Consider the following 72,089-nt stretch of genomic DNA (forward strand, 5'->3'; position numbering starts at 1 on the left):
GCTGTCAGGGAACAGATCCAGCCCTCTAAGTACCATAAACCCATTACCTGCATTAGTCAGTAATTGGAATACATTTATTCATACTTTCAAAGTTCTTATGGTCCTGATGCTGGCTAACTACACGGCATTAATTTCTAAAATGTTTTTTGTTTCTAGCCTTGTGATAGAGCAGGGACAGTCTTCTGGGGCAATTAATACTCAAAAAGGCATGAAAGACTTATATACCATGTTACATTTATACATATGTCTATATAACACCATACAGCTTAATCTGGTTTCCTTGGTGTCAATTCCCTATGCTGGCATTTCCAGTAAATAAAAAGCTACAGAAATTTGCACTGTTGGAAGTGAGGCAATCATATGAGAGGACTCCACCAAGAAGGAAATAATCCATACCAAGTTTAACAAGATTGCTTTTGTCTTTAGTAACATGCTAGTCAAGAAAGGCTGTGAAAATCATACAGTACATTTCTGCTCTGCACGAGCATGGAAAGATTTTTCTTCTTCTTACGCAAGACAAAAATCTTCCTTGAGCCACTCATTATGGAAATAGACAGAGTCTGGAAGTAGATGATGTCTACTCAGTCCAAACCTCTTGCATATATAAAACTCACAAAGAGATGGGACACCAATGAAGTCTAGTATAAGAATCTTGGATGGACATGTATATATATAGCGACCCACAAGTCTAGATAAAGGACATGTACGGTGGGTTCACACCTGATGTTTTGCATGTTTAAAATATCCTTCTATTCTTAAGGCTGCCTTTCTCATAAAAGAATTGTTAACCATTACCTCAAAGCAGAACATATAACTGTGCATTGAGACCTAAGACCATCTAGTTGCAGCATTATTATATAAAACAAGCACTAGAAAAGCATCCTCTGGGGAAGGTCTCCAAAATTTTTATTCTGACTATTAGAAGTAGACAGAATTACAAAATCAATATGCAATTTTAACAAATATTTCAAAATGTAATATGGTTTTCCAAGAATTCTTACTTTGTGAGGAAATTTTAATTATCATCCATTCCTGCATACTGCAGCTCATCTAGCAATCAAAATCAGAATTTGCAAGAATGCAAATTCTCCTTGTTGCTGCCAACAGAATTTGCCAAAAAGAGTATGTTTCCTAGTCAGCCACCGCCTTGAGAGGAAAGGCACAGGACTTGTGGGGTAAGCCATGTCCCTGAATAGCTCATGTTCAGTCACCATCCTGAGATGGTACTGCTGGTGGTTGTTCTCCACCGGCAAATCCCCCCAGTCCAGCCCCTAGCACTTCTGACTCTCAGCATGTGAACACAGTTTTAGTTTAACAAAGGTCGTTTATTAAGAATTACTGTTGTATTTCAATTTCAGAGAGCCTCGAGTAAAGACTAGTGCAGACTATCCTTTCCTTTATCAAACTGACATGAAGAAAACAAAGATTACAACTGATATTTCTGCAAATACCATTTCTTAGACAAGCTTTTGTGAAACAGTGCTTGTATTTTTGCAGAGGATTTACTAACATAAGAAAGGGATAAAAAATAAAAATAATAATAAACAAAAAAGTATTTTCCACTCATTGTGAATGCATTATCTTCCTCAAATTCTATTCAGTGGTCAACAATAATAGAATTTGAATGAGTTTGGAAAGCTTTGGACATGCTTATGTAACAAATTACATTAGGAATATAACCATTGAGTTACCCTTCTCTGCTCCATCAAGATTGTCCAGACTCTTTTATGTTCATGACAAACATACAGCAAAATACCTTGCTGTTTGTCAGCATTATATTCACTTATCACCAGAAACTATGCAAAAGCTGCCTCTAGGCACATCTCTCCAGGGCATGGAAAAGTGCATCCCTAATCTCCCTTTCCCTTCTGTTCAAGCAGCCAAATATCCAAAGCAACTAAGTGAGCAAAAAATACTGGAGAATACATTCATAGCTGAAATTAGGTTAGTCACTTTCAACTCTGAAGAACAACAAGTTATGTACCCAAATCCATTACCCAGGACAATACGGAATCAAGATGTGCCTTGCTGAGCAGATTAAAACGCACTTTCACTTAAAAAAAACCAAAACCAATCATTTTTGCCACAAAACAGATGAATGAAAAAGTCTTTTTCTAGGTCTGCAGAGCAGCAGGAAGCACCAAACAAGGCTCAAGCACAGCAAAATTAGATCTAGCAGAAGTCCAGGTACAGACTGCCAAGTATTGTGTGCAGCAGGGAAAACTATGCATCCTCCTACCAGACTTTCAGTTCAGTAGTAGGTGAAAACACCTCATCATTTTTAGTAACTTCACACTGATAATCCAATTGCTTGAAATGAAAAATATTTTTGCCAAAGAATATTAAATTCAAGCAACATTTGCTGAGCCTAATAGTGTTCAAGCACATGGCCACAAATGTAGATCAATGTTTCAGACTCTTCCAGATTGATGGGAAACAGACACTTCACCCCTCAACAAACATTACAGAAATTGATATCTCCATGAATAGCTTGTTTAGTTGTTTGGTTGCATTTTAATTCCTTAAAATTCATTACTTAATCCACAGGCTTAGTGTTCTGGTAATGAAATGGGCAGAAACAATTAGGAGAAAAATTTACTTATGCAATAGTACTATTCACATTCACAATCAGAGAAGCCTTACTGATCCTGATTAAATCTTGAATGTCATCCAACTAAAGTCAGGTTGAATTAAACTTTTCCCATGACTATGCTACATGCACAAATATTTCTAAAATAAAATAAATCACAGAACAGAAACATACTTATATGAGTAAATTAAAAATAAAAGGTGATAAATGCATCGAGCTAGCAAAATTTTGAGAATAAAGACAAATATGCCTGTCTTTGGCAACAAATTAAAAAAATAATATGATAAGAATCAGCCTACATTTTAAATGCAAAGTAAAGTCAAACCGTCCTTAAAGCTGGAGCATTCTGGGACAATGATCACTGGGCTGTGAAAGGAATTAATGAGCTCTAACAGTACAAGTACTACTGCCCACTGTGTTATAAATGCTTCACTCACTTCTTCAGTTTTCTCACCTATAAACAGGAGCTGGAATAAAAACAGCATGGTTTTGAAAGACTAATTGTGATACCTTACATCAGCTTCAGAAATTATCAGACACTGTACTAGATTAAAGTATTACACATAAATGGTTAGACTAAAAGGCCACATTTCTATGCAGATGACTTTTCACTTCAGGAAATGAGTAAACAATATGGTTTCCATTCTTTCATAATAGAAAATGTTAAAAATGGATGGCATGAGTCATGAAACATCAGTGTTCACCCCTTAAGGTCATGCCTACCACTACACTCCCTTTGAACTGAGCTGAGTTCAGTTTTGCAGTTGAGCAACTTAAAGACCCAGGTGGACACTCCAGCATGGAAAACACTGAACATTAAGAGACTAAAGAATCCCATGGAAAATTACGCAAAGGAACTTCGCTTTAGTACAAAAAAATACACATTTTTGTTTTGGAAGAGTCGCTGAAAGATGTCCAGACATCTCAGCCAAGAGCAATGATCCTGGTTAGGGAAAATTGTTCTGGTGAGTGAACTATCAAAGAGATACTAATAAGGAGCAAACTAGCACAGTTCTAGATACTTCTCATAAGAAATTGCCTTTAAGATAGCTGAAGTGTAATATCTTACAAGCAAAGGACCATGAAATTATTTTCTATACAACCAGGTTCTCTTCTAATACAACTGTAGTATAAGATGTTTTCAGAATGGCCAATTGAGATTATTGCTCATACAAACAGAATACTTCTAACCAATTTTTACCAGTCAAAGTATTTGCCACAGCCATTACCATTAAAAGAACACTGCTTTATGTTAATGAACCTACAAAATTTATTTTTCTGTTTCTTTAAAAGAATTGATTAATCTTCAAATTAAATGCAGTGGGTACATAGGAACTAAAGGCCACTAGTTTCTACCTAAAAAAATTGTCTTTACTCCTTTACAATGAACTCTGCTGATTCTTGCTTGTAGTAGGAATTTCTGCCACTAGTTTTTGTGCCTCAAGTAATTTTCATCTTTCTCACACACCATTAATAATGCTACTGCTCCAGGTATCACTAAACAATATAATTAATGGAGCCCAAGAACACTGCAACCTAGCCATGTTGCAATGTGATTTGGATCTATAAAGAACATGCTGAAGGCTTTGGATGAATTGGCCAGATTACCCCAAATAATAATGCTGTGTAGGTTTCAGGAAAAAAAAAAAAAAAAAAAAACAGAAATACACTACCTTCAACATATGCAAGCAATCAGAATATAACTGTATTAAACTGAGAATAATATGCATGTTATAATGCTGTTTCTCTTATTTGTAAATATCAGTTTAAACTGCTTAGCAAAGGAAAAAAGCTTGTAAGGTGTACCATAGGGAAAAAAAAAAGACTTTAGATTATTGGCCTAAGTTCAGCAGCAGAGTTGGCAATTTATGGACTTGATTATACCTTCAAAATGAACAATAACCCAGTAACTACTGCAGTAGAAAGGTACTAAATTTTTATGATATGGGATAATCAGGTTGGCTACCAAAGACATAGTAGACATGCTGCAAAGAAGAAACAATTCACATTAAAATAGTCAAGTAACAAATTCCCTTCTTGAAAAGGGTATTTTTCTTTATATGATGTCTTTAGCAGACTGTAGGCTGTTTCTTTAAATGAATGCTTATGACACACTTAATTTTCAGGCACACTTCGTTACAGAAACAGGCACCACAGTGTACATCATGTTTAGAAATAAATAGAGCTGTCATACTTGGATTCATATTGACATTTACATCAGACTCTTAATCTGTGTAGATTTGACAGATGGGAAAAAGTCAGCCACCCCACATATAAATGACATATTCATAATCAACATATTTTTGGTTGTTTACTCAGTAAAGCAAAACTAGTTTATTTTTACATCTCTACTATGGCAGTAAATAGTCTGACATTTCAGCATATTTGGAGATGGTATGCCATTTTATTGCAATTACTATTTCTAGGAAATAAAAAGAGGCAAAAAAATAGTGGTGCTTTTCCCAAAAAAATATAATGTATTCTTTTGTGTAGAAGATTAAAAAATATATATATTCTTTGCTTCATGGTGTAATGGGTACTCACAGACTGTGGAATTAGCAATTTCATGCAAAATCAGTAAACTTTTCCCTTCCATTTAGTGCATGAATTGTTAACAAAAATGAAATAAAAATGAAGTACCCACGGTAACTCAATAAATAGCCAAAGAAATATAGTGCTTTATAATTACCTAATGCCTACAGGAGTAATTCAGTGGCTATAAAAATATGCAAATAAAATTATAAAACAGAACTCAAAATTCAATAAAATTCAAAATTTAATAAAAAATTACATCCAAAATATTTTGTACTCTACTAATTTTTTTTCAATTTCTTGCTATTATCTAGAATTTAAACACTTTTTACACTGTCCTCTCATGACTGTTTGTGTAATGAGCTGAGAACAGATTTGGGCATGAGCCCTGTGTAGTTAGATGCTGGATGCATCCATGAGGATTTTTTAAGAAGGCCATGAAGTCACATAAGACACAGGACAAGTCTTAAAGTATTGTACACAACTTTCCAGATATCAATTTATCTTTGTCAGTTGCATTTATTATGCCACAAAATATTATTCCATTCAAACATTTTAGATAGACTGGATACATCATAACTTACCCTATTTTGAAAAGCCAATGCTTTAGAAAGCAAAAAGAAAATTTACCAATATACTCAATCCTAATAAAAAGAAGCCAACAAAACACCAACAATGCAGGAAAACCTCAAGCTTTGAGAAGACAAAGGAGTTACAGCTATCCTTGCATTCTCTTCACGCACAGCAGGAGACACACAAAAAACTGTGACCGTGCAAAGGGTGCACTACACCAAAGGGAATGTGCATCATATGAATTAGTATATATTTCTACTTTTTTCCTAAGTTATTCCACATTATAATCTCCCCTGTTTAGAGAGGCTTATTTGCTGTAAATTTATGCAAACTTGGCTACAATTCCAGCTCTGTCTGCTGAAAGAATCTAGATGTTATCATACAATAAAAACAATTCGAGAATGGACAAACAAGATACTTATTATGTAACATTTTTTTAAAGCATTGTTCTAAAATAAAATATGGTGTAAATAAAATATTTAGAGGCCTTCCTGGACATCTGTAACAGAAAACATTCCTGGTGACACTAAATTATACAAACCAACCCAACATGGAACCTTTTAGCAAAGAATAAGCCAAAGGGTGAAGTTGGCACTTACAGAAATGTCTGACTTTGATCACTTGAATTTTGCAGAAATTTAATGGCATTTCTCACCAAAAGGACCAGAGGAAGCTGTACCTGGCACATGTCAGTTCAAAAGAGAATATATCCAATGACAAGAAGACAACATCTTTGTCATCAGCTCTGTGACTCCTCTAGAAATCTCTAGTGATTTCAAACATGGAAGACATAATTTTATGTTGATTTGGGGCAAGGAGAAATAGGCTCAATTGCACACAGTTTCACTGGTCATTCTTCACTACAGTGTGTTTTATGGATCCATTCTCAGGTAACTGCAGAGTAGAGATAAGGATATCTTAACAGATTTTATCACTAAAATGGTTCAGTACATAGAGGACAAATTCCCAACCTTTGTAAAACACCAGGAAGAGTTAACACAAGAGGGAGATCTGCATTCCCTTTTTACCTTAGACACTGGAGTCCATTTAAAAGTGAGCATAACATCATATCTTGTAGCATATCAGTTCTGATGCCAATAAAGCACTGACAAAATTACTTCAGAGGAATGCTGCTTCAGTTTAGAAAGGTACTACTAAGACACTACAAAATATCACTAAAACACCCATGAGTACAAAATGAGTGATGTGAAAATTCATTTCAATACCTTCCCATGCATAACACTTTAGTTACTTCAGATTACACTATGCTACAGAGGTTTTTCACAATCTTGCCTTCAGAAAATTTAAGAATATGTATAAAATCCATTATTTATTACACCACATCTTTAGTAATAAATAGAGTATATTGCTTTTAACTTCAATTGTGACTAATTCCCAGCTGATTTTATTTTTTATCACATCAGCAAATACACAGACTTCTTTGACATCAATTATTAACTTATAAACTAATTCAGAAGAAGAAACCAATGTAGTATAAAAATTACTGCAATCCTCTTTTAACAGCAATTAAGATGTAATGAAGAATGAGCTTCAGAAATTCAAGAGTTTTGTTTCAAATTAATATCTATTCAATATAAAATATGTTTATGCTTATCTAAAAGTGTCATTCTCCAGCCAAGCCTGTCCAAACTTACTCTCTCCCTAAAGTGACCAATCAGAAGTATAAAACATACTCCCATATTGTTCTTTTCTTCTTCTGAGAAATATCAATCTTTCCTTTCCAGTATCCACTTGAAACCAAAAAACCTGTTGGCTTTGTTTTCCAGGAACATAGCCTGCTTGCCAAACACCAACTTCCAAGTTAATGTACCCGGAAATATATTATATGGTAATATAATGCATGAGTATAATGACAGAGAAAGAGAAACAGAGAAAAAAACAGAGAAAAAAAAAAAAAAGAGAGAGAGAGAAAAAAAAAGGAGGAAAAAAGGAAAACCTGGGGATGTGCAGGCCTGTCAGTCTCACCTCTGTGCTCAGCAAGATCATGGAGTAGATCCTCCTGGAAACTATGCTGAGCCATGTGGAAAATAAGGAGGTGATTTGTGACATACAATATGGCTTCAAAAAAGGCAAATTATGCCTTCCAAATCTGGTGGGCTTCTATAATGGAATTACAGTGGTGATGAATGAGGGAAAAGCAATTGAAGCCATTGCCTGGGTTTGTGCAAAGCATTTGATGTTGTGCCACACTATGCCATTGTCTCTAAAATGGAGAGAAACTGATTTGATGGATAAAGAATGATTACACTCAAACAACTGCAATCAATGGCTCAATGTCCAAGTGGAGACCAGTGACAAGGGGCTCTCCTCAAGGGTCAATGTTGAGACTGTCCCTATTTAATATTTTCATCCGTGACATGGACAGTGGGAATTGAGCACACCCTCAGCAAGTTGGCCAGAAAGTCAATCATAACCTGGGCTACACCAAAAGACGTGTGACCAGCAGGTCAAGGGAGGTGATTCCGCACCTCTACTCCAGTATTGTATAACCCCACCTGGAGTTCTGTGTCCAGGCTCTGGAGTCCACAACATAAGCAGGACATGGATGTGTGGGAGCAAGTCCAAAGAATATCATGAGCATCTCTCCTATGAAGACAGGCTGACAGAGTTGGGGTTGTCCAGCCTGGAGAAGAGAAGAACTCAGGAGAGGCCTTAGAGCAGCCTTCCAGTACCTAAAGGAGGCCTTGCAGGAGAGCTGAAGAGGGAGTTTTTACAAGGCTTGTAGTGACAGGACAAAGGGGAATGGCTCTAAACTGAAGGAGGGTAGGTTTACATCAGATTTATGGCAGAAATTTTTCCGTGTGATTATGATGAGGTAGTGGATCACATTGCCCAGAGAAGTTATGGATACCCATCCCTGGAAGCATTCAAGGCCAAACTGGATGGGCCTTTCACCAACCCGGTGAATGGAAGGGTGTCACTGACACGACAGAGTGATTGGAACTAGGTTATCTTTAAAGTCTCTTCCAACCCAAACCGTTCTGTGGTAACTTCACTTATCAATTCCATTACCTCCACTGTACTGTTCAGTCCTGGATTGATCCAGACTGATAATCCATTACAGCTGCCTAAATGAACATTACAGAGGCCAAAAACTTGAATGACTTCAAAGCAATAGACCAAGTGTAGGAGGAAATGTCTACTAGAGGCCGTTAAACAATCTACACACAGCCTCCACAAAAGTTACTAGCCCAAGTTGGGCCTGTGCTAAGAGAGGGATTACTTGACCTATCCTCAGCTCCCTAGACTCCATCACAGAGAATGACTAAACAAACCTTTGATCTGACCTAATACTTGTTCTTAGGTCACTACTCACACCCAGATACCCCTCAACCTTTATCAAAACACACATCGCATATTCCCAGGACATATAAACAGCTTCATCCTTACTCAGCAAACCTTCCACATAAGAAAAAACACCCATCACACCTTTCCTTCTCAGAAGCAGGGCTTGAATTCAAGCCTTGCACAGCCACAACATACTCTATTATTATAGAATAGTCTTGAAGGCCCAAAATTATTTCAAAAACAATGCAATAGGACAGTGAGAATTTTTTTTTACAGCAAACCTTCTGTCAATTGACCTGCCTCACTATCACATACTCTGCCAGCGTAACACAAGACCTGCAGGCACAAGTGAGACCACTTTTACTCCCATGATCTGGAGTGTCATCAGTGTAATGCTGTCAATACCAAGTCACAAGCCTATTCACAACTGTGTATGAATAAAAAGAAGTTATTTCAAAGAAGGCTGCTTGTGACCTCCACAGAGCAGTTCAAGTTGCTTCAATCACCTCCAATCAAAATGTACAAAACTATTTAAGCACGATTTTTCTGATATCAACCAGTTATGACTGCAAAATTTCCTATTGCAAATAAGTTGTAGAATATACATCTGGACACCCACTCTCTCTGAGCAAATTAGTTAATGTATGCATTTCTAAGTACTAGCATTTATATGCACCAGTGATGAGACAGAAATAATGAAGTTGTATCTAGACTGTTATCAACACTTGATAGATTATCTGTCTGGCCCTAAGTTCCATGTTTTAAGTGCAATTTAAAAATTTAAAAATCAGTATTACAGTACTTTGTAATGTCACAAGGCAGAACTTTAATTTAACCTTATAATTCTAGATACAATAGCTTTCCCTTGAATATGAAGTGATGTATCACACATTCCAAGCTCTGTATTCTATAATCATAGAGCTTTTTGTTACTGTTAAAGCCACAATTTAGGTTCTGAGGCAGTAAAATGCAGTAGTACAAGGAATACATTAGAAACGGTTTTTAAAATTAGGCTAAGAAAAATCATTGCAGCTGGAATTTAAGTAGAGAAAATTATAGGAAAGTATTCAGAAAACATTTATTACAGAAGCCTAAACAACATACACATTTTGATAACATATATATTAAAACATATGGATTTTTAATTGCATTGCTATTGTGATACTTAGCTAGCCATCCTCAGTTTTGATGGGCACTTATTTCTAGTTTTAAAAATATTCCAAGCAAAAAGCCCATCAAGTCTTTCTTGTGAGTGTTTGTCTTATTTGTTTTGATCATATTCTACTGCATCTCAGAGTAACAGAGATCAAAACCTGTACAAGGCTGGCAGAAAAATTAAAATATTTTGTATTAAATTACCAGAAATATCATTATGTCTGTCAACAGGAGAGGAAAATTACTGTTTTCCCCCTTTTCCCCATGCTGCAGAGATAAACAGCTGCTCTTTTTTCTGCCAGTCAAGCCTCTAGGTTTACCTAACTCCCACTAAGTCAGCAGAGGACCAGTTATGACAGCCAAACACATTTCCATCTAACCAAAATACTTACTTTTGTGTAATACTCATCTCAAGTATAAACCCTAAAACAAAATTCACAGAAAAATTGGTCACTTTGCATGTAATTACCCACCACTTTTGACAAGGATGAGAAAGCAATAAATGGTATCAGCCTTAGCTGTATCAAGACTCACAACTGCATTCTCATTGACTTATGCTCTGATTTAGTCAACATAGAAGATTCTAAAAATATTTACCCAAATAACACACATCTCTGAGAGGTGGGTTCAAGCATTTGAAAGTGGTGTTAATTTGCCTTTCATGCTGAAATATAGGAAATGCCCCTCATTGTTCTACTTCATTAGCTTCATTTGATTTATAACCCTAGTGAAAATGTTCATGGATATTTGTGTCACTCATGATATACCTGCACATGTTTCATGGGGAGGCATACTCGTATTTGGTAATTTTGCCACACATAGGAAGTATTTTTTAGTCCTTTAAATTCTTAATAGCAACACACATTATGCCACAAAGATATTATTGTCCAAAGCCCATTGACAAAATGCAAGATGTGTACCTATTATAAATATTTCATATTTGTGTTCTCTTCACAAATAAGAAGTGCCAAACACCTTTGTTCTGATTAATTCCCAATCTGGTTTATGGGAAGTGGGTACAGGGGGTACCATTTCACTGCAGAAAAATTAGAATTGCTCATATTAAATGGGGATGAAAACAATCTAGACTAGACAACAAAGGTAACAAAGCCTATTATGGAGCTAACATTTCTAAATTAGACTGTAGTGAACAAAAGCTTTTGTTAATAAAGCTGTAGCCAACAGTATTGTGTAACTTCCAGGAGAAAAAAATTAGGAGTAAGTTTGTGCACAGACTATACTTGCCTATCGGTACCTTGAGTAGGTCAAGACGGAGAAGTACAGACAGGGTGTGTGAGAACTTTGAGATCTTTAATACTTCCACTGCCTCTGCTTGTGATGTACAACATCTATTTCCTGGATAAACAGAGAAGTTAGGTCCCCAGAGCCTGAATCCAGTGCCTTTCATAAGCCCTAACTTCATTTTTACAAACGATAAAAGAAAATGTAATTTGCTTTCCAGCTTTACCAGTAATCCATACGTGTTCATATTGCAGGCTGCAAAAGCATCTGTGAGATCAATAATAAACATCCCACTCATCGTTTACTCTTCTGCTTTACTTAAAGAGAGCATTCTCCAGCATACCTGCCACTTTCCAGTTGGAACGATGGAATCCAGATACAGAAATAGAAAAATACATTGCGAACAGCAAAATATATGCTCTTTAGCAATCAAGCAGCCAAATTTCTACATTTCTGAATTAAAAACCAAAGAATACAATTGGGTATCAACAAGTCTCAGATATGAGGGAATATCAGATCACATCTGCCAGTGTGTTTCTCCTCAATACTCTTCCTAATCAAGAAGCCTCACATACTCAGGTTCCTTCCACCCAGCTACAGGTTATTTAGTCAATCCAACTCAGAGGTGCAGTTTGATTTTTTCTGCTATCTGCCTGCCTCCACTGAGTCAGTAAGGCCCACTCAGAGAAACACAGAACAGGGAAGGTTAGAAAGGACCACTGGAGGTTATCCAGTCCAACCACTCTGTTCAAGCAGGGTGCCCTTGAGCACACTACTCAGGATTGTGTCCAAATGAATTTTGAATATCTCCAGTGAAGGAGAACCCTGAATATCTCCAGTGAAGGAGAACCCTGAATATCTCCAGTGAAGAAGAATCCACAGCCTCTCTGGGCCATCTGTTCCAGTGCTCAGCCACGCACACAGAAAATAACTTCTTCCTCGTGTTCAGGTGGAACTTCCTGTGTAACCACTCCGCTTACATCTGTAACAGTAAAGTTTATTACAGCTGCCATATCTAGAGAATTTATTGACACGAACTAGAAAATCCCTGCTGATCACATGCAAGCTTGAATATATTTACTTCAGTTATTGGGGAAGTTACTTCTGTCATGGAGATGGTGAAAAGCACCATCCATATTGTTGCAAAAAAGCACAATTGTTTGCTAAATGTGAAATCCCTCAATCAGGTAGAGGAAACTTGAACCAAGAAGCCCTGGAACTTCACAGGGTGTCTGCAAGTATTTTTCTCAATAACTACTAATCTCGTTTTTCAGAAATAGCTAGTTGTTAAAAGGTTTTAGGGGGTTCAAATTTTTGTTTGTTTATTTGTTTTTAAGTGACCATTGCACATTTTCTTTTTGCTGTTTGTCCCTTAAAAAATACGTTGTTAAATGTTGGAGCACTGTTATTACTATCTATAGATAGCAATAGATGCTATTACTATCTATAATACACACTGATTTCCTACTGTAACATTGGAAAAGGTAAAAAAAACTTTTAAAACACATTTGAATTTCCTAAATATATCTCTCTTTTCCTGCAGTGATTATGTACAATCTTAAATACCTCTGCACATAATTACAGAAAACACAGCACTTCCATTTCATAGACTGATATGAATAATAACTGGATTTTATGTATTTTCAAGCTACACCAAATTTGCACATTTTGCCCAAAATGCCTTTAGCTACCTTTCTCCTAAGTTCTTTACCTGATTCCTTTGGCCATTAGGCTCTATGCATTCTGCTGTTATTGCTCTAATTTACCTTTCCACTTGTCATTATTAAATACTTTTATTATTTCCTTCGTGCAGCCTCATGTGGAATGATCACAAGAATACCTCTCTCTAAACGCTTTTTATTCTTTTTTTTCTTCTTTTTTTTTTCATGAAAGCAGCAGCTTTGCGTGGGTGATTCATTGCCCACATCAGAACAGCAGAGCATCAACCAAACTTCGGAAAAAAAAAAAAAAAAAAAACTTTTTCATGACTCCAAACAATCTTGATGTCGCCGTGACGTGAAATACAATCTCCTGCTCCGGGAGGCTTTTCCAGAGTTCTGAGGCAGCCCCCGTCGCTGCGGACCCACAGCAATGCCTGACCGCAGCGCACCTGGGAGGCGAGGGGACACCCCCACCCACACGTGTCCGTGTCCCTCCTGCTGGCAGCTGCAGGGCGCCCGGGCAGGAGCTCCTCAGCCCCTCCCGGTGCTGCTGCCACCCCGGGCTCCTTCCCCACGTCCCGGCTGCTCTCTGGCGGGGCAGGGCAGGGCAGGGCACAGCGGGGTTATTGCCCGGCCAGCAGCACCAGCGGTACCCTGGGGGGCACCGCTGTGTGAGCGTGTGCAGCAGCGGGAAGGAGGCGATTCCCCCTCTCTGCTCGGCCCTGGTGAGGCCTCATCTGGAGCGCTGTGCCCAGTTCTGGGCTACTCAGTACAGGAGCGATCAGCAGCTCCTGGAGAGGAATCAGTGGAAGGACACAATGATTTGGGGTCTGGAGCATCTCTTATGAGGAGAGACTGAGGGAGCTGGGCTTGTTTAGTCTGGAGAAAAGAAAACTGAGAGGGGATCTCATCAATGCACACAAATATCTCAGAGGCAGGTGCCAAGAGGGTGGTGCCAGACTCTTTTCAGTGGCGCCCGGAGAGAGGACGAGGAGCAGTGGCCATAAACTGAAACAGAAGTTCCACCTCAACACGAGGAAGAACGTCTCTGCATTGAGGGTGGCAGAGCACTGGAACAGGCTGCCCAGGGAGGTTGAGGAGTCTCCCTCTCTGGAGACATTCCAAACCTTCCTGGATTTGTTCCCGTGTCACCTGCTCTAGGTCACCCTGCCTTGGCAAGGGGGTTGGACTGGATCGCAAGAGGTCCCTTCCAACCCTGACAATTCTGTGATCTCCCCCAGAGACACGTAGGGAAGCCCTCTCTGGCAGCCAGGAACACGGGAACCGAGACCCGGGAACCAGTTTTGGTTTTTTTTGTATAAAAGCCGGGAACGCACAGCGGAGCCCCAGCCCGGCCCCACCCTTCAGGCGCGGTGGGCGGTCCCTAACGCGGGCGGGCTCGAGGGCGCCGTCCCCGCCCGCCCCAGGCCAGGTAGCGGAGCGCCGAGCGGGCGGCGCTGTGTCGATGCGCTCGCTGCTCGCGCCGACCCCTGGCGCCGGGCGGCCGCCACTTCCGGCGGCGCGGGCCCGCGGCGGCGGCGATCCCGGCGGGCGGGCGGGACGCGCTGGCGGGGGCGGCCGGCCGGAGCCGCCGTGCTCCTCCTCGCCCGCCGCACAGGTACGGGGCGGGGCCGCTCCCTGCTCCTTCCCTCCCTCCCTCCCTCCTCCCTCAGGCACGGGGGGCGAGCGGGAAGGAGGCGGGGTCGCTTCCTGCGAAGCGTCGCCCGGCATCGGGAGGCCATGGGCCCGATGGTGAGGGGCGCCGGGGACGGGATGTGGAGCGGGGGGAGCTGGCACTGAGCGCCGGGAGGGTTCGGGTTCCCTTTCCCGGGGCAAGGGCGGGGAATGGCGGCCCGTGGCGGCTGGAGAGGCTGTGCCAGCCCCGCCGGGACAGCTGCCAGGCGCTCGGGAAGGGCACACCTGCGCAGGAGGGAGGGAAGGCTCAGGGCTCTTGCTGGACCCTGTTCCCTTCCCTGTTTGCCTCCGGAGCAGGACGCGGTAGCGCCAAGCGAAGCGTCTGCTCAGGTTTCCCGCAGATGGAATTTGGTTTTTCTGTCACCTGGGGCATCCCTGCTGCGGTGCCAGCTGCGGTGCTGCCATCAGGCATTCCTGGCACGGTCTCCGGAGGGTCATGGCCAAAGCCAACGTGGAGCTCGCCTTGTGCGTCTCAGGCGAGCAGTTCTTCTGAGCGGACTAAGACGCTGGTTTCTGCCAAGATGATGGGTTTACCAGATGTTCTTCAGTGTTAAAAAACCTCGGCCAACCAAGGCTCGAGCTCCTTCATGATGTTTTTTTCCATGCTTAGTACAAGTTGTTAACTTTCTGGAAGTTTTGCTTTTCTGCTCACTTGTTCATTTGTTTCTCCTTCGTGTAATAATCACTATTTTCTGTGCTAGGTTAAATTACTGATCTGCAAGGGACTTTTTTTTTGAAGGGGAAGAAGCAGGAAGTCTTTGATCTAAAGAATCTGTTGTTTACACTTTTACACAAGGAAGGAGAAAGAAGAGAGGGAAATTGGTATTTTACACAAATCAGGACAGCTCTTAACTCTTCATAAAACAGATTTTTGCTGTATGTTCAAGATATTAATTAAGTGATTGAGGAATTTTGATTAGAGGAGTAGGAATAACAGTTTTCATGCTTAGAAAAATAGCAGTTTGAGAAGTCAGTGTGAATTTCAGAAGAATTCTGTTGCTGTTACTAATGAAATTACTTGGTGGAGACTTTCAAATGCATACACACATTTACAGTTTCTTCAGCTGTTAAATAATTTTCTTTGAAGGATGTAGAGAAAAACAATTACCACGTATCGTAGTTTTATGGATGGTTGTGGGTGTGTCTGGAGTGATCAGTTTCCACTTTCCACAGTTTACTGCTTTCATGTCAGACTCAGTAATCTGCAAAAAATTAAGTGGAGAGACTGTAAAATCTGCTGGTGTTCCTGAGGAAATATTTTTAATAGAAATAGTTGAAAATCAAAGTTTATGTTAATTGTGTGGTTTAATGCTGGGAGGCAGCTCAGCATTACACAGCCACTTGCTGACTTTCCTCACTACCCCCAGAGGGATGGGGTGAGAGCAAAGGAAGAGTAGAAAAAAATTATGGATTGCAATAAATATGTTTTTAAGAAGTGGGGAAAAATATGGGAAAAGAGAAGCAAACCAAAGCTGGTGATGTAAAGATGATCACTCCCCCCACAGGTAGATCAATGTCCAGCCAGTTCCTGAGCAAAAGCTGGCTAACCCCAGATTTTGGATAGTCTGGAAAGTGTAAATTTGTTCATGATCACGTCATACCCACTTGTTCTCATTCTTCTGTCCTTAAAACTGTTTTTTCTCCTTAGTGATACTCCATACTTGTATGGAAAGCAGGTCTATTTCATTTTCATTGGGGTTTTGTTAGGCTAGACCAGTTATGCTTTCATCTTTTTTCAGTTCCTAAGATGCTCCTCCATCCTTGTTTGCCATTGTTCTTTCAATCTTTCTCTGAGGGTGATCAGAACTCTGTTATATTGTATGTGAAGGCTCACTCATGCCTCATTATCTGACATTAGTTCTTTTCTGGTTTTACTAAAATTAGTCTAAAACTTTTTATCTTTTGTTTTATGGTCACTTCATGTTGGAATTAGTTAAAAATCCGCAGGCGTAAACTTTCTACCTCTCACTTCTGATCTTGAAGTGAAGAGCTATGAATTTAGGCACAAATAATTATTGTGGTCCCTGAACACCTGTTATACTCCCCAAGATGTTCTTTCAGAACTCTAGGAGGAGTTTTGTTCCAACCTGATAGTAGCTCATATGAAAAAGAAAACATAAGCACCTTGCACGCTTCATACTAATATTTAATTTCTCAGCCAACCTTAAAATTTCTAGTATTGTATCATATATTCTGTTTACCAGTGTTTTTGCAGACTACTGTGTTTGCATGATCTAGTGTTAATGTACTGGGACATTTTAAATTTGAAAACAAGGGGGAAAGCATTTTTTTATGTATGTGTGATGAGGAGAATTATTCTTCAGCTGGGAAAAACAAATTACTAAACAGTTGGGACAAGCACAGTGTAATTACTGACTGCTCACGGAACTTGATGCTGTCCTGCACTTAAAAATCTTGGGACAATTGGCTGACCAGTGTGTTTCATCTTTAAAAAACCCATCAAATATTTACTGTCTGCTGAGCTGGAAAACAGAATTATTTGCATCTCAGTCTACTAAGCTGCTGCATTCCTTTTGTAGGCTTCAATCATCTGGTTTTGTTTTCTATTACATGTGTAAATATTAAAGAGATTGCCATATCATAGACCACATCAGATAAACAATCTGATTTTTGAGACTGGCATCTCAATCTGCTTGTTTCAATCTCCATGTACTTTTCTGAAAAACTGTGCAAGAAATAGTGAATAAATGTGAGGATGAGGCGGTAACTTCTTTGGTTTCCATGCTTGTAGCTGGTCCTAGGCTCAAATCTGTAGTTTTTAGCAAAGCTTCCCATGTTGTGAGCTAGTCTGGTGTGTTTTGCTGAGGAGATGAAGGAAGGTAGGCAGAACCACAGTGCTTCAATTCCAGTTCTTTCACTGCTGGTCATGGAGATCACTTCTGTCCCAAGCAGTCACTCCTGTTAGTACATGAGAGGACCACTTAGAGATGTTGGGAAACTCAAGCTGGTTTTCTGTTGCTGGTGTTTTGGGGTTGATTGGTTGGTTTGTTTGCTATGTCGAGTGTAGGAATGAAGCAAAACTGCTTTCATAAAGTGTTGTTTGCCTCTGGTGTTAACAAAGTTAACCGATGTTAACTTTGGACATCAGAAAAGATAAATAAAATTTGTGAGTAAAAACAATTCAACAAAACTCTGAAACCTTTATATTTTCCCTATAAATGTCCCATTCATTTACTGTTGTTGTTGAAGGCTGTATGTTGTGTCCCATCTGACTTTAGCATTTCTTTCAGGTTTCAGACAGAAAACAGACAGAAGGAGAAAAGCAGGCAGAAGACAACAATAGCCCCGAATGCAGCGAGCCAGGAACCATGGATCTGAAATTCACTTCATCAAGAAAATACATTTCCATCAGTGTACCCTCCAAATCTCAAGCTATGTCTCCACATATCAAATCAGTAGATGATGTTGTAGTTCTTGGCATGAATCTCAGCAAATTTAGCAAACCTACTCAATTTTTTATCTGTGTTTCTGGAGTTTTTATGTTTTATCTAATCTATGGATATTTACAGGTAAATATTATGAACTTGTGTCTTAGGCCAATTCCTCCTACCCCTTGTCTTTTTCAATAGCATAATAATATAGTGTGTATTTTAATATGCATAGATGTTTTAAATTGGATATTTATTACAAAATCAGCCTTTCAGTGTTCAAGAGCAGAAAGTAATATATAATCTAAGTTGCCATTATGGCAACTTAGTTTAGATCACTTGGACTTTCATAACTCGATCTTTTACTTCTGTGTGCAAGATACATCAAAGTCTTCGTTGATGCTGAAACCTTTAGATCTCCCTAAGTTCCATGAGTACTGTACAGTTACAGTCATTTTTCTCTCTGCTGTCAGGACAGAGCTGAAACATGTACTGTAGTAATTTTTTAAGCAGAAGGATAATGTTTATGCCATTTTAGTTAAACATTCACCATTCTGCTAATCTTTTCTCTCTTATCTTGAGCAACTACATTTCTGTTCCCTTTTTAAAATTATTTTTAAATTCATGGAGTATTCTGAATAAAGGAGTGATTAAAAAACTTGATCATTAAAAATCATGTTTCTAATGCAGTTTTCAAAAGCAGCTGAGGAGTTTGTGAGCATAAAGTTACTTCAAAAGATTTAGGAGAACATGATCAGTAATTAAAAGCAGAATCCCCAAAAGGCAGATATTAGGTAGCCTTTTGTTTCTATAACTGACTCACCTACATAAGTCTTTATGATGTGTATGTATTTTTCCAGAACAAATTGCTCTTGTTTGAAATATTCCTACAGCCTATAGATTTTTATGAACTCACATGTGCTGTTTAATGTTGACACTCACAGTATTGGGTGTGCATTTCTAAGAGCTGAAAATTATCAGTAAGCATGTTTGTTAGAGAAAATTTGTATTAAATTTATCTAGAGATATTTATAAAATCTGAATAAAAATGGTCTGCTGAAGTAAATGAACGGAAGAGCAGCAAAAAAGGCAGGCAGGAAGCCGTCTGTAATATGAGATAATTAGTAATGCATCAAATGTATTCCCCTAATGAATTGATCCATTAATTTTATTGTATTTACAACAACAGTAAATTTTCTCCTTTCATTTTGGAGAACCAAAATGGTCTTTTTCAATATTTTCACAAGTTACATATGGCAGATAAATCTAGTTAATAACCAGCAACTGCAAAGGCTAGATTTGCATGCACATCAAGGGAAAAGGTCTTTTAACTCTTCTTTGTCCATTTAATATTTTGGTGTATGTACATGACTGTGGTGGGTTTTTGTTTTTATAGGAATTGATATTTTCAGTGGAAGGTTTTAAACCTTTTGGTTGGTACCTCACTTTAGTGCAATTTGGATTTTATTCCATTTTTGGACTAATAGAATTGCAGTTGATTCAGGACAAAAGAAGAAGGTATGTGTTTTTCCAAGCATTTTACACTGTCCGTGAAATTAGAAGTATTTGATACTTAGCATAAATTTAACTTCTGTTTTTTGAATGTGAGTACTGTGAGGCATTGCTAGCAGTTCTGTAGATAAAAGGAAGTGAATTTGCTGGATGATGTTAGAGAATATTTTAGAAGCACCCACTTGGATTTTGGGCCTGTAAGTAGTTCTGTTGATTCTGCTGTCACTGTCCCACTTGCAGAACATATTGTGTCCTTAATGTGGCTGATAGAGACTGAGTCACATATGTGTTGCTTGGGATTATCACATCTAGAATAGAGCCAATGCACTTCACAGCACTTGAAGCCATCTGTCAGTGAATATGTTTTCCTCAAATATTGGCACCTCCTCACCAAGAGATCCCTCTTACGTGCTGTGCATCTTGGAGAATGTCAGAGGTCAGCTCTCTGCTTACTGTATGGCTGAGTGGGTTTGCTTCAAAGGATCTGCTGAAGTGTTGTGTTTTTCATTTAAGACAGCACTCATACCACTCTGCCTCAAAACTCTTCTGTGTTTTCACTGCAGTGGACCAAGGAAATTTTTGATTTCTGAATCCCACTGGAAATGGGATCTTTTCTGACTCAGTGTAGCCATTCTGCAGCCCCCTACCCAGCTATAGTCTCTGCAAAGTGTTTATTGAGGCACTCTGGAAACTTGAATACAGGCTGTCATGGTGTACATGAATTTTAAAGGTGCCTCATATTGTAGTTGAGCACAACTAGTTTTCCTTACCTGCATTCAGCCTTGGATGATTTTGCATATACTAGTTTTAGATTATAAAATTCTTTTTTAGCGAAACAACATAACTTTGATAAATTATTCCTTTTACTTCAAACACTGACAGCTTGTATTTCAAGTTACCTGACTTCTTGAGATGCATCAGATAATATTGCACAGTTACCTTTTGGATTACTTGTATTTATGGGGTTTTATTACCAGTTGGAAATGCTTACAGAGCATTTCCCTTCAAGTAAGTCATGTTGGAAATGTAGATCTGAAATAGATTTTACATTTTATTTTCTATAACCCAGGCATCTTCTTGTAGACATGCAGAAATCTATATTTTTAATTTTTCTTGTATGCCTTAGAGTATATGTACATCACATAATGAGTTACAGAGAAGACAGGATTGCAGCATGACGGCTCCTTATGTTCTTAGCGTGGTTCTGAGTGTGCATGAAAAATAGCTGAACATATGCACAGCAGTAACTGTAAAAAAATCACAAAGTGAGCACAAAAGTAACTGTTGGATCATCTGTTGTCAGGTGGTAATTTCATCAGATTGTGAACAAAATATTGAAAATGTTCAACAAGCCCCTCTGCTCATGGTGTCTGAATCACTGCTTTCTTAGTTTCATTGAGTTTCATTAAAAAATAGTACTTTTTTCAACTTTCTTCATTTTAAAATTGTCCCGGTTCACATGAAAACTTCACCAAAGTTGTCACAGTGACCTGTGAGAGAACAAAGATCCAGGTTATTTCAGTATACCAATTTTCCACATTTCCTTTGAAACCTTTGTCTTGATTCTAGTGTAAATAACATACCTTCTCAGAAGCAGGTTAAAGAATTACTTCTTGAATACTTCATGAGCCATGAAGTTTTTATTGTCTTGTATTCGCTTTTTATTTGCAGTAATTGAAAGAAATTAAATATGAAATCAGAGATTTTTGTGCATTTTTAAATTTCTATTAAATGAAATTCAGTGAGGAAGATGTTGAGGTTGTATTGCAAAAGTATTTCTTTAACTGAAATTTTCAAGCTAAATCTCCTCTAGATGAGTCTGTAATGCCAAGATCTGTATGTTTATGTTTTGTAGAATTCCTGGCAAAACCTACATGATAATAGCATTTTTGACAGTGGGAACTATGGGTTTGTCAAATACCTCTTTAGGATATCTGAATTACCCTACTCAAGTCATCTTCAAGTGCTGTAAACTGATTCCAGTTATGATAGGTGGGGTTTTTATACAAGGTAAGTGTTATCTTGGTATTAGATGATTTTTCAAAAAAATTCTTTCTTTGGGATTCAGTCATAGGTGGAATCCTAAACTTTTTAAATTCTGCTGGTAGCATTTTTCTTATAGGAGGAAAAATGAGAATTTCTGAAGCATCTTCTGGGAAAATGTACAAACGTATTTAGATCAACAGAAAATATGGGGAAAAACATTCTACTGGTCACTTGCAAAACTTGATTTTTACACAAGCTTTCTTAATTTTTAAGAAGTGTAAGTTTGTTTTCTAAACTAAATCACTTCATAAATGAAACAATTTCAATATTGAAATGAAAAACTTGAAATGGAAAAAAGAATCCAACCATGAGTTGTGAAGAAACTTTCTACTCTTGTTTGAAAAGATTAATTCCTAAATTTTGATTAAATGTTTAATGAGAAATTCACCTGATTTTGCATGTCCTTGGCTAGTTCTAAAGTCATAGTGCATATTCCGATAAGAGAAAATGGAATATGGAGAAAAACAGAAAACGTTTGTAGTTATGTGAATAAATATACTTCAGTGTTTCTGGATTAGAAGGGTTAAGCATATTATAATAATAAAGTTTGTGTTCAATACACAAAAGTTTAGTCAGTAACACTCCACATGGACAAGTATAATGGAACAAAATCTAGAATGCTGTGTTTCTGTAGACAATTCTGGTCTTCTGGTTGAAAAACAACTGAATTTTCAGAACAATTTTCAACTTTACATATGTACATGCCTACACAGTATTTACCTTTTATTAGGAGTAATTTTATCATTTTAATGCAAAGTGACTGGTATTTCCCTAAAGCTTTATGAGACTTTTTATTGTGTTGTAGTCTCAGAAGCTTTTTCTTTTTAATATTGTTTCAGAAATTCAGTTCAACAAACTTCCCTTGGAAGCTTATGTTCAAAGTTCAGCTTCTGAGCAAAGAATACATTATTTTAAACAAGATATACTAACTCCTGCTTTTTCATGCCCTTACTTTCTTTTTCCATTCCCCTCCACAACCTGTTTCTCCCAAACTATAAGACAATGCAGAGTTCTCAGAGTACCAAAGTTGTCTGTCAGTGTTTGGAATTGACTTCTTTCTGATCAGTAAAGGCAGCTGAAATGTTTTGTGTGAGGGAAAAGTATTAAGAAACATCTAAGCTGTCCTGAAGTTGCTAGGGGAATGCTTTGTCAGGAAGGATGTGCTTTGTGTCAGTGCTGTAACTCAAACCAAAGCTGATCACAAGAATCAGTCCCCTGTGGTAGGAATTTCTGTTGTAGAAGAAACTAAGTCTGGTTGTTAAAGACCAGAGCATTGAGTCTTCTGTTTAAATAGAAGAATGACATTGGAACAATGTTTCCTTAGTCTTCTAGTCTGTTAAGCAGGATAAACATGAAATTCTGAGTGCTAACAGTGCATTCTTGCTATTTGTATTTTGTAGGAAAACGTTACAATATTGTAGATGTGTCTGCTGCCTTGTGTATGAGCCTTGGATTAATATGGTTTACTTTAGCTGACAGCACAGTTGCACCAAACTTCAACTTGACAGGTAAAAACACAATTTAGAGTTTAAAAAAATGCTTGGTTTTTCCTACAGTAAGCATTCCATTGAGGTTCTGAGTTCTTGCTGGAGTGCCTTCAGGTATCCTACTGAAAATGCAGCTTCATTATAGCTTTGCTCTAGCAGAACTCTGTGGCAGAAAAAATTTAAATTCCTATGTTCCTAAAATTTCCAGGAACTACACCCTCTTGGTTGAAATGTCTCATATATTCTTAAGAAAGACTTACCCCAGTACATATATATTAAAATGAATATGATAAATTTGGTTGGAACATTTTAAAACTTAAAAAGATAAGTTGTCTTTTCTAGTTAAATTTTTAAGTATTTTTCCATTTCAGAACCATTTACTTTATATTAACAGATGATCACAGTCAGATTTGCTGTAGTTTTTAGGTGGAGTTCTCACATTTTAACCTTTTAATACTATCTAAGTCAGAAGCAAAGCAAGGATTTTAAACTGCTTGGAATGAAAAACTTAATTGAATTTCTTGTCAAATGACAAAGGGTAACTGAATTCCTGAGTTCATTCCAGTGATTTGTATGGAACTGTTTCTATGCAGATTTCTTTCAGAACTAATTTGGGTCCAGTTTTTCCAATTGTTTTTACTCATGCTTCACATCCAATAAAACATGGTTGGTCTTCTCCATGACTTTGCTGCTGCTGCTTCTGCTCAGCACTGCCACAATGACTGGAACAATTCTCCTCACACTCCAAAATGTGTAATGGGCGTAAGATTAACATTTTTCTTGTTCCCCACATTTCTCCTCTCCATGTGCACTGGTGCTTCAGGTTCCAGGTAACCTTTTAATCTCAGTCCAGTGCTAATCCATGCATTTGTCCAGTGGTGTGCCTGGGCTATTAAGCACAGCCAGAACATGAATCATGATGGAGAATGCCCATGGAGGGACATTCATCCCTCACTTTACAGAGTGGAGCCATTATTATATCTTTGGACCAGAGCTGAATCCATGCAGATGAGATACCTGTATTTTTAGCATTACCAGTATTATTCATGTTATCATGTGTTTTCCATTGAGTTATACCTTGTCCAGTGCCCGATAATCTTGAATGAAGAGACTTGGAAAGTCTGGCCTTGGAAAGGAAATGGTTCCCGAACTAAAAACATTGGTTTAAATTCTTTCCAAGAAAATACCACCTTAAACTTCATGGGCCTTAAAAATGTGAAAATCTTCCTCCTCTGACTGTAAGAACATAGGATTAAGAAAATAAAACACTGCTTGTTTCTAGTCTTCTAGTTTCTTCCTTGACATGATCTTTTAAGGAACCAAGACTAGAGCGAGTTTTGATTTGCATTTTGATGATTAGTATCTTCTGTAATGTTGTATACTTAGGAAAAGTGATATTTCAACCTGTGTTCATCATTAAATACAACAGTCATGAAAGTTTGTAGGTTGGGAAATGGCTAGAGTTATCAGGTTTTTTGTTATTGGAAAGCTCATTACAGTAGTGACTATATAGTGACTTCCTTGTCAGCATAAATGGTAACCTAAAACCATGGAGTTTGTACCTGAACAGTAGTTTTTCTTTTAAATTAGTGTTTCAGTAATTAAAGATCTCTACTTTCCAATCCTCTTGCATTTTTTTTACCATCACATCTAACATTTCTATTTGCCTTTGTCAGGGAAAATAAAAAAGTGGGATTAACTACTGGAAAAGAGTATTTTCATTTTCTCTGGTTATATATCTTCATTAACTAACTGCAGATGATACTGTGTCACTCTTGTTACTACAAAAGCTACAGCTGGCTTCTTTATAGCAATGTCCAGATGTTCCCATCAAGCTTAGAGACACACAGTGCTCAGGGGTTAATTGGTGGAGGGAGAGTGGAGGTGGGAACTTCCTTGTGCTGGTGTCATGAAATATTTTTGCTGATTTCTATAGGGAAGGGCTGGTTATTATTTCTCTATTCCTTCTCTATTTCTTTTTGCCACCATTCTGCAATGAATATTCTGAAGAGTGTTTTTTGTTTGTTTGTTTGTTTCTTTGTTTTAATAGGTGTGATCCTAATATCCCTTGCCCTCTGCGCAGATGCAGTTATAGGAAATGTACAGGAAAAAGCTATGAAGTTGCACAATGGTTCTAATTCAGAAATGGTAAATACCACATTTGCAATTTTAAAAGAACATGTTTTATCATAGGCAAGGCCTCCATTGACAAAGCATGGGACTTAATGTGCTTTTCTCTTGCTTCTGGAGGGAAAAGCTCTTGGTGTACTGTTCTTGGGGTTTTCTGTTTGTCTGAGCAGTTCTGCTGATTTTTCTGTTTCATTTTCAATCTTTCAAGGGTGCTGCTTTCTGAGTGCAACTTCAAATACAAACACAATATAGCTACAGAAACACTCATTTCTATCAACAATTCCTTTGTCTACCCTGCAGGCCTGAGATCAATGTAGTGTTTTTTGTATGATCAGACACTTCATCTCTGAGAAATACACACTGTTCCTCTGGTGTAGTTGAGCACGTGTTATGTGGAGCATGCTGCTTTACTTTACTTGATATACTTTATATTCTAGAGTGTGCTAGCACCTGGGAGGCAGGTTTTTAAAAATCTTTTGAAATCTGTTAAACTCTGGGTGAATTTTTTATTCCTGATTCAGTGAAATACAATTTTGACAATGTCTTGCTCCATTTTTTTAATATACTTACTTGGAATGCTGATTATCTATTCATATGGTCTGAAGTTATTTTTCTTTTTAGACAAGACTTGTTTGAATTTTGCATATTTTTCTCTGAAGTTGAGTAAATATAAGTAAATCTTTTACTATAAAAGGCATGATATGAATATGCTACAAGTAAAAAGTTACTGAAATTTGTTTTCTATATTTGGCATGTATTTGATATTTAAAAAGAAAAATCTAATTTTTCATGAGAATAGGTTCAGAAATGGAGAAAAAGTTAGAAAGTATCTTCATTTAAAGCTAGAAGTGATTTAGGATGGCTTGAGAAGTTTGAGCTACATACAGGTTTCTGGAAAGTGGAAGATTGTATACCTAAAAGTACCACTATATTCCTGTTTTTATTCTTGTACTTTTTCTTAGTGTCACTGTTGAGGTCTGCTGGGAACAGAGATTTGGCTATGTGACCTGATGCAGCCTTCTTTGGCTGTCATTTCCAAAATCCAAAATCCAAAGTGCAATCTGTAGCTTTTTTCTTGCCCACTTTGCATTTGACAGTCGTTGCTGCCTTACCTACAAAACTCCTGCTGTCTCCAGGACTTTGCTTTTTATTCTGCATTAGTCTGACAATGTTGGTCTTCATATTGTATACTCATACTACTTGTAGGGAATGAGTGTAATGGTTTAGGACCTAAAGGTTTTGTTCATGATTTGGACATTCTACTTCAGGATTTTGTTCAGAGAATTCAGTGCAGAAGTGCAAGCAGAATTCTGGAAATAATTTAGTATACTTGAGACTCTGGGTAAAAATTGAATTGGAATTGGGGATCACGTTTAATGGACAGCGATCTGGAAATAAAATTGAACAATAAAGGAACCTGTCATCCACAGGGTCTCTCTTACTCTGTCAAATTTGGAAATTGCCCTGGATTTAGGCAATTGTGAAAACAGAAAAGATGTTTTGTGGCTGAAATAGTAATCACTGTTCTGGAAGGTTTTACCTGATTTTTGCCTTACATGTTATTTTATAGAAGTGATATATATTACACTGCCTAACAAGGAAATAGCAATGTGGTGCTTATTCCTGGCTGTCAAGTCTTTGGGTACTTAGGGAGGCAAGCTGGATGCAGAGGCAAGTGAAGAACCTGGGACTTACATCTGTGTGTATAAACAGTGTAAAGTAAAAGCTCTGAGGATCAGATCATTGATTTTTAAGTTTTAAAGCAGGTCTGCTCTTTATACATGTATGCATCCTTTTTTATTATAGAGCAGTGATAAGTGGTCTGTCGTGTCATGGAGTTGCTAACAATTTGTAATAGTTTTTTCTCACTAACTGAGATATAACAAGACGCTGAGTTTTGAAAGCATAGTAGATCAGCATGTTCTAGCCAGCATTGTGTAGAAGAGTTCTGTTGACAAGAAAAGACTACTAAATGTTGCCCAAACAGCTGAATGCCTCCTGCTGCATGGGAGGATGGATGGATGAATGGACAGTTGGATGGACAGTTCCAGTTTCTACTTCCGGCTTAGTGTGGGAAAGGCTAGATGAAGATTGTTTTGTTGCTCAGTGCACCTGTTAATTGAGTCAGGGTGCTTACCTGTTTCCTGAGTGTTCTGAGCACTCAACTAGGCCAAAACTGGTCATATTTCAAAATCCTGCATGTTATAACCATGCATATGTGCCATGCATGTCAAGTGAAGTGACACAGATGAAACTTACGTGACACTTCTGGTGGTTCTGTGCTACCCTTTGCACATTTAATGTAATGCAGGTGTTTACTGTGCTGGATAAGTAGCAGAAAATGAAATAAGTTTAATGTGTTCTTCAGACTATTAAATTGCATAGTTGTGGGAAGTTTTATTTAGGCTGTGAAATCCTGAACCTGAAGGATTTACCACATTTGACACTGACCTCAGGACATTATTAACTGGCTAGCTTTCCAAACTTTTTATGTTGTTGTGGGTAGGAAGAATGTGTCTAACACTTAATGTTGACTTTTCACTGTACATCAACTATTATATAAATGCTAGTAAAAATATCATCAAACCCTTCAAATTCAGCTCTGAGTTGCTGAGCATATTAATAGTGCCAAGCATCTGAAAGCATTTAATTTTGTCCTTTTGTAAAGTATCACCTAGTAATTATTTTCTCTTACACTATTCTAGGTTTTGTATTCCTATTCAATAGGTTTTGTGTATATTTTATTTGGATTAACATGCACTAGTGGATTAAGCCCTGCAGTAACATTTTGCTCAAAGGTAAGTGTAAAGATTTCCCTTTTTCTATGAAGAACCTCACTGGAAAACCTTGCTCTGTATGATTCAGAAAATCTCACCACTTCTCTCTCTAAAGTTCTATTTTCATCATGTAAACAGGTTAACTTGTATAATTCATACAGTAAGCAAGTTTTTCCAGTCTTTGATGTGTTAGATAGGGTAATATTTTAAAAAGCAACAAAATCACAGGACCAGACTTATGAGCTTATAATTTCATTATTATTTTTCCATTATTTAACTAAAATTAAATAAGGATTTTTGCATGAATGCATTGTTGAACAGCTTATTATTGCTCAAGCAGTTGATTAAAGCCTGTAGTTTTGTGTCATTTTGCAATACCTCAGGGTTTGTTTTACATTTTCCTAACCGGCTTTTTTTATTGTTGCAGCATCCAGTTCAGACTTATGGTTATGCATTCCTTTTCTCCCTGACTGGGTATTTTGGCATATCCTTTGTTCTAGCTTTGATTAAAATCTTTGGTGCCCTTATCGCTGTAACAGGTATGAACAAATTATATTTTTACTGCCTTTGTATAAAAACAAAGTAATCCTATTCTATTATTTAGGACAGAGCTTTTGAGAATAGTTCTTAGTCTGGCTTATTTTCTGTTCTTTGTGCTGACTGATTTGTGTAGCATGGATCTTCACATGGTAGAATGTGTTTGAGATCTTCCTGATTCTTTTTGTGCCACAGTTTCAACCGTGAAGAGCCTGTTAAGTAAACTTGTGCATACAGTCTGTGCTGTTTTAGTGCAGAAGCAAACACTGTTCTAAGTGGAGAAGTTGAAAGTGAATCACAGAATCATTTGGGTTGGAAGGAACTTCAATGACCATCTAGTTCCAACTCCCCTGCTATGGACAGGGACACTTTCCACTAGACCAGTTTGCTCAAAAGCACCATCCAGCTTGGCCTTTAGTACTTCCAGGGATAAGGCACACAATTCTCTGGACAATCTGTGTCTTACCACTCTGCCAGTAAAGAGTTTCTTCCTGATACCTAATCTAAAGCAGCCCTCTTTCAGTTTAAAGGCACTCCCCCTTGTCCTGTCACCACATGCCCTTGTGAAGAGTCCCTTTCCAGCTCTCATGCAGGACCCCTTTAGGTACTGTGAGGTGCTATAGGGTCTTCCCAGAGCCTTCTCTTCTCCAGGCTGAGCAATCCCAAGTTTCTCAGCCTGCTTTCATAGGAAAGTACAGAAAGGAAAAGACATGTATCAATTAAAATACTAAAGGAAAAGTAAGGATGTTCTAGAATGGCATAGTACGCAATAACATTGTTTCTAAGCATGTGAAACTACAAACATTAGTCCCAAGGGCCTGGTGGGGGGAAGGTGTAGCAAGATGTCATGTAGCTACTGGCCTTTCTTCTTCTCCTAAAAGACACCCTGGTTTCTGTCAGGTGATGCTCTACTTCATTCACAGTAGTGGAAGGGAAAATTCATCATTGTTCTCTGACCTGAGGGTTACATGCTCTTATTTCCTATCAGTTATTTCCTATGCAGCAAATCTGTTTTGTATTTGCTTTTAACCAAGTTCAGTAGCTCTCTTGACTAGAAATTGACCCAGAGGAGAGGGTTGTTTCATGTATTAAAATACCTCTTAAAAAAAAAGTCTGACTGTACTAAAAAAAAGTTTAAAAATGCTGTAGAATAGTAAACCTTTCCCCACTTTTCTTATGCCTGACCTTGACAATTCTACCACTTGAGCCTTTTCTGTCTTGCCTGTAGCAATATGAAAATGTTTATTGTTCCTTGGAAGAACACCACATTCATTACTGTCCCTCCCAGCTCCCCCATCCACCCTCCCCCTTCTTGAGGGGAGTGGGGTGAAAGAGTTTAATGAAAATTGTATTTCTATTAGCAGAATGAGAAATTATCAGACTTAATTGGGAAAAAGAAGAAAAGGCACTTAATTTAGAAGGAAATGGTTACATAAATATTTTAATTAATAACTGATTTGAAAGAACAGAAGTAATTGTAATTAGAAAAACTGAAGTAATTTAACCATTTTTTTAAATTATTCATTTGTAAACTGTTTTCTAATTAAAACTCAATTTTCTTTTTCATTCTTCTTTAATTTTTCATGTAATAGAAAATCATTTTATTTGATGTGCATAAATTTCTTAAAATGTAAAAAGAAAATTATTACTAAAAAGTTGAAGTTGGGGCAGATGTAGCAGTACTGAAGGTTTTTTCTTCTACTGTAAAACACTCTTAAGTGAATATTTGTTTGTGAGGTAGAGTTGGGAAGAATGAAACTTGCTTTTCTAGCCAAAGCACTGTGGAAAGGCATCAGTAGTCATTGGTTCCCTTTGCCAGTGTGTTGCAGTAAGACTAATTTGGATGTAGTTACACAAATAGGACTTTGCAGTATTATATAGTTAAAGGAACTTCATGGTAAGCAAAATATTTTCTGATATTAAAGTAATAATATTCTTTAGGTGCCGACCTACTGTGCCCTGTGTGAGAGTCTTTCTCAAGTGAGAACCCTGTGCCATTATATAAAATAACACCTTCTCAGCCTCTTAGCTTCCATAGCTAAACTTGCGTGCTTTCTTACTTTGTTTTTCAACATTTTCTACAACTTTTACTCATTTATTGATTTTGCTTCAGTGATAAACTACATAGGTTTCCTGGTACACAGTTCACTGGTAATGCTTTATCCTTGTTCATTGCATTGAAATTGTTCAAAAAATTGTTGGAGCTATAGTTAATTTCAGAGCAACAAAGAGTTTATCTCTATTTTGGAAACAGGATTGTGTTCTCCACTCTTCTTACTACTTGATTCTTTTTAGTGAATGGATCAGGTGTAGAAGAATGTCTCTTAGTGGTTTTGAGGGAAACTTCCTAATGCAGTCACTGAAGTCAGACATTCTTGGTCTCTTAAGCTTCTACGCAAATTTGTAATTCTACTGTTACGGAAATTTTCAGTAACTTCAAAAGAATGATGAGAGGATAATCCCATTCCACTCAAAAATAGAGCCCAAAACACCACGGAGTTGTAATAACATGAGGTGTAAACAGCAAGATATTTGACCTTTGGTCTACATCCAAGCTTTAACAGATGAGTTTATATCAGTTATTTGCATGTTGCTCTCAGAGACTGTGGATTGATTAGCATGAAGTTATTAAATAGCAAGTCTTGTTCTGGAAATTTCCTTGCTGTGAGTAGTGTGACTTGAGATGGCACTACTGACACAGAGTACTTGTTTCCAAAAATCACATGGTTCCAGTGCTGTTTTGCATTGCATTGCAGTCTGTGTTTGCACCAAGGGCGTGATCATCATTTTAGTGAGACAATTATTTTATGAGGCTACCTGCTAACCTTTTGTTATGTTCTTTTGTTGTAACTGAATTCTTAAAGAGGTTAATACTTGTTTTCCTCTGTAGTAACAACAGGAAGAAAAGCAATGTCCATCGTGCTTTCTTTTTTGTTCTTTGCAAAGCCATTCACGTTACAGTAAGTACTTAGAGTTTTTAAGGGTTTACAAAGTATTTTATAAAAAATTATGTTCATCATGGAAATATAACAACACTTACTAATCATATTCAGGGGTTAATATCTTTTTATATCTTTTACAAATGTTGGCAATCTATTGTAAATATTGACTGGCTTGTTAATTTTAGTCATGCTAGAGAAAGAGTTTACATTTTTCTAAAGGTCTAGAAGACAACAAAGAAAATTAATCATAATATCTAGTGCTTATGATACATTATAAATTGTTTTGGTACTTTCTCTGTGTTGGAAAACTTGTGTAAAGGAAGGGATTTTCTCCATTATGGTATTGGTCCTGCTTTTATAATCTCAGATTGGAATTCTTAGCTAGCCCTTTTAAATAACTGCATTGTCTTGATGTATTATAGTGCCAAATGTTTGAGTAAATGCAGCGAAGTTGCTACTTTGATTTTAATTGCTTCAGGTTTGAAAGAATATAAAATTCTATTATATTCCTATATACAAATTGCTTTAAGAAAAAAACTTGCATGCAAATCCCAAATGGAATTTACTACAGCTAAAAATATTGAGGCTTAAAAGAATGGAGAGCTGAAAAAAAATGTGCCTACATTGGGAAGACTGGATATAATGCACTGAGTGAGAAAATGTTTTGGACCAGTATAGCTCTCATAATCATAGGAAGGAAAAACACACTAAAACCCCTCAGGATTATTTTATTCATATGAGAAAGAACAGATACTCTTTAGTTATTATTTAATTTATAAATGCATTTCAATAAGCTCTCCAGCCAGGACAGGAATAAAGAAAGGTGGAAGGATAGTAATAATAAATATTCAGTGAAATTCTATCTCAGAGCCCACTGATTTTTGGGGGATTTTTACTTAACTCTTCTCTTCTTAATGTGAGATTTGTTTGATCCACAAATATTGGTATGTAATTGCTAAAGATGAAGTGCTAATGGTAACTTTTTCCCTCTCCTCTGCCTCCCCTTTAGGTACGTGTGGTCAGGCTTACTGGTTGTCCTTGGTATATTTCTTAATGTTTACAGTAAGAATATGGACAAAATCAAACTGCCTTCACTGCTTGGTCTTCGGAAAAAAAGTGTGGAAGAAAGAAAATCAAGGACGTTGTCACAAACTGTATAGACAGTGGTTCATGCCTTGTCTAGACTTTGACTTACTATTTCATTATACAGTCTTCAACTGATTCACTTTCCAAAGGGAATGTTATTTACACCAAAGGAGCTGAAGGCATATTGCAGGTCTGCTTGCAGGTTGCTATAAGTGCACACTTTCATGAGCCCTTTCTTCAGAGCACTTGAATTCATCACAAACGGTGTTGTAGGCCATTGCCAGATGGTTTTATCAGCAATGAAGGACAGCAGCTCCTGGCAAACTGCTGAGAAGCTGCACTCAAGTGAGACACAGTAGAAGACTGGTTTGGGCATTTTAATAATATTGACCATGTGACTGATCTGAAATTAGTGGTTCTTTGTTAATTGTCTAGGTGGGGTAATTTAAATGTAATACTGTACTAATCACCAACTGGTTGACCAAATCGTGAATTCAAAGGTGGAAGGTTTAGAATACAGTATGTTTTCACTCTTTTATATTTTAAATAAAAATGTTGGGGTTTGTTTAAGTTATTTTTAAGATCATCACAGAACTTGATATTTATTTTAATAATTGAAATTTTATTGAAATCCTAGTGTTCCTCTTTTTGTAGTATTGCTTGCAAGTCACAAAACTGAGATTGAGTTTGTGCAGTCAACACTCATGCTCATGCTAGGAGGAAATGGGCTTTTAAGCTTGAATGGGGTGAGATGGAAACATTGGTGTAAGAAACTGTTATTTGCTTAATCCGTGGTCAAATACATCATTTTTAGTGGCCTGTGGCCCTCTCTCTGATAGTGGTATAAAGAGACATGGAAGTTCTTAAATTTATATCATCAAATCAAAATTCTTCAATTTCAGTATTGGGGTAAATAGTAACAGCATCAGCTAATGTGATTGGAATATGTATTATGTCAGTCCGTGTGGTCTTCTGATGAAGTTAAGAGGATTAGGATACAGATTACAGTTTCTTTCTTCAGTGACAGGAGGAGACAATGTGCTACCAGTCTGTCTTTTTCATCATGAATTTAGGAAGACTAAGTCCCTTTATCTCTCTTTCTTTTATAGTCAACTTTCTTTTGAATCACTTGCCATCTCTTTCATTTTATATATTTAACAACAGCACTTTAAAAATACTAATCACCTTACAAATCATTGTTCTTACATGGTCATGGGTTTTTTGTTATTGTGTCCCTTAGATGCATCTTGGTGTGTGTTTCTTTCAACTTAGACACAAATTAATTAGATAATAGAAATACATAGTCAGAAAGAACATACTGAGAATTAAAAAATCTCACAGGATGACCTTCTGTCAAAAATACTAGTTGATGAAAGTATTAGAGATATACAAAATGTTTTTCAGACACTTAAGAAGAATTGCTGTTCAGAGGAGCTTGTAATCAAAGCACAGACACAAAATGTGCCTTAAATTTTTCTTATTTATTTGGTAGCTTGCATCTGCCATGTTAAATATGTTATGGAATAGAGCATGGAGTAACAGCCAGCTGAGCACAAATGGATGAACAAGAGAAGAGCTTTGCTGACATAACTGCACTGTTCCAGTGCTGACACTTCTCTGGGGTGTCAGCAAAGCTTCTCAACACATACAAACCCACTGTTGCCAAATCAGGAGAATTTATTGCATGGAAGAGTTTTGGGTTTAAATTCCCAGCTGCTGCATGATTGTGTCCTGGATGAGGTAGAGAGGTGAGAATTTGATGAACAAATACACCTTGAGGGAGACAGATGGCCTGCCATGGCTGTCCATTTTCATGTTGCAGCCCAGGTTTTATGGTAAGGTATAATAAAGCATTCCAATTTCAAATTTGGTGTAAGAGTGCATTTGACCAAGTCAAGGGGATTGATACACTTCTTTCCCTGTAATATTTATCAACTCTTACATTCCTTTGCATTCTTTTCACTAAATGAAGTTGGTCTTTCCAGTGAGGTTAAGATAATTTTACAGTCCTCATTCTGCCAGACATAAACTCTGCCTGTTGCTAAACTTTATTAACCTTTAGAAAAACAAATTATGTGAAAGCTACAATATATGCAGAAAGTCATAGTGAATATAATTCATTTGGCATCTGTTTTATTTAAATAGATGAGAAGTCACAAAGTTTCTGACTAGAATTCAAATGTAGTGTGTATGTTTCTGGACAGCTAATATAATCCAGTTTTGTCTCTATTGGCTCTCTTTGAAGAGAATAGTAATCACAATAATTCACCTTTTAATTTATTTTCTATTGTACACAGGGCTGAGTTTATGAGCTATCGTTAGGGGAAGTTTTGATTTATTTTTTTATTGTTTTCTTAACTGTAGAAGTGTGTGTTTTGTTTTACCGGTGTACTTCAAAATTATTTTTATATACAAATGGATATTGTAGGTTTACTGTTAATAGCATAGATTTAAGAGTTAGCCCTTTATTTTCATAGGTATGAGTCTAGTACTTGCCAATCAACAATATGTGTGTTAAAGAAAATGCACACACAAGTGGGATACTTTATAATTTGCCACACATCATGGTCTGTGCAGTTGGATGCCTTCTTTAAGAAAACCTTCATTTCAGTGAATTACTGTTTGTGGGTTTTTTAAATAAGCTTCATAGTGCATGCAAGCTAGAAAACCTTACAAACCTGCAAGTGTTCTTACTACAAAATTTTGGGGTTGAGTCTTCTGTACTGTGTATGTATGTTGGTTTTGTGTTGTCTATGAAATATGAATAAGGGCTTGTCCACAAAGTACCTGTAAATTATTTATTTTTTGTGTAAGAGCACTTATATTGGGGTATTGGTTAATCCTTCCCAGTGTTGAAGCCTGGTCATAGTAACTGTTGCATTTTATACCTATTGTTTCCTGGGCTCTGCAGTAGGCATGGTGAAACTATAGGAAAAAGCCAATCAATTATCTCACCAGAAAATTTGTTATCTAAATATAATGTGAATTAATTGCTTTTTATTCTTGTGCTACAGAACTTTTTCGTCTCTATAAAAAAAATCTATGGTGTAGGAATTAGTTATAACAACATTGAAATTCTGAGTAAAATTTAAGTCTGACCAGCATCTCCTCTGATGTCAGGAATCTACTTCTGTGATACCTGCTTCTGCCTCCTTTGGATAGCTGAAGGGGCTCTGTTTTTCTAAATCAACATGCGTTTGCAGTTGCTTTCATATTACATTTTTGCATTTTTCTGGCACACTTCAGTAATGAGGTAATTGACTGAGCAGTGGATTTCTTCAGTGTTTCAGTACTTCAGTATCAGCAGAGCTGCTGATTACACAGGTACCTGTGTGGGAATACAAGTGTGGAAGAACTAATGCCCTGCCCTCCAAACCTAGAGTGTTTCCTGATCTTGCATTAAATTGTTTGTCTTCATCTTGTTTTACCTCTCCTGTACTTTGAACTTACCAAACTTTTTAAGCTAAAGCTTGGGCTTTATATCATTCCTACTTGACTTTCTTACTTGTATTTCTTGCTTTTGCATGTGAAATCCTTTTTTAACATGTTCTGTTTATGCACTGTGGATTGTTTCAGGTTTATATTCCTGTATTTAAGGGCTTACATCACACTGTTGTAGGTTAGTCACATTCCAGATTTTCTGTTTGAAATCATTTATCATTTACCATCTGGGTGATTACTTTAAATCCTTTATTCTCCATGAAAAAATCTTTCATACTACTCATTATTTTTGAAAAGGTCTTGATGAGTGCACATATGAGTTAACTCCTTGACCTCATTCCATCTTGCAAGAAAATCTCTCTTCTCCTTTGCCTGCCTGTGAGAACTAGAGGAAGAGGAAATAAATATTTCAAGTGCTCTTTTTTCCCCTTTAATAAGTGCCTTCCTCACTAACCTGGTATGTCTTAATTGTTTCTTTTATTTCTGCCTCCCATGCTCCCAGGCACAAACAAGCCCCTCTCTCATGTTTGACTGCTGCTTGTTCAATCATGGAAACTTTTTGTGTTGTTTACTGTTCTGAAAAGAGGTATAAAATTGCATGTATACTCTGGAGGGCAGGAAATAATAAGTAAACTTCACAAGTTAAGGAAGTAATTAAATGGATTAATACTTTTTTTCTGGAGGGATTTTTATATGGTTTAGTTAATAGTTCAGAATTTTTTAGTGGAGGGGGTTTTCTTTTACGTTTTACCTGTTTAAAAGTCTTTATATTAATTTTAATATTTAATATAAAACTCCTGATGTTTCAGCTTTTAGAGATTAATTTCAGTCTTGCCTATGAGGCAGGAAAGCCCTATCACCATTTCAGAGATGTAGCATAAATGGTATCTTGCCCAAAGTTGCCTTGGTAAGTCTGATGAGCAAGGAATAGATGTTAATACCCTAAGTCCAGTGTGCCCCAAGTCCAGCAGAGCCCATCTGTACTTTAAATGAAATGGTACCAATGTAAGGTCAGTTTTCTTTTACCCCCAGCACTAGAGATGTTAAATTGTTTCTTTTCCTTGTTCTGTACAAGTACAATTTAAAGGGAAAATAAGGCAGCCATAAAATAGCTTTTTCTGCATTTTATTTGAAGTTTTTTGCATTGTCATTTTTCGTTGATTTGTTGTTTTCTGTGAGCACCTCTGTGGAAGCAAGCTGGACATAGTAGTAGATTTAGGAGAAGCATAATATCCTTCACTTTAAGGTGACTGGTTCACTTTGCAACTAGTCAAAAGCTGCTGCCATGGGAAAACTGAGGAATTGTCATCACATGAGGAATTAAGCATAATGATGCATTGTGGGGTCTGTATCACTTTGCCATTCTCTTGTAGAGAAGCAAAGACTATAGCAAGAAAGAATATTCATGCACAAATAGTCAGCTTAGAATACAATGCTGACTTAACACTTCTCTACACCTGGATTGTGTTGTTACACTAGTTTTTTGAGATGTGTTAGTAATGTATTGCTTGTCTCTACTTTTTAGATGTTTTCTTTGTTAGATTTCTCAGTTTTATGCTTCCTTTTTTTTTTTTTTTTTTTTATTACTTAGGTTTTAAGTGTGGAGTTTTACATTGTAATTTTGATTACATCTCTAGTGCTGTGACCAGTTCTGGGCTCACCAGCTCGAGAGGGAAATGGGGCTACAGGAGAGAGTCCAGCAAAGTGACAAGAAGGTGATGGTCTCAGCCATCTCAGCTGTGAGGCAAGGATGAGAGACCTGGGATTTTTCATCCTGGAGAAGAGAAGGCTGGGGGGAATTCCATCAATGTGTACAAACACTGAAGGGAGGACACAAAGATGGGGGAGCCAGGAATGACAGCCCTGAGGCAGTGGGCACACACTGAAACACAGGGAGTTCCCTCTGAATAGAGGAAATACTTTCTTACTGTAAAGGTGATTAAGCACTGGCATGGATTGCCCACAGAAGTTGAGAAGTCTCCATCATTGGATATATTCAAAAATTGGGTATGGTCTTGGGCAGCTGGCTGTGGGTGCTTTGCTTTGAGCAGGGGCAAAGGCACCTTCCAACCTCAGTCACTCTGTGATCTTTAACCTTGCTGTCTTTGTCTATCTTCCACTTTTTCTCATGTTTACAAATTTTTAATAAATATGATTAAAATTAGTATCTCTGAGTTGGCTACAGTAACTGCTAGAGCTGGCAGCACCATTCTGGAAACGCCTGATAGTGTGGTTCTGGCTGCACAGGGAGTACCTCCAGAGCAGAATCCCGTGGGGAGAGAGACACCTTCCTTTGGTAACTGCTGCTCAGTGCAAAACATGAGTATGTGACAGCAAATGCAAGACACTTGTAGATGAAATTGATACTGTCAATATAGAAGGAGTTCAAAGTTGCTTTTTATTTTCTACATTTAGAGCTTGCAAAGCTCTCTGCTGCTCTAGTGCAGCACCTCATTCACAGGTACGCTGGAAGTGCTGCTACGCTGCCTGCTGCCTTCTTGTCAGCATTCTGCATGAACATGGACAGCTGTGGTAGATGCCCTCTCAGTTGTTCAGAACCTGAGTAGGAACTCCACTTAAATACAGCTCTGTAGTAACAGGCATTCATGGGAGCAGATCTGTGCAAAAGTCCAGTGCATAACAGGGTCTGCAAGGAACATGCACAAATTGTTTACTGGGGACTGTTGTGCTGGGGTACTGGTTTTAAACTAAAATAGGGTAGATATAGATTGGGTATAAGGAAGAAACTGTTTACAATGAGAGTGGCAAACCAGTGGCACAGTTGCCCAGAGAGGTGGTAGATGTCCCATCCCTGGAAATGTTCAGGGTCCTGTTGGACAGAAGTCTGAGCCACCTGATCTAATTGAAGGTGTTCCTGCTCATTGCAGAGGGTTAGACCAAGTGACCTTTAGAGGTCTCTTCTAAACCAAACTATTCTATGTTCTGTATGATTTGAGGCCCCTGGAAGGCTTTAATGCATAAAGAAGAGTTTGTATAGGCTTCAGGCAACAACAAGCAGAATTTAAGCTCTTTAGGCTTTAACATGCCTTTAATCTTTTGTTGATTTAGCCTTAAGTTAGGATTATTCATTTTATGTACTATCCAAATTTTGGTACTGGAAAATCTTTTTAGTGAGAAATACACTAAAAGTTGCCCTTAATAAGCAGTTCAAGCTGACAGCTGGTAGTACTGTATACCTAATTTACACTGTCCTGTGCAGTGCAGCTTATAAACAAATAACTGAGTGAATGCTTGGCCTCTTCAAATGAAGACTGTATTCTCACTGTTAGGAAATATATAAAAGAAAACAAATTCTGTGTAACTTTGTAGATAAGAACTGGTTTAAAGGTAGCTAATCCTTATTTTGAGTCACACCTGATTTCCCTGGACTCCTTATTCTTAATAAATAGCTCATGCCTGGCTGTACAAGCTTGGCTTGCAGACTTCCTCTTTCCTGGGCTTAAAACAGCCCGAGATTAAGCTATCATGCTTGCATGCTTGCCAGGTCTGAGACCACTTATTGCCTGAAGCTTTTGGATCCCCAGGCACATAGGTAAGGGCTGCTTGAATCGACCATCTTAGACTTGGTAAATTTTGCATGGAAACACAGCTTCAATAGAATCTATTCTTTGATGAGAATTCAGGTTCTTTCCCAGGAAGTTGAAGGATAGGCTGCCTACAAATGATACATAGTTTGGCATCTCAGTAAAAATGTCACTAGTGAAGAGAGCTAACTTTCTTCCTACTGAGAGCTAAATTTGTGCAGAGAACAGGTGTAGCTGTGTATCAGAAAGGTGCAATGTGATATCTTTTACCGATTATATTTCTGCACTCTGCACTGGGGTAGGATAAAGAAAGGAATGAAAATCAAGATGTGTTGGAGAGCAATAGTATTAATTCTTGGCCATCCTACTTTTACATTGCATAACATTGAATGCAACGGATACAACAACAGATACAACAACAGATACAGCAGTTTTCAGTAATCAAACTAAGGCTCAGGACAGGGATTTTTCAAAGGAATTGAAGACAATTTAAATACTATTGAGCCTTTACTTCTTTACTGTTCTGAAAATATCAAATTCAACCACTACTGAAGAGCATCAGACTGCCTCTCTCTGTGGAAAGCTTCTCTTCCTGTCTATGGAGATCCACAGTGAAGGCAGATTAATCTTAAATGTATATCTTGCTTGATGTAGGTATGCTGAGACTTTGTGGTTGGAAAAAGGATGGCTTCTGTCAGTCATCTTCAGTGCAGGTCCTCCAAATCTGCGAACATCTGTGCAAAATGGAAAATGACTGAACAATGTTTGGTAGGTACACATGTGGCCAAAGGGAGCTTTTTATAATTTAGTGTGCAACTTCCTTAATATGCTAGATTTCTTCTTCTGGAGCTGTAGTTGTTTGATCAGCTTAACTGTTCTCTTTCTGCTAATGACTTAGAGTGTTAAAATGTGTTTTTTTAGAAAATTCAGATACTTGTGTTTTGCACAATTTAGGGAGTTCAGATTGATTCTTTTTAATTTGTTTTATTTTTCCTAATTAGAATTTTATGGTGCAGGGGATTATTTATAAATAGTTTTCAATATTAGTCTTTTATCCTCTGTTTAGTTTATTTATTGAGACTCACAGTAAAAACTGCATGTCTTCTTGTTCATCTTCATTTCTATTATTGCAATCTCTCTTCAAGAGAATTGGTGACCTGCATTATTTTTTCAACATCATGTAGTAAGTAATGGCACATGTCTGAAACTCATCACAACAGCAAATAACATGGTGCATAGTGCATCATCCTTTCCAAACTGCCATAGCAGGGAGGCCTGGCAGTACATCCATTATCTCTGTAATTTCTTGCAAAAAGCTTGATTTTTCTGCTCTTTGATGTTTTAAGGCAGCAACAGAAAAAGAACTGAGGTAGCTACATGGGGATGTGAGCCTTTGGGAGAATTTTAGTCAGAGGTGCAACCCACACTAAATTGCTTGTGGCTTTATCTCCATATTTGCTCCTCTGCCCTTACCCTTTTCATTTTCTCATAACTGGAGAATACATTTAAAAACCTGGCATCCTAGTTACTAATTTTGTACTGTGCAGGATTTTTTTGTTGTTTTGTGCCCTTATTGAATGTTCATTTTGTTCTCCTTTTGAGCAGAAGATACATGGACTATTTCTTTGTGCAAAGTTCTTGAATTATTAAAAATAAGGACCAGATCCCTAAAAATATGTAAATGTTTTCCTATCATCCATCCTTAAAATGGATGATAGACAGCAAAGAGTTTGTGTCCACAAATTTCTGTGATGTGAGATTGTGAGACTCAGAAAAATTCCACGCAGTAGGAGCTGCCCATGTGTGCACACTTATCACTGGAAAAACCCATAAATTATCTCATATGTGTTGAGCACATGGGATGTCACTGTGGAATAGCTGACAGTATAAAATCACATTCTTCCATACTTTGCAGCAGCTCTGATGTGTCTGTGACCTGTACTCAGTTACATTTTGCAAAGAGCTGGAGAATATCTGGGAATGAGCACAGGGATGCAGCCAATACCTCCTTAAATACATGTGTAGCCTCATAACTTTAGCAGACTCTTTAGCAGAAAAAATGGTGAAAAAATCGCAGCAAAGCCCCACTGCTTGTGGTCTTTTAATATCCAGCTATCAAAACAGCAGTACCAGTAGCCTGTGTGTTGCCCACTGCTGTAGGGATGAACATTTCCCCTCTCTGCCAAACCAATTAATATTAAGTCTGAATTTATACCTGTTATATTATTCTACCAATAAACAAAACCAAAACATTTTTCTATCAGGTATAATTTCATTTCTGTTAAAGTGTGAGCTACATCCAGGCTCTCTTAACTACCATATAGTCAATTGCAGATTTATTTTGACAGTGCAATAACTGACACTTACGAGTCTAATTTAATTTCATCTCTTTGCCTCTGGAATTCTAGTATCCAAAAGCAAACCAAGTGATTTACTTGTATTTGTTGCTCAGAAGTCTGTGTCTGGCACTACTGCATCTTATTTTTTAAACAATGTATTAATAAAGTTTTGTTCAGACACAACTCCCTGTTTCTCCACAGCTATCTGTGAAAATCTGTATTTTTAGTTTGCAAGAAGTGTGTTAACTACAAATTTGTCCAAATCCTATTGAATGTAGTGCATTGCACAGTGTACCATGAAGCCTGTTGACAGTTATGAGCTGCATGGACTGCAAATCTATTCTGACTTCACTGCAAGAAGACTGTAACTGCTACTTACATTTCAGAAGAGAACAGAATCTCCTGTCTTTGGGATCTCCTGTTGAAACAGAGGAATTACTTCTGTTCTGCCAAAAAATAACATCTTTCCTGAAGAAAAAAAATATTTGAGACCTTGCCTTGTCAATGGAGGACAGCACACTTGTATGAGCTCATATGTTTAATATGCATGAAATTAGTGTGTTTTTGCAGAATGGACAACAATTAATGGTTTTTAAAGAAACTGTATATAAATTGAGACTAGAAGAAATTCTTGAAGAAAAGCAAAAACACAGTTTACCACAAAATGAGATCAACCACCTCCTCCCTGGGGCTGAGTTTCAGCAATTTAAACTCCTTCAAACTCAACAGCTAAACTGGAGTAATTGTGTGGATGATTTGGCTTGGGCTGAGGACAAATTTCATCCTTAGGGAAAGTGTAAGGAATATTTTGGTGGTAGAAAAGGTAGGAACTACAAAAGCTAAGAAAAAGCAATTCAGTCTTACTGGAAATACTGTTTGATCTAAGACAAGATGTTACATTTTTAGTTAAGTGCTGGAATAGATCTTTATCCAGTGATCCAGTTACCACACCAGTCATCCTGACTCCTGGAGTCCCTTTCCTTGAGAAGACTGTAATGTTACAAGTTCATAGAGGAGGTTTAAATAAGAGGATGACAAGATGGGCACTTTCCCACCACATTGTGGAACATAATTTACTTGGGCAGTTTTGTAGCTAGGAGAGAACTGAAATAAAAGAATTAGGTCTTCTATGTAGGTCCTATATTAAAGGTGTATTGTATCTTACCAGTTTTACAGGACAAAATAGAATCAGCACAAAATATTCTTTCCAATTTTATTCTTTATATTTTACTAGCGTTATAGTTGGAGCATCAGTACCTGGGAATCTGATCTTCGCAGTTCTGTTACTCCTCCAGAATAAGGCTGGCATGGCTGTTTAGCAGGGGTTCCAGAGAGCATTCTCAATCTGGAGAAATACCAGGGTTTTGTTTTACCTGTCCTTTTAAAATCTTGCCACTCTGAAAGTCCTCTAAAACAGCAAGTAAATGGGAGAAAAAAATTGTCAAAATGCATACTTGTTTTCCTTTGATTTTGCTCTAGCCATTTTTTTTTTTTGGAGTAAAGGTCTGCATGAGTGCTCAGGATTTTTAAATTTTAATGGTACCTTCCTTAGGAATATTAAGTGCTAGTACTTAGTAGAGTTTCTTAATTGGCATTAATGTAACAGGATTTTAATAGTTTATCCTAAGGAGTCTTGAGCTAAATTAAATTTGAGTTCACATTTTGATAATGTAAATGTACAGAATATAAATTTTGTGGGAAGGTTGTAACTATCCCCAACCAGAGCAGCCCAGTTTATCACTTTGCCCTCCTATCCCAAACAGCCCACACCTTTTCCCTGCTTTGCATTGAGGCATGCAAAGGGTAAAACGCTGAAGGAAAAATGTATAGTGCTGTTTTAAAAGTCTTTAATTTGAAGATCTAAAATGCCTGTCTGTCGCTGAATAGTTACAGCTTCATGTCTCTGCAGGCTGAGGTGAGGCTGAGGGCTTTAGTTACATTCTCTGCTTTGTTCCCCATAATTTCATAAGTGGAACTGCAATTGAATTTTCTGGATTTACAGTGCTTGTCTTAGGGAGGTTATTTGAACCCCATAGGTGTGGCTGTTTGTGTTGGGGTAACACATACCCAGCTCTGCCTTGCAAACAGCCCTGTGGTGCAGAGTCACCTTTGTCATGGGAAGCAAACCAAACCAACAGGCAGTCAGCCACACGTGAAAAAATATATTTCTCCCCACTTCAGAGGAAAAGAAAAGAGAGTGACTCTAATGTGGACCTGCTGGATCCCAGCCCAGTGCCTTTGTACCATAACCTCTGTATTGCTCTTCCTTTGTCTTATTAATTATTTATTTTATTAATTTCATTAGCGTGATAACTGCTCTCATTCTGACTGATATAGCATGAAAAAATGTAGTTTGAAAATACCTTCCAGGGCTGTTGTGGTGGCCCAGATAGGGCTGTGTCAGAGACCCCAATTCATTTCACAGCCTTTCAGTCCTCTGGATGCCACGTTTACTAACTAGACTCCCACAGGTTTCTCCACAGCAGGCAGAAGGGCAGATGAGCAAGAAGCAGAGTCAGTACTTCAGCAAGTGTTGGATGCTTGATAGAGTTTCATCAGGAAATGCTTCTGGTGCAGTAACTTCCTAAGGCTTCCTTAATTAGCACCTAGGCTTGCAACCTTCACTATGCAAGGATGCTCTCTCAGCAGCAGGACAAAAACAGGTCTCCCTCTCATCTTACTACAAAGGAAGCTGTGAGTCTCTTGGGCAATGTGACCTCAGAGCAAAGAGCTCCCATTGTCATCTGTGAGTTTTGGATTAAAAGGTTCTTATACTCAATTTAGGGGAAATAATATTTGAATCTTGAAAGCATGGGTGTTCAGCAAGTAAAATTCAAAATGCCTTGACTAGCTACTGTCAAACACCCAACTCTTCCTGGATAAACAACAGGCTACAAATATGTCACAAAAAAATGGAAAATAATGTTAAATTATAAATATATTTGAGAAAATTGTACCACACTGGCTAGCAATTCATTTTAAAAGAGGAGTTGAAATTGATCAAATGAATTGTTTGTTACTAATTATTTGCCTAGTGCTAGCTGTGATGTGAGACCTTGAGGGTGGGAATAAATTATTTTAATGAGGGATTAGGTTAAGGCATGTTATAAATTCTCATTTCAAGAGCTAACCCCACTATTAATATATTTGCCTATAACTGTGAATCTTCTTTAATAGCTGCCTGTCTTTTTCTGCACTGCATGAAATGTTCCTCTGTTTTTAAATCCACGCTCTGAAGAGGAAGTCTTGGCCTCCCTGATTTTATCTTCATTAGAAACCATTCAGAAATATCAGCAAGGAAAGAACAGTAATGTAGAATGTAAGTTATATTTCATTATAGAGAGAGAAGTGTTCACATCCCAAGGATGAAGTACCAGATACCTTTTATCAGGAGCTGAACACATCCCTGCTTTCAGAAGACCTGTTGTGTAGAGCATGAAACCTTACAGAGAGTTTTCCAAGTGAAATGAGGATAGAGAAATGCAGAGAAACTGTTTATAGAACCTTGAAGGGAAAAGAGGAACAAGAAGGCATGTACTCCTTCCTGGTGAGAGTCAATAGCTGCCTCTCGTGATCCAAATGCTGTACAGGCTCATCATGGTTTGCCTCAGACAATCTAAGGAGCAAGGATTTGGGGGATGCTGTTTGTCTCACTGGAAACTGAGCTGGGCCCTCTCTACTTTCAGAAAGACTATTTTCCAAGCACTGCCAAGCCCCTTGCTATTGAAATTCAGAAAAACAGCAGCAAACTTCCCAGTATTCATTATTCTATTCAGTCTCAATTCAGAAGCAGCACTTGTGTGTTTGGTTTGTGCAGGAAAGATTCATCACATTCTTGGGTCAGCTACCTCATCAGCTCCACAAACAGAAACACATGGACACACAGAGAGGGGAGAAAAAATGAGCTTCATATGCTTCATTCATGTCAGAACTCAACAACTTTAAGAGTGCAAATATTCTGCAGTCACTCATGAAAAGAAATTTTTAATAATAAATATCTAACAATTAATGGGCTGGTAGCTGCAGTTGTCTTCAGGGCATAATATCTAATTTCCTTGCAATGTTTCATATCCTTACTTTTCATGCTGCAACAGTCTATCATTAAAACCAAATGCAGGTTTCTATCACTTTTATTTATTTTTCAAATCAACTTATAAATCAGTGCCAGACCTTGTTACAGATGAGTTCCAATAAATTATCAGCTGTGGACAAATTCTGAATGTTAAACATTCTCTGTTTTTTCCTTTTTTTTTTTTTCCACCCCCACATACTATGCTCCTATGTCACCCTTTGAGACTGGAGCTCATGCAGGAGCTTTTGGAGGGGTTTTGCCCTCTTTAACAAGATGGAAACCTGGCTACATTTTTAAATAACTACATTTTTAAATAATGTAAAAATGTAAAAATGTTTGTTTCTCAAGTTAAAAGCTACCTAGGGAAACTGTTTCACACAACCTGCAACAAAATTTACATCTCTGGACTTCAGTGAAATAGACATCATTTCTTCTTCTTCTAGCTGACAGGCAATTCCCAGAGCAACTTGTAACCCTAATCTAACTCACATTAATACTTTTACCAAAATGCTGTGTCGCTCTTCAGAAGAAGGTCAAAAATGCTATCATGTGCTGATGCTTAACTTTCCCTTGGCTGGTTTGTCACTTCTAAATTGGATTGTTGCAATTAGCAGTGTATTGCTGGTTTTGATATGACTCTATCAGTTAAGTAAATTTTATTGCTAGTTTTACCAGTAGGTTGAGATATATCAAATGGCCTGAAGTGGCACAGCCTTGCATGGTTGATGGGAAGCTCTGAATATAGTAATTAGCAAAATAACCTCTAAAAACATTCTAGGTTCAATTAGCCTGAATGAACTCTGTAAGATGTGAACATATATGGAAGATGCACCCAAATAATTTCATTCACAGAAGGCCCTCTCCAAAATGTTGCGTTCTCTCACAGTTTCCCTATTTTAGGTCTCCTCCATTCTGCTTGTTTTCGTCTTTTTTCTTTTTCTTTTAAATCATTATGCTTCTTTTTTTCTTTCACATCTCTTGGGTTTTCAAAATGTTCCCTTTATTGTTAGACAACATGGATTTCAATTCCCACAGACAGAGTATGATTTAGTTGATTTTATCTCTTTGAATTCAAGTAAACCTCGACCCATGCCAACCTTAAAAGGAATCAAATGGAAATTACCTGGTGTTCTTTTTTATTTATTTTTTTTTATAAAACCCCCTGTTATTAGACTCTACTGTTACTTTACCAAGTGGTATTTCTGGTCATTGTCTAATATTTACGTTGCTGGGTAAATTAGGTCATTTGATATATTGTTGAGTGACAGACAACATTAATCCTTAGCATAAAATAGGAAATCCTTGAAGAAAAACAGGAAGAATTTCTACACAATGTGGCTAGACCATGGCATGGATGAGAGCCACAAGTGCAGATTATGCAGCAGTTTTAGACATTTTCCATCTGAATTAAAAAAAAAAAATTGTAATTATAAAGTGCCAACTTTTGGCTTCATCTGAATGCAGCGAGAAAATCCTTAGTGTGCATTTGAGGTCTCTTCTGATTCCTGCCTAATGAATCATTTGTAGTCTTTTTTATGCATCTCTTCCCAGGTACCTGCCATTATTTCAGTAAAGCAATTACTTTTTTCCCCTGAATTCTTCATTTAAATACATATCCTTGTAATCGGCCAGATGAAACTGCCTTATTCCTATGGCAAAGTAATTATATGTATGACTGGTTGTTTCTCCTTGTCCCTCAGATTAAATGCTCTTCAGGGCAAAGATGCTGCTGGTTTCATGGTCTGCTCTGCATCCACTGTAAGCACACAGCAAGTGCACAGATACAGAGCTGAGCCACATAATCTCCTTCTGATTAAAGATGTAATTTTGCTGCTAAACAGAAGCACCTGCTTTGTTTGGTTTATCAGTCCCTGTGAAAGACCAACAAGGAAAATCAAGGATGTCTTGAGTTGCAAAACATGCAAATCTGGGGACAGAGCAAAACTTGGACTTTGCTGCGCTGCCCTACTAAATTTCAGTCAGCCCATTTACACTGTTCGTGTGATACAAAAAGCTGTCTAGAGCAAGTACTGAGCTGGGAATGTGCAATTCACAGCTTTCCTGGGAAGATGTATTTTTAAATCTGGACCCAGTGAGGAAGAGAAATTTATTTGATCCTTCCACTTAATTCTATGTATGTGACAAAGAAATTGGGGTAAGAAGCAGAGATAACCATTTCCATTCTCTATAGTGAGTCTTTTAAGTTTATTTCAAAAGTACTTAATGTTGCTGAGAGGAGTGCACTTATATATTCATTTAAATACAGGGGATAAGCTACAGGAGAAATGTAACCACAAAATGGGGACAAATTTGTGCCTATAGAAGGATTCAGGTTCCTGGGTCAGTATGAAGAAAAGTTCCACAGACTTTTGTCACTCCTGCACTCAGGTGATGCCACTGAAGCCACACAGGACTTGGACCTCTCAGCAGTGATTCTGCCTGTCAGAAAAATGTCTTTGCAGCATAACCCGGTCCTATGAGTAAAACAGATCTATTATAGACCTATGGTTCTATTAGTCTATCACAGACATGTTGCACCTTAAGCACAACACAGACAGATCAGTTGTACATCCAGAAAATAACCAGATTCCATTAGCTGTGATGCTGAATTGCCTCCAGTTTGAATCCCAGATCCTTTCAACAAGAAGTTTAAATTCATACTGAGGTGCCTAGATTTAAACTGAGATCTAGCTGTGCATGCTCAGTGTCACTGAAGATCAGGGCAGTTTTACGTGTTTATACAGAAGCTGATTTCAGGAACCCAGACTGAAAATTAATAACTGATATGGATACTTTATTTATGAGAAATTTCTTTCTCCATCTTTTAAACTCCCTGTGTTCTTTGCACTGTATCGATGAAGTTGCCTTATAGTCTGACTTCAGGGAAATATGAATTGGGACTACAACTTCTATCCACAGCTTTCCTATTGACCTCCCTTGGAGTATAGGGCAAGTCTCACTCTTTTCCCATCTACATTGTCTCAGGTCCCACAACAGATTGTTGGGAATGCAATGTACCAGAATTGCTGTCAGGCCTAATTAATTTTCAGGATGCTTGGAGTTGTTTGAATGAAAGGTGCTATAGAAGGGGGATAAAAAGTACCAACTTTATTATCATTGCTGTTGTTATTTCACAGGAGCCCTGTCCATTGTTCTCAGGAGCAACCTATGCCTGGTGGAGGACTGCCTTCCAATCTTTCTAGACATGAGCTCTATTAACATACAAACGAACAGGTCACACTATTCTTGAAGCAGAACTCTTTAGCATGTTAATGACATTCACACTGGTGGCCTCTCAGTGCTCTGGAGAAATACAGGTTTTGCTTAGTGCTTAATAAAATAAGGCAGTCATAAAATATGTCACTTGGGGCCACTGAATATTGTCACAAGAGATAAAACGGAAGAGGAAAATGACATGGATTTATCTTTTCTTGGGTGCCAAGTGTAGCTTCCACTTGTGCTGGAACCTCCTTGTTACTGTAGCATTTATTCATGGCTCCCTGGCAGAGGCATGTAGGAGGCTAAATTTTCAAGTAAAGGCTCAAAAAAGAAAGGTTTAACTTCTGTTTCTGGGCACCTGAAATGATAACTTTTATCTGTGGCTCAGAAAAGAGAACATTGTAAATATGGACTAATGCGGTGATGGTCACTGGAAGCCATGGGATGGATCCACAGCGATCATATCCTGCCCTAAGGCCACCAGAGGACTACAACTGATGTCATCCAAGGACTGGTCTCACAGCTTTGGCTATCTAATTTGGTCCTCCTGTGCAGGATGAGCATTTCTGAACATGTGGTCCTGCATATAAACAGGTGAGATCTTTTTACATTTATGGCCACAGTAATATGCAGTATTTCACAGCTTCAGGTATATTTTAGATGTGACAAGACATGGGAAAAACTTCTGCTTCTCATTTCTTACAAAGCACAATTTATGGAACACTTTTTTGGATCAGAGATTCTACATGTCACCTACATGACCTGTGGATGAGAGAAAAAAAATATTTGCTTGAAGGGCTTCATCCATAGCCCAAAGTGAGCAGAAATCACTCTCCTTGATTTTCTTGGGCTTTGTATCAATCCCTCAGTTAGGAATTACATTTCATTGTTGAAAAAATTGTTTGGTGGCAAGATATGTACGCATGCCTTTAAAAACATCTTGTTAAAACATACTAGATTAATTTTTCTCTGTCATTTTTAGTTGGGAAGCAAACAGCTTCAACAGGGTGCAGGAGTGCACAGCAGCATTACCCATATCCAGTGCTTGTTGCTTGCTACATTGTCCATTACAGCAAAGGTGAATTGTTCCAAAAGGGGAAGAAAACACTTTAGGGCTTCCAGCAGCCAAGCAGAGAGATCAAGCCGAGCTCTGCACCAGCCAGAGGCTGTCCACATGCTGCTCCAGCCAGAAATGCTCTGTACACACGCTGAAAATCATGGCAGGGATTTCAAGATGTCATGCTGACACCGATGTTGCCATTTTAAATTCAATCAATTAATATTCTAAAGAGGCAAAAACATTGCAGTAGTAGGTTTACCGCTGCTGCCCTCATGGAGCTAAACATTATAACAAGTGCTGGTACTAAGTGGTTTTCTGAGTCCCATAAAGGTTAGATCATATCTTTGAGGATTTCATGCATTTCTTCTTTTTTTTTTTTTCTTTTTCTGATTAGTTCATTTTTTATTATTATTAGCTATAGTAAGGGAGTTTACCCAGAAGTGAATGAGAAAATAAAACTGAAAAGCAGTTAATTGGTACTTTAATTGCACAGATACAGGCTTTGAAATTCCAGCAGCAAACCGGAGTTACAATATTTACAGGGAAAAGAGCAACAGAGATATTTCTTGGCAGGCTTTTAATTGGAATCCTAATGAAATCACCTTGTGAAGGTGTGGGATGCCTGAAGCATGTACGTGATGGTGAAGGAGGTGACTCTGTGCATTAGCACTCACAAAGAGAACAGCCTGTGACATGGTTTAGGAACAGTCTACTCAAAGCTTCCCAGATGTGGGGAAAGCAGACTTTGCCACTGCAAGAGCAGGAAGCTGAGCTTTCCAGTATGTCTTTCTAGGCTTTCTCAGCAGTGGGTAGAAAAAGAGGAATTTCTCCAAGAGGCAGCAGTGGCTACAGGTAAGGACTCCTGTGAGATGCAATGGGACTCTTTGGCTTTCATTCATGCCTTGTTTACCTGTAGGAAAACTGGATCACCAGGTAGATGTGCAGAGCTGATTTTCAGATGGAATGAAGAGCTGACACAGAACATGGCTGTATCCCGCTCAGTACACAGGAGAGTTTTCCCAGGCTCTACAGCAATAACCTAGACCCAAATCACCTTCCTCCAAATCACCTTCCTGTGACTCTCCGTCAATCAAAGAGGAAAAAGGGCATGAACAGATAACACTGAATCAGTGTGGCTTGGGTAGTCCTGCAAGTGTAGAATAATAACCACCATTTCACATTTCCTAAGGATAGATAAGTCTAGGGTATGTCCATATTCTTAGTCCACTGCAACTTTGGAAATGGCAGAAAAAGATTAGACTTTTTATTTTTCTTCCTGTGGTTTTATGCTGGAGAATCTATCCTGACTTGTATGAAATTGCTGCTTCCATAATTGTGATTGTACCAATAAGAGTACTAGTGTACTTACAAGAGTAAACCACCATGAGACTAATTTGTTAATGTTTGAAAAACTTGGCCTGGAATAAGAAATATTTGTGTCACATGGGAGTCTGCCTCTGAGGGAACAGTGGTATTTTGATCAGCATTCTCAGGGTTTTTGCACCTACAATGAACATCTTGTTTTCAAAGATGTTGCCTGTCTAGCAAGCCTCATAGGACTTAGCAGCATAGGCTTTGATGAACATTTTGAGACATCAAATGAGAGACACTAAATAAGGCTCCCCCTGAAAACTCCCTATTTATCTGATTTCAACTCTCTTCTACTGCATTGCTTGATCACAGAAATTTTCCATTCCTGAGATAGCAAGAAGAAGAAACTAACTTATCAGCCCAACTGAAGATGAACATGACCTCACTAATTCATCAAACTGAACCAAAGTGTAGATAACAGAGTCAGTAAATCCCATTTAATGATCTCTCACAAAAGCCCCTTTATTTAACGTACCACTTTGAAATACAATTCAGTGCACACCAAAGGCTCAATTAGCCACTGGGGCAGCAAAAATTTATAAGAGAACCTCATGTTTTACCAGAACCACTAAAATAGTCCAAGGCTGCTAAGAACAACGACAGTAGTTGAAAGATCACCTTATACTCTGATGTCTGGTGAAAGGCTTCTATTAAATATTACATTGGCAAGGGAATCCAAAATGTGACACTACCAGATATCTACTGCACTGCTAGACTAATAACATGAAACTTTGGGCAGGGCAAGAATTTTGTTTCATATGAAGGGTTAAATTTACTTTCAGAGGAAAACACCAGTTTTCATATGAACATCTCAAGTCCCGTTTCCCATCCCTCATATCTTCTTTTCTTTGCAAAATATCTTTTTAAGATGCAACTTTCAACCAAAGATGCATGTGGGTTTTAGCTTGCATGACAAATGAGCCAGCACACATTTAAGTTGAATTAATGCCATCAATTGCATTATGCCCATCCCTACTCTCCCTGAACTCAGCAGGAAGCTGGTGAGAGCAGAGTACTGAGTTATTTGGCATCAGCAAGGATTGTAAAGGCTTTTGGAATTTATGGAAGCACAAGAGGCCATGCCTATGTAAGATCGTACCCCAGAGTGAAGAGTTGGAGAATGGAAAAAGAGAGGGAATATTTATATATGCTAGCAAGTGACATTTTATAGCAAATTATACTCAAGAGATTATTCTCTTCCATTCTGGTCAAATGTGCAAAATTTTGAGACTATAGAATTTAATTATAAATTCAATGATACTAACTTTCAGACAGAGATGGATTATCCATTTCATCAGCTAAGTAACCCTTTGATGCACCTTTGATCTCTTCATTTGCAAATTTTCTTCCACATTAAACTTACAGCCTCTCTTTCATTTGGATAAATTCAATTGTGCAACTTCAGGGCATTTATTCATGAGTATCTTAGAAAATCTTTGTGAGAGCCAGTAAAGAAAACACAAAACCTTGTCTCTGAGAATAAAGCAGTATGTATCTGGTTAGAGTATTCAGGATGTTCCACAATCTACATGATACTGTATTTAGGGGAAAAAAATACTAATTTTTGCTTGTTGGGACAGATCCAAAACACACCAATGTAAGAGGTCCTTTAACTTCACTGGGCTCTGGATGAAGCTTCCAGTCTAGGAAGAAGGATGCTGCTGTGCACTCCAACAGCAGCAGTAGCCCTGGCAGTTATCTTCGCCCCTAAACATATCCAAAAAGCAATTTAACGCACCAGCAGCCGTTGCCTGTTAATCGGGCTAGAAAAAAAGGTAGCCTGGGAGGGTGGGTTTAAAAAGAGGAATGTGGCACTATTATGTATTGCTTGCAAAGTAAACAAGCAACATCAGTATAGTCATTTCCTAATTACGAGCTGTTTCATAAACTGTAAATGCTAACATGGGAGAGGTAAATCATAGCAATTTAATTAATAAAACACTTTAGACAATTAAATCCATATGTGCATGTCCTGGGGCACAACATCAATAATAGAAGCTTGCAGGCATATTTTGGAAATTTTATGCAATCATTTGCAGATCTTGTAGTCAATAATTGGTACAAACTGTTTTAACCCTTCCTTACTCTGTCTGGAAAACTGAAAGGAATTGCTAATTACAATTATTATTATTGATTTCATTACTGTTATTTTGTTGCCCATTTTTCCATTCTATGTGTATATTTTTAAATTATTTCTGTGCAGGTTAAAAAATTAATCTGAAGTAAAATTCTTGTAACAAAGAAACTAAAATTTCTTTCTTATATGTGTGTTAGCTTTCTATACAGTATAATGAATTAACTGAATCCTGGGGAAGTACTAGACTTGTTTTTCTGGTCCACAGAGCTAAACTAAACTTTGTACAAATAATTCAACTTTGGGCTCTGAAGTCTGCGTACAATTTATAAACAATGGGACTTGAACTCTGGCGTTTAAGGATCTATCTGTGAGCAAAGATATCTTTACAGCTTTTGGAGACTCTAAGCACAGAGGTGAAAGGAGGTTTTCAGCTAAACGATGTTCAGAGAGACTGCCTCATGTGCGCAATAAGGCAGATTTGTGCACAGGCTGTCATCCTGATTCTTCACAAACCATGTTGACAGCAATCCAGAAAAGAAACTAAACTCCTGTGTACCCAGAAAGTGCTGGGGTCTCCCAAGGCTCATTAAGCCTGGAGAAGGAGGTACCATGGTTCCCATCCTTGCACTGGCTCCCAGCTAATTTCCAGTGTCCATGTAAAGCTTTGTTCTTACAATTTCAGGCAATAATGAATCCAGCCCTGGCAACATCAAAGCATGGTATGGTCTTTGAATCACTATAACTGCATGTCCTCTGGGACAATGCAAATCACAAAGACTTTTAAAGCAATTAATGGATTCAGCTCCATTTACATCAAAGTTCCAGTTCTGATTTATGCACTGCCATGATAGCAGTGCTTCCTGGGGACAAGGCAGTTCACAAAGCCCCAGAAGCAGCACATAAATGCTGGGGACATCTTCAGTTAAGGGGATCTCAGAGTGCCTAGTCTTCCAGTAGAGATCAAACAGATGTTCAATCTCCAGGGAAAACAGCCAAGCCTTCAGAGAAACTCCACTTTGAGTCAAACATGCAATTTAAGCCCCTGAATCTTAACTGTCTACTCACTGTAAACCTTAAATGTCCATACACTTCCCAAAAAGAGACAAAGAAGAGATTTAATCCCAGAAAGGGAAGATTTGCCAAAGACTTAATGAAATCCACCAGGGGTTTCACCATGTCTACTGCTGTCATATAAAAAACAATGGATGATAATTTTAAATTGTTGAACAGATAAGTAGAGAGATGAATTAGTTGGCAAAGTATCTTTGCTCTTTACTTATGAAGATAGTATGGGAAAGAAAATCCATTCTCTGAGAACACACTACCAATAACCATGAATTTCATCTTCCCTTGAATATTTTTTGTCCCAAGTTGTGTTAAGTATTGCAATAACCTTTCTCTCTGCAGAAAATCAAGAGATTAAACACATGTCCTTCTTCCTGATCCGTAACAGATGATGTTTCCAGTGCCTGTTGTTATATGCAGGGTCAGAATTTTCTACACTTCAATCTGCAGAACATTTGAGGCTTTCTGAGAGAGTAAAGTAAGTATGAATCACTGGTGCTGTTACTGATAATGATGCAAAAATATTTGTCTGTTTGTAGGGAGAGAAAAAATCAGGAGCCTTCTGGAAATGTGGATTAAAGAGCCTAAGAGATTTAAAAATTTCAGTGTTCAATTGCAACTCATTGTAAATTGAAGCTTAGGTTTTTCAAATTCCTTTTTAATTATTATCATTCAGTTATTTGGTAATTTGGTAATACCAGAGCAGTTCTATTTTAAACTGTGAGGGCACTTGTGGCATGAAATTCTGACATAAGGGATGTTGGTTGTAACTGTGTGGGCCATTATGAAGTAAATTGCCAATAGATAATAATGACTATTTGCTTTTTGGTTTTATTTTTTATATAATTGTTTTTTTCTACCCTGTAGAACACAGTAAAGCTCGTCTGGCTCATGCATGTTTTCACAGCGTGGAGTGATATCAAAATGAATAATGCTGAGGTGGTGACTGGCAAAGCATTACGGGGAATATGTTTGTTTGACATCATTTATATGTAAATCCTGCTCCAGTTCATCGAGATGTGAGGCAATTTCAGAGCCATGCTGCACTGCCTTACTATCTTCTCACAGGAGTTTCTTCTGTTGCACTGCTTTGATTCCTGATACAGGCTGGCCTCCTTCCTTGGATGAGAAGTGAGCAAGTGCCCCTATCACACTTCAAGTCCCATCGCTCAGCTGGGCTGGTATATGTTGCCTCTGATAACACTGCTGCTGACTCCTGCTCCCCAGCTCTAAGACTGTCTTGGCATCTGAGAATAATTTTCCCATCTTTTTTTTTTTTGGTGACTCAGTACTGCTTTACTGCAGAAAATCTTGATTGAAAGGGGAAAATAGGCATTCAGTGTTCTGAACTGGCACCCCTGTTCGTTTGTCTGTCTCTTTCCTCCACTTTGGAGCTGTGAGAGAGCTGAGACATCACCTTGTGTAGCACGGTCCCTAGTAGGGTTCTGCAGGGCTCCATCTCTTGGCCCTGTGCTCTTTGATATCTTCATAAACAACTTGGATGTGGGGCTTGAAGAAATACTGACTAAGTTTGCAGATAGCACAAAATTGGAGGAGCTGTCAACTTCCTCAAGTGCAGAGAGGTCCTGCAAAGACACCTTGACAAATCAGAAGACTGGGCAAGCACCAGCTGTGTGAAATTCCACAAGGGAAGGTGACAGATTCTGCACCTCAGGCAGAACAGCCCTGGATGTACAGACAGACAAGGGAATGAGAGGCTGGAAAGGAGCCCCATGGAAAGGGACCTGGGGCTCCTGGTCAGTGGCAAGCTGAACACGAGCCAGCAGTGCCCTGGCAGCCAGGAGGGCCAGCCCTGTCCTGGGGGGCATCAGGCACAGCATGGCCAGGCAGGCAAGGGAGGGGATTGTCCTGCTCTGCTCTGGGCTGGGGCAGCCTCACCTCCAGTGCTGGGGCCAGTTCTGGGTGACACAATATAAAAGAATATGAGGGTATTAGAGAGGGTCCAAAGGAGAGCTACAAAGATGGTGAAGGATAATGGAGGAAAAGCCTTACCAGGAGCAACTGATATCATTTCAATTGGCTTCAATTTTTATTGGGTCTGAGGTGCAGCAGCAAACCACCCCATGTGATTTGAATTCATGATAGGCAGACTGTATGAAACTGATAGGCCTTACTGTGGGATGTGGCCTACAGAATGCTGCTGCCACCAGGGTGGCACCTTTTGCTGTGTGCCTAAAAAAAGGAGTGAAACTCTCAAACAGGGATGATGTTGGTCTTTTTATACTGCAAGAGCCTGCTTTCATCTTACCTAGAAAAGATATTCATAAAACAGTAGTTGCTACTGGTAGCCAGATATGCTCACCTGTAAAGAGTAAAAGCATCATGACCCAGGGTGAATATGGGAGGAATCACTGTGTGTGTTCGACAGCCTTCCCTTGGACCCTGGGCAGCTGGAGGGAGGCCATTGCAAGGGAGGTGCTCAGAGGTTACCTCAGGCATGGAATATTGTCCTTCTAGACTGGACTCCCTCCTGTCTTCACCAGACTGAGGTAGAATCTTATAGGCGTTCCAGACACTGAATATTTTTGTGGGCTCTGTCAGGGAATGGAGATACCAATTGGTGGGATATAATCATCATCATCATCATCATCTTCATCATCATCATCTTCATCATCATCGTCGTTATCATCATAAAATATTGCTGTTAATATAGTAATAGTTATTATAACAATGACACTAGCAACCACAAAAAAAAAAAAAAAAGAAAAAAAAAAGTCCTCACTTGATGCTTTCAAACAAAGTTTTCTGGCCAGATCATTGAGATTTAGAGAACACTGGAAGTGTCCAGCTCATATGCTCAATTTTGAGGGACACATTTGTTTATTAAAGGGAACGAATCATACTGTCATTATTAGAGAAGGAAAGTGGTGTGAATCCCAACAGCTCCCTGATATATCCAAAAGTGATTGCAGTCAAAAACTAAACACAGTCTATTTCTCACTGTAATCACAGGGGAGTTATTAAAAATATTATTGCAATCCATGAGATTGCAATAATCTACTGTCAAAATTCAATGCTTTTTCTCTCTTCACTTCATTTGGTAATAATAAAAATATATTTTCCAGACATTACATGACATCATGGGGATTTTTTGTATTAATAGCTACATGGGTTTAGCTATCTCCCCAGTAAATTATAATTTAATTTTCAGCTATTTAAAGGTCACTCGGAATAATATATATGCTGCTTAATAATCAGTTAAAATAAAGGCACCTTTCAGGAGTGTAGGCTAATAGCAGTATTGCCTTTGCACAGGCCTTTGCTGTTTTCATTTGTTCTATGATCAGTGAAGCAAGAGAGAAGTTCCCCTCATACACCCAAGCCAGATCTTCAGTCTTTCTTTCTTTCTCTTTTTAATGGGAGGAACAAAAACCTTTTCGCAATCAGCAGTAATCTCTCCAAAGGTCTTTTAATTTAAAAAGTCATAAGTGTTAATTAGCTATTATTAAGTGCCCCCTGTATAAATTAATGTGATTGATGAAAAAATTAAGGGTAATGAAAAATGTAGCAATGCATGTATTTTTAAGAGACTATATTAAAGATGAAAGTCCCCAAAGACAGAAACCAAGGCCTGCTGCACCCGTGCCCTGCCTTTATTAGTATTAGTAATAAAAAAATATATAGATATATATCTCAGGAATGCACATGGATATGTTGGATATACCAGTTTTAATATACTTCTCACTTCACTGAGCTTTGAATACCTCTTTGTCACAAAGTCTTATTCCAGTGTGATATACTGTCCAAATTCTATTTGTTTCATGGACCAAAATGAGTTCCTTTGAAATTGGAAACTGAGATCCTGAGTTAGAATGAAAAGAGAACTGAACTAACTGAATGACTGGTTTTCTCTTAATTTTGCATATACCTTAGTAGGGCACTACAGTATTTTACAAAACAAGTTCTTGTTTTATCTGTTATCAGAATAAAAAATCAAAAAACAAACAAACATTTTTTTTTCTCAACACAGCTGATTTTCTTTTCTGTTATAAAGAGTTTAAAACTTCACTGGGTTCTGCCATGTATTTGGCTACATGAAGCTGATTGAACCGTTGTTTGTTTTAACAGCATTTCACAAGAAACAGGTTAGATTAGACCACAGCAGCTGCACATCAAGAGATATTTTTCCACAAAAACCATTTGAATAAACTATATCAGATCTGGATATTTTATTTGTCTTCTTCTTAACTACCCAGAAAATATTACTACCATCATGTAGTCACTAGTTTACTTGCATTTCTGGCCTCACATAAAATCATAATCATAATGGAACCTACTCAACATTAACACCCATTAAGGAATAGTTCCCACCAAAACCAGGCTGCCACTACAAAGAGAAGGACTAGGAGAAATTTATTACTAGCTTTCTTACATGCTAGAAACTCAGAATCCCTCTCCAAGAGACAGAGACTTAACCCTAGACTACAGGACTCCTCTGAGCGGTCAGAAGTTTCACAATCAGCAGCTGTGAAAAGGCCTGGCCTTCTATGGCACCGTGTCATGTAGTGTGGCCATCATAACTGCATCACATCCTCCTGTTGCCTGGTCAGCAGGCTGGGGGGCTGTGAATCTGTGTATTGTGGGCTGGCTGGCCAGATCAGGGATTCTGCATGGCAAAATTGGTTTGTGTTTGCTGGCTCTGGGTAGCCTGAAAAGTGACCAATCTCTCACAAGCATGTAGTCCCCAAAATTGGCTTCAGAGTGTTCATGAATCCTCTTCTTCTTCCCTCAACCCAGCCTCCCAGAAATTATTATGTAGAACTAACAGGGGAGTACCTCTCTTTAACCCTACCTGATGAATCTGAAGCTGAACATGATTCAAGGTATTGGATGGTCATGAACAGCACAAGCTTATAAGCCTGTTCTCCTTATTTTATTTTGTTTTCAGTCTGTAACTTCTTCACCCAGTTCTGCATCTTGTTAACTAAACTAAATGGGATTTAAACTGCACTGTTCTACAGACTGAGCTCTGGAAGTCCAGACGAACTTGTATGGTTTGGGAACCAGCATAACTCAAAGTATAGGTATATGTGACATATAATATTAAATCTGTCCAACACCTTACAGTATGAGACCATATTTTTCATTTGCGCATCACCTTTTTTCATTTAATTAATTAAGTAATTGTAATGAAATAATTTTTCAGGGCAAGAATCTGTCTCACAAATAGTTTTACAGCGAAAAGGGCTGAATATTTTTGAGAGAAAATGTGATTTTTCTGGTTCTAATAAAAGAATCTTGCAGTTATTCATTGATTATATGCCCCACATTTTATGCTCTAGTGCAAAAGTTGGAAAGTGGGAAGATCATACTAGATATATGCCTTTAGCACAAATTTGATCAAATCTCAAATCTCTATAAACCCTCTGTGAAGTCTGCTGTCAAGAATTGGAAAGATTTTGACAGCTGAAGTCTCTGAAGAGCCTGACTGCATTAAGCAGCCCCATGCAATGAGCAAGGTGCACGTGCACTGCTCCCAGAGGGCTGGGCATTCTTTAGCCAAGAGCTCCAGGGGAGAAGAAAAAAAATTATCTCAACACACCAGAAAAGGAGAAAAGACCAAAAGAACAGCTATATTAAGTCAGATCAAAAGATCATCTAATCCAATACCTTTTTTCTGAAGGCGATAAATAGTAGATGCATAAGGAAAAGTACAAGAATAAAGTATTAAACAATACTAGCCTTGAATATACTTCAGTTTTCTGAAAATTTGCAACTCTGGGACTTCTGGAGTCACAGGTAGTTTCTGTTTATGAAATCATCACAAGATTTCTCCTCAATGAGCCTGGCCAGTCCTGGACTCCACGTGAACCTCAAGCTTTCATAGTACAGAAAGGATTGCTATGAAGAACCCTCTTTCCTTTGCTTTGAATTTTGTTCCTATTCCTTTAATATCCCAATAGCTGTTGTATTGGAAGATACATAACAGAGAAAATCCTTATTAATTTTCATTTAAATGTAGAAGAAAATACTGTCTGAAGATCTAGTAGATCTGCTGACTTGGAGAAAAGTCCACCACAGCAGCAGAAAGATTCCCAGAGACTTAAGTGGACTACATTTGACTTTTTCATGAAATTTACACTCAATTATCAGGTACTACTATTCCTCATAAACCACAGCACAAGAAGTTCACTCTGGCACAGATCATATGCCACCTATCCACACAGTCTCAATTATTCAAGAGCAAAGTCCTTGTGAACTTTATTTAATATGGAAAATAAATAGATCAAACCACCAAGCCAACATTTACAAACTAGAAAGATATTTTTTTTACTAGAAACCTGTAGAAATTTCTATCCACTTCAGTAAAATCAAAGAATGCTTTCAATTGCACAAGACCTTACTTTGTAAAAAAGAATACCCTTGGATTGTGTTTGAATATGTACAAAAATATCTGCAAATTTTGTGTCTCTCTATACTATAAATCACTCCTCCATAATAATGCCTTCCTGTCCAAGCACACTAATCAAATCTCTTCCCTGTCACTGGAATTATTACATTCTAACAAGCACAGGATTTAATCATCAGTGCAGGCTTTTCATGCATTTGCTTCATTCAGGTCTTGACAGCAAACCTTTACTCATGAGTTGGCCTTACAGTGGTGGTTTGATTACCATTTTGACTACTCATGTGGGTAATATTTTCCTGTGTCAGGCCTTTAATTAGCTGAATGCTTTCAGAGGTATTTCTATAAACTGCATTTTCTCTGTGAACCATGGTATCCTTTCTCCCTCCCTAATGTTAATGACTTGGGCAGGTATGCATTTGCCTGATGTATCAATCACTTTCTCCTCACTTTCTACACGTATAAAGTCTTTCTGATTGCTTCTCATGAATTTTAAGAAGCTCCTTTGATAGAAAAGAGCTTGGCATCTGTACTGCCAGATAGGATGGCATATCAGGTAGGATTTAATGTTTTGTGACTGAAATACAGGGCACTGCCCAGCTAAAACATTAGCCCACATTGTTCTCAAATTTGCCAGCTGTTTTGCTTCTTTGTCTTTCTGATGCCCTCTCATGGCTTCTGCAGCTTGAAGGTCATTGTGCATGTTCACAGGTCTCCATCAGCATCCAGGAGTGACTACAGATGTTGCTAAGGTGTTTTCTTTAATTAGTTAAGTAGCTGGCAGAATGTGCTGCACCTGGGACTAACAATGACTTTCTGTAATACATTAATCTATTCCTGTTAGAGACTTGAGGTGAGAGAGGAGAAGGAACTTATAAAACTCGATGAACTGTCTAAATTGACTTGTTGTTCAAAATGCTCCATTTTCTATATAAACTGATGGATAATCAAAATTTAAAACTCATCAGCAATGCCAGGATGTCTTGTGGCCAAATGTTTGTTTACAAACATTTCTGTTTTGTGTCATATATTCAAGGAAGACCAATCTTACAAGATTTTACAAGTTGTGGAAGGATTAAAAATCCCACATCAGAGCCTGAAGAGTGGTCACCCTACAGCTGCTTTTCTAGTAACTCAGATGAATCACTCAGTTCAGTGGACTTTCCAGGAGAGCAACTGAGTGAGACCTGTGCAAATTAAATCCTGCTAGCTCATTGTGGTAACTGTAATATCTATAGAAGGCTGAAATGAAGCTGGGGAGGTAACTTGTAAGGCTCTGCTGGATTAGTCAGGGCTTACCTGTCATCATGTTTGAGTTAGAGGCTGGAATGCCAACTAAAAGAAAGTAAGTTTGACAAGGAAATTCCCATTGTGGTCTGCTCCATTTCTCATTGACCCCCTGTGATACATCATATTGCAACAAATTCTGACAAGTGATGAAGAATCTGAGTTCTCCAGCTCATCCAGGAATTATTCTCCCTTCTTCACCTTCAGGGAAAATTAATTTGTTTGCTTATAAAATATTTATTTTATATTCAAGTGTTATTCACAGTTTCAAATGTAAAACATTCAAACCTTATTTTGTTTGGAGGAAGGGCAAAGTGGATCCAGTTTTCACATCCAGATAATGATTCTGTTTTTTCTCTATTGCATCAAGCTTCAAAAAGGGCTGGTTTTCCACATCCTTCAAACATTTTTTCAATGAAATTGTGAGCAAAAAGGCAGAAATTTAAAAACAAACAAACAAAACACTTTGGGTCACATAACTCTTATTTTTTCATTTCTATAATGCCTGCCAAGATTGAGAAAAGGCTACACAATTTCTGTTAGATCTCACAAATAGTAAGGTGAATGCAGACTCTTTTTTTTCTGGGATGAAAAAGGCCTAAGCAAACAAGGAAAAAGGGGATTGCAAATGAGGATTTTCAGAATTGTACCCAAACTCTAGATGACACAAAGTATTTAAGTAATGAAATTAATTTTCCAATGCAACTATTTCTATTTTACTACTACCACTGTTCCTAGTGAGGATTTGAGGTCATATCAAGCAGACTGGTCAGTCCATATCCTCAGATCAGAAACAACTTCATCAGATTCCAAATCCACCCTTGGGTATTGCAGATCATATGGGAAACAAGATAATTGAATGTTCTGAGAACCCTAGAAGCTGATTCAAGCAACTGCCCTAGATAAGCCTGATAGGTGAAACGAGGAGAGAATTTTAGCCTTAACTCTGAATATCCCTGCATTCACCATTCATACGGGCAATACTTCACTAGGCAACTACAGCCTTGGGAATGCAGGGGGCAGTCTCCACTAATGTTATGAGTCCTGTGATATTAAGAAATGTCCACTGGCTCAATGGATCAAGTTCTGTCACTTCATATGCCACCTCAGTAGCACTGGGGGGTTGTTCTACATCCTTAATACCAGCAACTACAAGACAGCAAAAAATTTAATATTTTTCTCTAGTTGTTACTCCTGTTTCACATATGAATATCCTTCTGCCACTAACAGCAATTGTACCACCTTAAGGCACAGATTTACACACCTACAACACAAAACATATGAGTGGGATGTCCATGCCTAAAAATGAAGGAGCCTTAGAGCTGTGACTTCACTCTGTCAAGTTCAATTTCAAACAGCTTCTAGAAGTTCTTGAGACACAGATATGTTTTCTCACTCTAGGTCTTCTTAAAAAGCATTGGAAAGCTCAGCTGTATGAGGGAAAAGCATCACAACTGTCTTGCTAAAGGATAAAAACAGGGCAAACCACACTGCCACTGAAAGCCCCTCCCTGTCAATAAAGCAGTTTTACAGCAAAAACATTTAATTTTATTTTGTTTTTCATTCATTGCCATCAAGTCCTAGCTGTCTTCAGGAAAAGAATGAATTTGACAGTTTCATGTTGACTTTTACATTTCCCATTACTGACTCTTTTCATCTCTGTCCTAGAGCAAAAATACATTTCCCTTTTTAAGCTTTTGATGATAAAAATCTCATCTGTAACCTCATAAATGATCCTTTATTATCTATATTAATAATGAATAAATGTCTGTTGAATACCCCTGATCCTTTGCATTAATAGTGCCAGATGTATTATAGATAACCTTTTGATTTAACAGCACAAACTGTGAAACAATATTAAACCAGCAAAGGACTGATCTTACTGGAGTCGCTGAGGTCAAAATTATAAACATTTCTTTCATTTCTATTTGTAAATTGTTCCATTATGCAGCACCAGGTCTCCATCATTTATTTTTGAGAGAGGTACCACACTAGCAGCACTCCTAGAAATAGAGCTCATAAATAATACCTTGAATAATTTTTTTAAACATTTCCGTCTCTTCTACCTCTCCTTCCTCATGCCTCCTGATGATCTTAATTAATAGGGCATTACTACACGAGCAGATCCACTTCCGTTTACTGCACTATCATTTAAAAATATGTTGCTTGCCTCTTTTCCCATTAGCCCTGTCAGAATCAGGCACAAACTTCACTCAATCATTTTTTGAGATAACACTGAGAGAACTGTGGTTATTCCTGAACAAAGGGATGAAGCTCCTGTTAGCGTTCAGAAACACATAATCACGGAGCGATTATATGCGGTGCTTTTTATTAAGAGCTCTGGGAATCGGGGTATATTCAACCCAAATCTGACTCTGACCATACATGCGAAATGATCATGTTTTATACTCTATCATTACATAACTTTCATGTTAATTATTAAACTAATATTGTTCTATTGCATACATAAATTTAGCCCCTCTCTGAATTTCCAACATGGTTTCTCACTATTCTTCTTATGGCTATATAATAATTACATTTAATTACTAAACAATCATCACATCTAACAATTATATAATTTATCATACTGCTTATGCAGGTGCAGTTGATCTGGGAAAGCACAAAGCCTAACATTTTAGATTCTATCTTTAACTTTTTCCAGGGTTCCACTATCACTCCCATTAGTTTAGCAGAACTGCATCCCATAAGTTTGACTGCTTTCCTCTTACATACTTGTTGTGATCATTCCTTTATGGTCATTTTCAAGTGGGTTGCTTTACACTGATGGCCATAACATCTGAAAAGCCGTTTGCCTGTAACTCTGGGTAACACTGATCCTAAATATTCCCTTCCACCTGCTGTCCTGTGACTCCTGTTCCAACTTCCAATGCCTTGAACAGAAGAGAAGAACCTTCTTCAATATTAGGTAACAAAATACAGAGTGTCTTTTTTTTTCAGGGGAAGAAGAAAAAGATTCCCACTAAAGTCAGGTGGCAAATATCCTAGTTTTGTGCTTATTCTTAACTGTAGTTTCTGAAATAGATTAATTTATGCTGCTGAGGCTAAAGTATAGCAATTCCACACATCCACTTACCTGTAGAAATAAGTGTAGCTATACTGTTACCAGGCCAATTCCAAAAGCCTGAAAATTTCTTATTCTTATTATTCTTATTTAGAATGGGTACCCTGACAGGGTCATCTGAAAAATGTTTTTGAGACACATGGTGGCTGACACATGGTGGCTGACGGAGGCCTTAGTGCAGCCAAGCTTTTATTCCCAGCTCTGTGCTACCAAGTTTGCCTAAGAACCATCTTTAGGAATACTCTTGTACCTCAATAGCTGGGGCACAGTTTATCCCCAAATACTTGTGAGTTTTTAGAAAACGTTCTGCAGTAATAATATTGTTACCAGTACAATTCAATAACTATTAGTTTAATGTCTAAGCATAGTTAGTAGTGCAGTGACCCTTAGGTTCTGTTCAGGACCCTGCAGTGGCTGCAGTTACTCCCAATTTAACTATCAAGAAAGTATTTCAAGACTTGGACATGAAAAATGTAAAATTATGCTTTGGAGTCAATATTAAAGTGAGTTGCAACAGTTCTCTTGGAAGTTAAGAAAGAAAACTCAATAGGTTTTGATACAGCAAAAGTGTACCAGGTATCAATTATAAAGTGTGATCATAAATGCCAGTGGAAAAAATAAACTTCAGAATTATTAAATTGTACCATTGGTCAAGTTTTGATGACCCACCACCAAAACAGCATGTATGGCTTTGATTTTCTATTACATATATTGTAATAAACACTGTCTGCAGAGACTATTCTCTGATTCTATCACTGCTGGAATTACCCAGGCACAACAAAGGTTCTCAAAATGTTTTTATAGACATGTACGTAAGAAAGCAGCATGCTTTGGGCAGTTTAGCAATCTGTAGGCTGAAAAAATCCTATTTCTGTAATCTCATAGCTGAATTTGGATTTGCATGTCAGTTCAAACCATGCTGGAAGCTGTGAGTGAAAACCTGATACCATTGAAGTCAACAGCAGTACTCAGCTATTCCAAAGAAAGTCAAGGGTAGCTTTTGACAAATAACCAACCAAAAAAAAAAAAAAAGATTAAACAATTTAAATAAAATTAAATTGCTGGGATAGTAATAGCTAAAGTTGACATTAAAATTTATGGTGTTTGTTATCGCTTCAAAGGCAAAATAAGTACCTCTCTTCTGCCAGTGTTGTAACATTATCATACATCAACTAATTCCATTTGATTCATGAGTTACATCCATAACAGTTACGGCCATTAGGCAAGATCTGCTTTAAAGGCCTAATCCAAGAAACACCTGCATACTTAATCACTTCAGTCACAAACACAAGTGTTCCCTGTCTTGCAGACTCCTTTTCAGTACAACATGCATGCATCTGTCAGGAAAGGCATGTAAGACACATTTGGCCAAGTTCCTGGCTAATCTGTTCTGGAAAGTGGCGTGGCAATATCCTCATTCTGCGTATCATCCTGTCACATCACCAGGTGGGTTCTGTTTTGGTTGTTTCAGAGAACACCCAAGAGCAACAGAATTAGATGGACACATTGGCAAGTGCCAAAATGAATCTGCCTGTGAAATCTTGGCTCAGTGGGTCCAAGAGCAGTTTTGTTGCTGGCTTGGAGTGGACTTGGAGGGCTTCACTCTAACTTCAGTTACCAGAATTGGTTATACATAATGTATGCATGTCAGTAGTACCTACCTTAAACCTCCTCTGTAATCTCAAACCAGAGAAACAGATTTTCCAGGCTAGTCAGGTAATTAAAGAAAAGTTCAAAATATATGTAATTTACTTAGGCTAAGCCCTGACAGGGGGATTTGTAACAAAATGCCTATTTTCCTACACTCTTACTTAACTGCATAACAAAACACTGCAGACTTCATGGTTTGCTTTCTTGTTGAATGATAAATAGTTCCTCAAATTAAACATCATTTTTCTCTGTGAAACTAAACTACAGCTTCCTAAAGACAGTAATAGCATTTCCTTTTTGTGTTGCTTTTCTCTCCATTTCCTCTTGATGAAAGCCACTGTCTGCATTGCCAAGTTTTAGTATTTCAGCTGGACTGATAGCATCAAAGATATTTCATGCCTTGAACCTTTCCTTTGTCTTCACTGTTCTATATACGAAATACTCCCACATCTGATACTTTGACTTTTTCTGTGATTCTTTGCATCTCTAACTCTACTCTATTTCTCTAAATTAACATGTCATTCTATTTAATGTCCCAGACATCTAGGTAGTTAGCATACCTTCAAATCTTCTACCCTTTTCTATTTGCTACATTTACACTATTAAAAGTATTAGCAAATGCTGAGCTTAGTCTCTCACTTCCTTTATGAATCTCCTCATGTTCATTAGCACCAGCTCTTCAAGGACTCTTGCTCAAATCATTTGGTGATATTCTCCAGATATTTCATGCTGTTAGCCACAGCAGAATTGTTACTGACAGTTGACAGAGCCCTCATCACACCCTGTGAGTCTAGAAAAGAGAAGAAAAGCCATAGTCTGAAACCTTTTATCTTTCTCTCTTGTTCATGTACAATTCTGGATTCTGGTTTCAGTTAGAAGAAGAAATTTGTTGTGAAAAATGTATTTCTTCTTCCAGAATCTGGACTACCTGTAATATGTTGAAGAGACAATATTTCCTGCAGAGATACAGCCGCAGTGTGAGACACTGTAATAAAATAATAAAAATGGAATAACAGCTGATGAGAGAAGTAGAGCTCTATGTTGGACAAACTTTAATTCTCGTGTGGAACCCAACAAAATAGTTTTACAGAGGAAATACACAAGAGGTATTCAGCCTGAAACACTGAATATAACCACTACTAAAACTCACATGCTTGCAGCTGATCTTTACAATCACAGAACAATAAGTTTCTTCAATCAAAGATCTAAACAGTTAGGTGCAGAATTCCCTGACTTATTGTCTATCCCTGAACTTCTTCCCTATATTGCAACTCTGCAAATGAAGCTACAGCAAACTGGCCTTAATCCATCCTTCCTCTTCCATCCTGCCCATAAGAACGGGCTTCTTTTAGTATTTAGCATATTTTCCATCTTTGATCAGGTGAAGATTTCTGAACACAGAAAAATCAACCTCTAAAATCTATATATGTTAGCCATCAGAATTTGATTTTTTTTTTATTATTGTAAAACATTTTTTGAAGTTATATCTAAACAAAATTGCCCCAGCCTGTCCTCAGTGGCACTGCATATTAGAATGAAATTCCATAACTGGCAATAAATAAATCAGAAAAGCAGGATTTTACTGTTCCTGATGTTTAATGCTGTCACACAAAGAGAAATAGTCAATGCTTTCACCAGAGTAAGTAAAAGCAAGATGACATTTTCTTTCAGTTCTGAAATTTAAGATAGCGTGCCATTAGTGGTGAATGATAACAGTGTTCTAGTTCCTTTTTCTTCTTGTTTTGAGGGAACCTAATTCTTTTTTTTTCTTCGTTGAACAAGCACATTTTCTGTCCACAATCCAATAAACACAAGGAGTATCTTTTTTAGCCTCATTCATAGTCACCCTTTCTGGTTCTTCTGTCAGACTGGAATATTATTTTAACCATCTCCAAAGAGGTCATCAGGGCAGAAGTAGTCAGAGGGAAAATGTGGGGGAGGGGGGAGAAGCAGTGAAATAAGTAAGTGCAATAATTGTTCTTCTATGAAGAAAAAGGTAGAAGAAAAAATATCCAGCTTCATCAGTAATGCAGGCCCTTCCATCCCCAGATGTTACAGAAGCATTAGAATTGCTCCCTGCAAGAAAAATTGGATTAGTCACAATCTTGTCGACTAATGGGCACACTCTGTGATCTTTAGAGCTTCATTTACTGGGTTAATAGTGCTTTGCCTGAGTTCCTTTGCAATAGGGAAAAAAAAAAAAGAACCCTGTAAGAAGAAATATTCTGGGTGCAGTCCACAGCCACTGACACGAGTAATATCATATTCATCACAGACAGACCTCGTATCTCATTACTACTGAAGAGTTTGCCCCCAAGGCATTTGAGCTCAGTCAGGCCAGGCCCCTCATGTGGAACCGTTCAGGTATATTGTGAAATGATTTAATGCGATAATAATGTCCACTTTGTGAGATAGATTATGTTTTTTATAGTGGCTGATGGTTAATGAATGATACATTAGCAAACATCACTAAAACATTATTGAGAAAATGCAGATATGAGATAGTAACTCCCTCATTCCCTACCCCCACTCTCTCCCAGATGCATAAAAATGGAAAGCAGAACTTACAAAAAACAGAAAACTTTACATTGTTGTGATGCTACCAGCTTGCATAGTGTCTCTCTTGTTTGCTTGCTCTCTAGAGAAGGGGCAAAAGAGATACTTTAAAATGTTGTAAACACAAACTGAAATATCTCTTCTTAAATCAAATGAGAATCAATGAAAGTGCAAACCTGAAAAATACATTATATGTTGACCCAGTTTATTAGATGAAACCGTTTACCCTGATTTGATTTATCTGGCAATACACTGCTCAGCTGTGAAATGAGATAAGAAGAACCCATTCACCTTATTTACAATATTATAGTGACTCCCTAGCACCACTATGGTTAAGGATCTGACAGCAATTCCATTGCAAACACCGTTTTTTTTAGGGTTTGTAACATGACTGTAGACTCACACTTAGTTTGAACATGGCAATCCAAAACTGATAGATTAAATTAAAATCTCCTATAGAGTTCCATGGATTTTGGATTTATGAAGCACAATATTAAAAATGTGAATAACTATAGGTAATTTTCTACATTTTTAGTTATTATTGTTGTGCCTTGAGAACTACCAAGAGGGTCATATCCCCTGACAGAGCAAGTTTACTGAGGTCAGCAGAGTGACAGTGGTTTACATCACTTGAAAAGCTGCCCCTTTTGTCAGGGTTATACTTGACAAAAGTGAATTACACCAAGCAGTCCTTTTTCTCTTTTTGTATTACTTTGATTTTCTGCGTTCCTTGACTCACATACATTTCTTAAACCTCTTTGTCTTCACACCAAGGGGAGAATTTGTCCCACACCCTGTCAATGGGAGTTAAACTACTTCTGGACCCACAGTCTAGAATTGTTGTGATTTTCAATAAACCTTCTGGAATGGCTGCTGACTTTGAGTTTTCTTTGCAAAAATAACAATATTTTCTTTTCCAGGTTTTTTTTCTCTTTTGTTCTGTTTTAAAACTTAAGCCTCTGAAGAAGCGCTGTTCTGGCTTTCTTAATTTTAATTTGTGAATGCCTTAAAAGAACTGAGAAGAAAAAGAAGTACTGAAGGACATGGAGTGACTGTCTCCTGAGGTCAAACAGTACCTGGTGAATGCATTTATACAGACACAAAATGGATTTTATTCCTTTCATAGGCAGTGTAGATTAATACTTACCAGAAGCATCACCCAGCAATAACTAATTAGACAAAGCGAAGGCCTTTGCTGCTCTGGATTTCATTAGATCTGCATCTGTGTGACTGAAGAGGTGGATCACGCCAGGTAGGACACTGCCTCCTTATTTTGTTAAACAAAACAAAGTGCATATTAAAAAATCAGTATAGTCCTTTAACAATGGTCCTTCTACCTCATGGGCTTTGGAAAGAAATGTGAGAGGGAAAAAAAAACCTCAGAAATTTGCATAAACTAAGACTGCAATAAAGGGACAGTTAGTCCATTCCTTTCCTCACAGCCACACTCACAAATTTTTACTCAGGTTCACAAGGAAAAGTATAACAAAAGGCCTGCGTGGCTGTGATGGTGAAAGCTATGAGGAGGTGATGCAATGAAGCTCCCTTCATCAGAGAGCCTGACCAGGTCCCCATACCTGTTTGTGAGAGGCAGAGCATGGTGGTGGCTGTGAGGAAGAGCCCTGTCCCACCAGCTAAGCCATCCCAAACCCTGGCTGCTGCCATGGATCCTGTCCGTATCAGCAGGGAGGCCTGCAGGGGAACCAGCAGCAGCTGGTGGCTGTCTGAGGAGTAAGGAGAGGGCGAGGGGTCAAATTATCTGGGGGCTCAGGGCTTAAAACCACCTTGCTAAATTGCTTTTTAGCAAGAAAAAGAAAATTATGGCAGGAGGGTTGTGCAGTCCTATGGTTCTCTGCTTTTGGCACCAGTGCAGGCAGGACTCGATGCCATCGCAGCCCCCTCAGAGCTGTTGGGGCACGGCTGGGTGGGCCCAGGCGTGCTGTGCACTCAATGCCATGAGTGCTGAGGCTGCCCTGGGGAAATAAACCTGCAAGGGGAAATATTGGGATATACTGGGATATTTCCAGGGGCAGTCACGTCTCCCTGAGCCACAATCCTGGTGCCCGAGGGAGAGGTGACTCCCAGGGGCTGTGATGAATGTAGCAGCCCCATTAGGTGAGTGTCCAGTCACAGTGGGGGCCCAGCCCCAGGCCTGGCAGTCAGTGGGACTCATAAGTATTTAGCCTTTTCTCCCCTCCAAAGGATATCTGGATTTAGACTCCCAAGATGAGGTAGTTTAAGGGCAGAGGACAGAGTTTCTTTTTTAAAGTAGATTCTGGAAGGCAAAAGCTCGGG

At 38.0% G+C, this 72,089-nt stretch overlaps 1 protein-coding gene across 2 annotated transcripts; it reads left to right on the forward strand.

The window, feature by feature from the left end:
* The first annotated feature begins 14,639 nt into the window (after positions 1-14,639).
* Positions 14,640-40,047, forward strand: SLC35B3 (solute carrier family 35 member B3). Of its 2 annotated transcripts, none has more exons than XM_058026692.1 (10): positions 14,640-14,680; positions 18,009-18,287; positions 19,543-19,664; positions 21,514-21,668; positions 23,105-23,212; positions 25,242-25,339; positions 28,027-28,119; positions 28,526-28,637; positions 31,526-31,595; positions 32,587-40,047. In XM_058026692.1, the coding sequence occupies exons 2-10, from the start codon at positions 18,087-18,089 to the stop codon at positions 32,735-32,737; spliced, it is 1,110 nt and encodes a 369-aa protein (XP_057882675.1). In that variant the 5' UTR covers positions 14,640-14,680; positions 18,009-18,086; the 3' UTR covers positions 32,738-40,047. The 2 variants fall into 2 exon arrangements, with proteins under 2 accessions (XP_057882675.1, XP_057882670.1); XM_058026687.1 differs by lacking the exon at positions 14,640-14,680 and adding an exon at positions 14,752-14,814.
* Positions 40,048-72,089: the final 32,042 nt, after the last annotated feature.

Source organism: Melospiza georgiana, chromosome 1 (assembly GCF_028018845.1).
Source record: "Melospiza georgiana isolate bMelGeo1 chromosome 1, bMelGeo1.pri, whole genome shotgun sequence".
In the NCBI taxonomy this organism is placed as follows: Eukaryota; Metazoa; Chordata; class Aves; order Passeriformes; family Passerellidae; genus Melospiza; species Melospiza georgiana.

Coding starts and splice junctions, on each gene's coding strand:
- SLC35B3 (XM_058026687.1), top strand. Junction 21,669..23,104: donor AGGTGGGGTTTTTATACAAG/GTAAGTGTTATC, acceptor TGTATTTTGTAG/GAAAACGTTACAATATTGTA. Junction 23,213..25,241: donor ACCAAACTTCAACTTGACAG/GTAAAAACACAA, acceptor TTGTTTTAATAG/GTGTGATCCTAATATCCCTT.